General features: G+C 44.5%; 2 long non-coding RNA genes across 2 annotated transcripts; one reads left to right on the forward strand and one right to left on the reverse strand.

The window, feature by feature from the left end:
* Window positions 1-4,686: 4,686 nt before the first annotated feature.
* Window positions 4,687-40,831, reverse strand: LOC310837056. The gene is made up of 3 exons (XR_014560387.1): window positions 40,760-40,831; window positions 10,268-10,375; window positions 4,687-4,804 (listed from the first exon to the last, which is right to left on the reverse strand). It is a non-coding gene; the product is annotated as an uncharacterized lncRNA (long non-coding RNA).
* Window positions 40,832-46,950: 6,119 nt separating this feature from the next.
* LOC310837081 lies at window positions 46,951-50,987 on the forward strand. The gene is made up of 3 exons (XR_014560416.1): window positions 46,951-47,041; window positions 48,982-49,068; window positions 49,545-50,987. It is a non-coding gene; the product is annotated as an uncharacterized lncRNA (long non-coding RNA).
* The last annotated feature ends 21,102 nt before the right edge of the window (window positions 50,988-72,089 follow it).

The raw sequence follows: 72,089 nt of genomic DNA on the forward strand, positions 1-72,089 counted from the left end.
TTCTAGTGAAAATTCCTTAAATTAAAAATAGCGGACATTTTGGATGTGTGCCCCAGAGAGAGAGAGAGACGAGATACCCCTCAATTCCACTCCGTATTTGAATTTGACCTGCTTTGTCTGAACCGAGGACAGCGCCTGGAAGAAACCGGAAGGTTTAAAACTCACAAAACCTCGAAATGTGCTTCAAACTGAGTGTGTCTTGGAGATAGGCTGATGGATTGGGCGGGGAGTAGTCGAAAATCTACGTTTCTGCTTGTGGCAGATCATTCTGTTACAGAGACACAACCACTGTGGTTCCTTATGAATTAAATCCCCACCTACCTTCATGACATTTTTCTTTTTTGCAATGGGAGACCCTGAGAGTACTTAATCTCTCTCACTGTTCCAGCCACTGTTGCAATTCGGAATTGCTTTCCCCTGTCTGCCTCAGGAGCTGGTACAGGAACATAGGAAGCCGCCGTATACAAAGTCAGGTAATTGGTCTAACAAGCTCAGCGTCTACACTGACTGGCAGCAGCTCCCCGGGGGTTTCTCACACAGCACCCTCTCCCAGTCCTACCAGAAAATGCAGGGGACTGAAACTGTGACCTTCTGCATGCAAAGCAAATGCTCTACCAGTGAGCTATGGCCCAACGACTGTGTGTATGTTAATGTGTAACCTTTAGAAATATGTTTCATAAATGCTATTTAGGTTGGCAATCAGTGCAAATGGGAGATGGGCAGGAGCATAGGTGAAGCCAGGGGGCAAGGAGGGGCAGCTGCCCCCTAAATCAATACAAATCAATAAAAAATACATAAGAAACTGAGGTTCTAGCCCCCCCCCACAAAAGGCCTGCCCCCACTAACAAAAATCCTGGCTACGCCCATGGGCAGGAGGGTCATGTGCTCTAGTGTCTCAAGCCCAAAGGGGGTGTCAAATTAAACATTTGTTCATTTTTTTTACATTCTCTAAGTTTCACAATCTGTTTTTTCATTTACAGCTGCAAATTCAAGCAAATAAGACGTGGTTTGGCGCCTTTCTCTCTTCCTTTAGTTAAGATGGGAGCTTTTTAATTGACTGGCTACATGTATTTCTATATCAACATCGTTGCACATATTTTTTTTTAAATGTGTAATGGAATTCCTTTTCTATGGAGAAGCATTCAGTCATGTGATTCCCTGTCGCAACAAGATTTCCACTTCATCTGTTGTTTCTGGGAACTAGGATTATGATGTTCTTTTCAAAAAATAAAAAAATAAAAAAAATGGGGGGACAAGGCTCACTGTATATTTTTACAAAGGCTCTTAAGAACTGCATAAGAACATAAGAAGAGTCCTCTTGACCTGGTGAATGGTTCTCCATAGTCCAGCATCCTGTTCCTACAGAAGCCAACCAGATGTGTGTGGGAAGGCCTCTCTAGCAGGATCAGTGCGCAAGGGCACAGTCTTTCCACCCGCCGTTTCCAGCAACGGGCATTCAGAAGCATTGCTGCTTTCAAATATGCACAAGAAGCAGCATGATGGAGAACTCAAGGTAACTGGGATCCCTGGTCAAATTTGTGTACAGACACAGTCTTAAATATGGGTATGGATGCCTTATAAATCTCCCAGGGAGAAAAAGCTTGATTGAAATTAGGAACCCGTTTCCTGCAGACAGGCTAGAGGATAGCCCACACCATCAGGACCCCAACTCATGATGTACATTCGTAGGGCAGCTTGTCAGGGATGATCAATGGTTGGCATGGCAACTAGCCTCCTTTCCCACAAGAACACAGTTCTTCTTATTAAATTTGGTTGGTTATTGATCAGTTCTGGATCCATGCATTAGAAACATGACAAATACCTAGCAGAAAACAAGCACATTTTTTTAAAATGAAAAACAATATTATACTTGCACTCCTTCAGAGCTTACAACACAGTGCAGTTATGCTTATATAATGCCCTGAATCTTTTGTATATTGCATCCATTCCTTAATCCTGACCACCAAAAGACTGGCCACACACGGAGGTCTTATCCAGTAACCAGAATGTGAACTAGTAAATGCATTTGTTATCATTCGCCTTCTTTTACTGAGTGTGCATGAATCATAACTCTTACACAATCTCATTTTCAGATCTTTTGGCTTTGGCATCTGATCTCGTCCCTCAGTAGCTCAGATCTATTTATTGATACATCTCTCCTCTGTTTGCTTTTAAGTTAGCATCAGAACTGGTTGTGTTCCATGGGATTACACATAGAGAGAGGGGTTTTTTTCCTTGTTGGCATTCCTGTCTCTTTTTCAAAGTGTGACCTTCTGCTTAGGTTTACGGAATCAGACCCATGCATCAGAATTGATTCACTGCAGGGCAAAGGAGACTGAAGTTTAGCATGTACTTTGAGAAGAGGGTGCATGGCTCAGTGGTGGAGCATCTGCTTTGCATGAAAAAGGTCCCAGACTCAATGCCTGGAAAGGGCTCCTTCCTAAAAGCCTGGACAGCTGCTGCCAGACAGTGCAGACACCATTGAGCTAGATGGGCCAAAGATCTGACTTGGTATAGGTATTAGGCCATTGTTAGGTGGTGGAGTGGCTGCTTTGCTTACAGTCTTCTGCTTAAAAGGATCTGACACCAGGTGATTTAAAAGACCTCTGATGGACAGCAACTGCAGGACACAGCAGGCTAGATGAACCAACAACCTAATGTGGAATTTGTTCATTGCAATGATTTATACCCCACCTTTGCACATATTTCCTACCAAACTGGCTCACAAGCAATGTTCAATTACATTTTAAAAAACATCAACAATATCAAAAACACATAAGGATTCATCCCACAGAGGACAGTGGGTGGTAGATCAATCTGCCATTTCCCCCTGTTCACCCCCTTGCACCTTTTTCAAGCTAGGAGGTGATATCAGATTTGGGCACCAGAGGCCATTCCAGATTCACCACCTTCTCACTATTGTATAGCAAGGCATCCCTGAACGGAGCTCTATGGCCAGGATCCAGAAGAGCCTGGTCTTCCCTGGAGCATTGTAGAGCCACCCCCTGGAAAGAGAAAGGACCCTCTTCAGCAGTGCACATAAACTAGCATCTTTGTTCCACAGTGCTTTCCTGGTCCTCCTCAACCAAGGAAAGCTGCTCTTCCCATTACATCATTGCCTAAGCAGCCTGAACAGAAGACCTTTCCGGTACATCCCAAAGAGGAGAGAATCCAAAATGTCTTCCTGCTACCTCTTTGCACCTTCTGAGCATCAACTAAAGACATACTCTGCTCATATCCCTTCCAGGAATGCAGTTCCCAGAATGAAGAAGCTTCTTTTGTTTCTTGGACCATGACCTATGCCAGGGGTAGGCAACATAAGGCCCATGGGCCAGATGTGGCCCAATCGCCTTCTCAATCTGGCCCACCGATGGTCTGGGAATCAGCATGTTTTTACATGTGTAGAATGTGTCGGTAGACCAGTCCACAGCTGAAAAAGGTTGCTGACCCCTGACCAATGCCTACTTCAATTTCACACCTGCCCCTGGCCCCTCCCAGTAACCAGGGAAAAGGAATGTGTGCTTAGGTAGTGTATTCACACTAGAGACAAATTGCTCATACTGGGGAACAGGCTTTGAATTCAGATGCAGCTTTCTGGCTGACCCTTGCTGGAAAGAGGTGGAGCTTTTCTTATGCAGTAAGCCGGGATGGGGGAATCTGTGGCCCTCCAGTTGTTGTTGGACTAGAGATCAGGGAGTTTGATTTAGACAACCCAGGGAAGGGCCCAAGTGGACTGAGGCAGGCAAAACTGGGGCTTCAAGAGATGTTGGAGCTGGCAGAAGGGACCAGGATCAAAGTAAATCAGGAGCTGGATCCTGCAGAAGGTTCAAGCAGGTTGTCACAGAGTGGTGTCCTGTTCCTGTGATATCAGGCACCTCCAAAAGGACCATCACCGGTCCCTCCTGTCAGTAAGGAGAGGGGAAGCACCAGAGAGTAAGTTGGATACTAAGGCAGCGCCTCTGTTGCCAAGGACACAGAGACACCAGTCCTGAAATGAACAACCCCACAGCCCCAGCCTAGTTGCAGTAGTTTCCATTTGTTTTCCCAGAGCTGAAGCACCTCTCATTTGCAACACAAAGTTTTGTGCTCACCCTGATCTTCAGAACATGTAGCTGGTTGGAAGAATATCTCAGCTTGCACTTAGCCATGCCATTCACCTGCTGTGCCTTCCCTATGTATCACTCAGATGTATGCATTAAATAATTTGACAGAAGCAGAAACTCAGGTTCCAGTTCTTCATCAGGCAGTGAGAGCCAGAACACCTCCCACCACCCCTGATTGCTGGAGCTGATGGGAATTGGGATCCAACAATGTCTGCAAGGCTGCATGTTCTCAATCCCTGGTATAAAGTGAAACTCCTGATCTTTCCTTGGAAGGTACTCCACTTTTAGAATCAAACAACCAGAAAACATATGCTCAAGAATGAGTTATGGATCACGGATAATTCTGAATAATTAATAGGGTTTTGAGAAAATCCTACTGTATTTACAGAGAAGCTGTGGACAAGACCAGAGGTGACATTGTCACGATGAATTATTCATTGTCATCACTTTCATTCACTCCCACTCTCCCTTCCTCTCAGTCTACAGACGGAAAAATGGCCAACTTGAAGATGAATTTGGGGGAATTAAAACTTATAGTGGGAAAGACCACAACCCAGCTCATTTTTTCTTTTCTTATTTTTAAAAATCACTTTTTGTCAATGTGTATCTAGGAGGGACTACCTCTGGCAATCATTGGGCTCTCATTCTGGCTGAAGAACTTGAACTTCTAATTTGACGTACGGTAATTACATCCTTATGACCTGAAGAACACATAAACTTGAGCTACAAACTAAGCAAAGGTAGGAACTAAGATCACCAAGAGGCAGACATGTTAATTTGGTGATAGTATTCAGCAAGTAAGATCAACACAAGTATGGATAATGGTGCCATCACCAAGACAGGAACTGAGGAAGCTGCCCTAGACCAAGCAAGACCCTTGGTGAAGCTAGCACAGTATTGTTCAGACCACCTGATTGAGGTTCTCCAGGGTTCCTAGCAGGTGTTACTCACATGACTACCTGGAAATGCAGCAGATTGAACCTGGGACCTTCTCCATGCAGAGCAGATGTTCTATCACTGAGCTGTGGTCCTTCTCCATTACTACACATTACTACATACTGCACTTCGCACAAGAACACAGATCCCTATGGAGCTTACAATGATAAATTTGACAGCAAAGGAAGGATTTTAAAAAATTGAGGCAAGAGGGGTAGAACGACTGGAATGTATGCATTTGTTTCCATGATGCACATAGCCCAGCTATAGTCAGGTCCAGGATGAAGGACTTAGATTTAAGACTATAAGCTTTTTGCATCTATGTTGCCAAACTGGTTGAAATCAGTATTAAATGACTTAATTCATCAAGATCAGGCTGGATTTTTATGGGCTGACAGTTGAAAGGCAGTGTAAGGAATATAATGGATGTTATAGAATACTTAAAAGAAATGATAAACAAGTGGCATTGGTATGAAACAGAACACCAAAGTTTCAGGGGGACTCCTAGTCCCCTGCATGTGGGAGTCAATGGGTCCTGACTCCTAAGAACTACCAGTGCTAAGTATTTCTGCCATTTACTGTCAGACATAAGTAGCTGGATTCAGCATGGTGGGGCAGAGAGGGGAGACTTATTCTTACCACCGTCAACCAGTTATGTTATGCTACCAGCTTCAGAGTTGCCTGCTCCTCCCTGGGGAGACAGCCTCTGCCTTCTCCCAGCCTCTCCTCTATCCTTACCATGACACCTTCTGAGGTTTAGAAGCCACCAGGAGGAAATAGAGAGCTTGTAGCATCTCACTAACCCTACTGGGCTGCTTGCTAGTAAGCAGTTGATCTAGTGTAGGTGCAGCTAACTTCTGGCCCTCCAGATGTTGCTGGACTGCAGCTCCCATAAGACCCACCCAGCATAGCCCAATAGTCAGGGGTGATGGAAGTCATAAGCCATCAAGATCTGGAAAGCCACAGGTCATCCATCCCTCATCCAGCAGCTTCTTCCTCCTGTTCCTCACCCACCCACAAATAAAAGTTTCACTATGTGTTCAGCCTCTTAAAACTGTGCAGAGGAGAGTGGCAGGGTGTGTGTGGCATTATATGTGGCAGAGTAGTGGTGGCTGGTGCCCATTGGGACTGGTAGGGCAAAAGATAGGGAGACCAATAGTAGGTGGAACCAGAGTGAATGGTAGGCACAGCTGCTCCCTCACTGGTTGTAAGTAAGGAAACAGGGAGGTAGGGTCTGAGAGGAGAGTCTGAGGTTAATGGGGCAGTGCACCATTCTCCCTAATGAATCAGCTGCCAGTTGTGGGATATTTAAATGCAGTCAAACCAACAATTCATGTTTTGCCAGATAGGTGCATGTAGCTGTTGAGCCTCACACTGTATTCCTGTAAATTTGCTAGAGAGAACTCTGTGAGAACACTCCCCATGTGTCCTAAGAGGAAAAGGCCTTAGCTATATATCCCTCCTGCCTGCCTGGGCAAACCCTTTTTCTGTTCTTCTTCACCATGCTTGCAACATGACAACATCTGCATGTCCGAGCTCCAAGTTCAGGCTCCATTTTTAAGCTAAACTTAAGTATGTCTTTGCAACTGAATTACTATTTTAAGCCTGCCTGAACAAAGCTGTGGTATCTGTTATTCTTCAAGAAACATACCGAGTGAGTGAACATAATTTTTACCTTTTCTCAAAATTGTTTGTGAGTGGTTATTGTTTTAAGGGGGGGGGGGGAGGGAAGTACCAGGAGAATCCAGTCTGCCTTAAAGCATCCTGGATTACTTAAACTAAAAGGCTAAAACTAGCCTATATAAGCTTCCATTTTAAGCTGCAAAGGGATGGCACTCTGCTAAACTTACAGACATGAGGAAGGAAAATATCTAATAAATATATATTCTAGCATCTAATCACATCCCAGCACCAGGGGTGCAAAAAGATGCAAAACATTTGTACAACAAAGTGTTGCAATGGCAGAAAGAAGTCTAAAGAAGTGCTTAAAAAATGACAAGGTAGGCTAAGGTAGGTAAAAGGATGGTTGCAATTTGGTTAAGTGCAAACAAGAAGACCTGGCAAATATAGGAGGATGTCAGTAAAGGAGAAAATAAGCCTTTGACAAAGGACAATGGATGCACAGGTTTAGGCAGAGAGGCAGAGAACTTTGCTTGCTTCCAACATGAGGATGAGTGGCAAGGGAGATATTAAATGACACCCAGTTCACACTGCAATAGACAAACAAGAAATTTAAACAGATGTAGACTGAAAGATCTGTGGGGTTAGCTGAGGTCCAGCTCAATATAATTATAAAAAGGGAAAGGGAGAACTAAACCTTTTGCAAATACATTTAAAACTTAATGTGCACATGAGGTTCCAGTGTTCTGAAAATGAGCAAATGTGACAGTTGTGTCTATGCATGGAAATGAATCTACAAGACAAGTTCTCAGTAAGACAGTGGGAGCCTAGGAATCTCTGATGCAATTAACACAGAGGAATCTCAAGGTCCTGGCCAGGTTCTCCAATCCATGAGACATCACTCAAACCACTCCAGTCAACAGCTGTTTTAATTGATGGGAGGCTGGTAATCTACATGGTAAAAACTTCAGCATGGGGCCAGTATAATCCCACCCATCCATGCCAAAAAACATCTTCAACAGAAACTGTTCTGTAACAGTGGTAAGCTGAGGAACACCAAGAAGGCTGAGGTAGTCAGGGTGGTAAACCTATGGCCCTCCAGGTTTTATCTCTCAAACTCCCATAAGCCCCAGCCAGCATATCCAATGGCCAGAATCTCAGGAGCTGTTGTTGTAGGCATCCATTTGTCTCAAGAGACAATAGAGTGCACCTCCAGGGGTGAAGTCAAATCGTTGTATTTGCAGCACCAAAGTTACTTCTCTGGGGCACAAACATGGACATTGTGCATGGAGGCCCTGGGCTTCCCAGAAGACAAAACCTTGGCCTCACAGAGGAGGTTGAAAGGAAAGCAGAGCAATACCTTTGGCACTGACTTGGCTGCAGGAATTCAAGGTGCCATCCAAGCATATTAAGGACTCCACTTCGGATTTGTGTAGGGTTTACTTCTTAGACTTTTTTACTCTCAAAGATACCCCACAAGGCTGCAGAGGTTTAGGATCAGAGTTTCCTCTGCCTAGATGGGCTCCCTTCCCCATGGTAGGGACCAAAGGTGGACAAACTACCACAGAAGGAGCACAATGTGCCTCCACCTGAGGTACTAGCCCTTCCCTAATATCCCATACAACCCAATATTACAATGTTAGTGTAAACTGGTATAAATGGCACATGCACAGCAAAGTCCTAGACTACACATGGCTGTTGGCAAGTCCCATCTGCCCATCACTTTCATCTACAGCATGTGCAGAAACTGCCTTCTTGACCATTAAACCCACCATTGCTCTCATCAGTTCAATCCACCAGAGCCTGCTTTCACATGCGGGGGGGGGGGAGTCCCTAACTCACAGAAGGTTTGAGATTCATTCACCTGGTTTAGCCAGCCAGCTGAAGTTGTTTCCCGGGGTGTGGCCTCTGTCACATTCTGACAGCTTCTAGGAACCACAGGTGTTTCAGTCAAACAATATTTGGGGAGTTACAAGTGTCCATCCCTGACTTAAAACTTCTAATGCTGCCTGGAAGCTGCTGGTGCAACAGTCTTCCTAGACCTGCTCCTAGTCTAGCAAACCTCCTGGACAGCTCCCTTATTTCTCAGTACTAGCCCCTGACGGAGCCTGCTGGACAGCTCCCCTGCCTTGCCCAGAAAGCCATACAGTTAAATTTATGGATTTCTCATTGTGCTTTGGCACTGTCTCCTAGCACACAGTTTTGGAACCTACCAGAAGCCCTGCTGGACTTTTGAACTACAGCTCCCATCAGCTCCCAGTCAAGGTTGATGGGAGTTGTATACCAAAACATCAGGAGGGCACCAGGTTGGGGAAATGCTGTTCTATGCCTAGTGTGCCTGAATCTTTACATATACTTTGAATGGTACCCCAGCAAGGAATGCATTGCTGGCTTATTTATTGAAGTAACAAAGTCAGGACAATTTATGCGAGGGAGATTTCTTTACATCTTATCACAAATTTTGTTTTCCCCATTTGAGCAGAAGTCCCCAATAGGATAATTTCTCCTCATGATGATAATTTTGTTACATGCTTTTCATTAATCCAGTTATAACTCCCATAATATTATTTGGCAGCTTATTGAAGCCTTGAGGAACCATGGGGGTTCATATGCGCATTGTCGGGTTATGTTTTAAAATAATAATAAAATAAAATGAGTCCAATTAAAAATTCTTTTAGTACTTTATGATATAAGAAATTCCCCAAAGAAAGAGATGAAGCATCACCATTCTGTCCACATCATTGCTTCTCTTTGAGAGACAGTGAGGGAAAAATATGCAAATGTTGATATCACATAAAAGTCTATCTGTCTGACTACCTTATTTCCCTGAGATATTTGGCTAGTTGAAGAATTGCGGTAGGGTTTTTTTTGGGGGGGGGTAGAACACATTTCTTTATGACTTAGGGGGGAATCTTTCTGTAGAACAGTTTTAACTCCCTCAAGCTTTTGCAAATATATTCAAATTATCATGGGTGGGAGGAGAGATAATTCACATATCACTGAAGATAAATAGCTGGAAAACTATAATATTTACCCTGACATGTTAGGAAATAGTCTAGTGGTGTGTGCTGATTTTGGTTTTTGGGAGGGTGTTATTTGTAGGCTGTGCACAGACCCCACTGATCCACCCTCTGATTTGTGACCGCCAAATGGGGCCAGTTCACCCTCTGCCGCCCCAGAGACCACCCACCTAATTGTGAATACTTTCCCCAAACAATGGGGGTAGCTAAGGGGTTTTTTTTTAAGGGATTCAAAACATATGGTTAAAATAGAGTTTTTAAAGGGTCTGGGTTCATTGGGATCATACAGGGTCAGATCCTGTAGGAATGCCACTTACTGGTACATTCCAATGTACACCTCACAGGATTAATGTCTCCACTCAACAGCTGCTGTGTGGAGTCATTGATCCTGCAAGGAAGCAGGAAGGAAGTAGAGTTGCAATGTTGGGCCTACCTTCTCCTGGGAAGACACAGCCACCAGTCAGGTAGGTCTCTGCTTTTTTGTGGGGTTTCCCAATGCAGCCTGCCTCTCCTTCCTGACTGATGCCCCACCCCTTGATAGCCATGGATTGTTCTGGGACAGTCCAACCCAACTCACAACTTACTCACCTTTTCTCTAAACGAAAAAGCCCTAAATGTTATGGCCTTTCTTCAAATGGGAATTGTTCCATTCCCTTCTGTAGCCTCTTTTCTGAACCATATCGAGCTCTTCCATATCTGGTGAGAGAGCCAGAATTATACTCAGTATTCCAAGTGTGATCTCACCCTAGATTTGTATAATGATGTTACGATGTGGGCAGTTCTGTTTTGGATGCTCAGGATAAAACTGCATTTGAATCAAGGAAATAGCAAATCCCACATTTAAATGAACACATATATTCAAGGCATCCCTTGCTCATTTGTAAGTTTTTGCCACTCTGGCAATTTATCCATACTTGAAGGCTCAGCTACCCATGCTTCACTGAAGGCATGAATTATTGCGGAGTGTGAACAAGGCAGAACATGGTAGTAATAAGCAAAGGAGCCCATGTTTTTCTTAATGGCTGTATGTTCCCATTATTAACCGACACTGTGTGACGTGATGGAAAGCCTTGCCTCCCACCCTCTCCCCCCACACCTTTGCATCTGTCAAATTACAATAATTGTGAAATAATCCATTCTGATAACACCATTGAGACTAATTGCCCTGGGACCTGCACAAGCCATTTTCAGATGTGTAGCAATCATGGAGTTATGATTATTATGAGACATGGATGTAATGAGTGGGTCCCTAGTGGAAAATGTAAATCAAGGTGGCATGAGGTCACCGTGCCCATCACAACTTTTTCAGCCTGCCTGCTTTCCTGACAAGGGAAATTTATGCAAATTGATTACCCTCAGAAGCCCCATTCATTGTGGTTTTGAGTTTGTTCTTTGGCTTTGTTTATGAATGCCGTTGTCTTTCTTTCACTCTCCCCAGCAGTGCTTTGGAATGGGAAATGATAGTGATAATATCATTGGTTGGATCAAATTTATATCCTGCCCTTCCTCCTGAATGAGCCCAGGGTGGCAAACAGATACAGAATGTAAAAGCAAAGACATTCTAAAACTGGCCAAAACATCCTAAAAACAATTACAATAAAACACACCATTGAAAAGCAGTTTCAGTTAAAAACATCCTTGCATCATCTGATCTTGGGATTGCCAGGGACAGTATTCCACCACCACCAAATGCTCAGGTAAACAGGAATGTTTTCAAATTCCTCCTGAAAGTTACTAAATGATGGAGACAGGTGCACCTCACTAGGGAGGGCATCCCACAACTGGGGAACCACCACTGAAAAGGTCCTGTTATGAGTCAGCACTGCCAGCAAGGCCTGACCTGCCAATCATAGGGTTCGAGGCAGCTGGTACTGGGGATGATACTCTTTTAGATGGTTGGGTCCCACTAACAAGAACACTATTAAAACTGACATCAACTAAGGGCCTTGTGCTAATGCTGGAGCCAGAGTCAATGTGTTACATATGAAGCAACTGCAATGTCTTCTTTGTATAAAATAGACCTTGTACAGAAGAGCATGCCACTGAACTCCATGGTGAGACCACTAGTCTATCTAGCCCAGTGATTGTCTATAAGAACTGGCAGAAACACTCCAAGGTTTCAGATGGGGATATTCCATGCCCAAGATGGAAATGCTGAGGATTGAACGTACCACCTTCTGCAGGAGAAGCATATACTCTGCCACTGAGCTATGGCCCAGCACATCAGATGGCAAAGCTAAAGTGGCCCATCTAGCATGTGTTGTTTGTACTTAATGGCAGCAGCTCTCCATTGATCAAACAGGGAAACTTTTCCAACCCTACCTAGAGATGTCAGGGATTGAACCTTGACCTTCTGCATGCAAACAGTGTATGCTAAAATGGCACTATTGTCCCTGTCCCTTTCCTTAAAAATGGGTTTTAAGCTAGGAGTAGAGCAGTGTTTCCCATGCTTGGGTCTCCAGCTGTTTTTGGACTACAACTCCCATCATCCCTAGCTAGCAGGACCAGTGGTCAGGGACTATGGGAAAAGTAGTCCAAAACCAGCTGGAAACACTGGAATAGAGGTACCTATCTTATACCAGATCAGACTATTTGGCCCCAATATTGTCTGTTCTGACTAGCTGTGGTTCTGCAGGGTTTCAAGCAGAGAAGGATCCTTCCCATCAATGTCTACCAGATGCTGTTAATAGGAGATGCCAGACACTGAGGATGGGGCCTTCTGTTGAGTAGCCAACATTGCACATTCCAGATGTGGTGCACTCCAACTCCCAGCAACCCCAACCAACATAGCCAATGGTCACTGAACATGGAATCTGTAGGTCAATAACCTCTGGAGGACACAATGTTATCTGTCCCAATTCTGAATAAAGCATGAACTCTACACCGGTACTATCATTCCTCCCATGTTAATTAATCTGTAATAACTATCAGCCCCCTGAATGCTTACTATTAACAGCTATGCTTAGTAATATTAATTAAGTACACATATCCTTTCTCCTATCATAAGAACAAAGAAAGAGCCTTCTAGAACCAATCAAATGGCCTATTTAGTCCAGCACCCTTCTCTCATAGTGGCCACCCAGATATATTCATTCATTCATTCATTCATTCATTCATTCATTCATTCATTGCATATGTATACTGGCTTTCCACACCTAAGGTGGTTTACAGTTTTAAAGAAAACCAGATGCCTGTGGGGAGCCTGAAAGCAGGACCCAAGCAGAGATTTGCAACTTAGTGGCAGAGCATATGCTTTTCATGCAGAAAGTCCCAGGTTCAACCCCTAGCATCTCCAGGTAGGGCATGGTGAATTTTTCACCTGAAATATTCAAGAGCCACCACCTGTCAATGTGGACAATGCTGAGCTAGAATGACCAATTGTCTGATGTGGTACAACCCTATGTTCCACAAGAGCACCCTACTCTCCTGTGGTTTCCGGCATGGAGGCAGAACACAGCCGTTGATAGCCATACCTTCAATGAGTTTGTCTAATCCTCTTTTAAAGCCACCATGGGGAGCAAGGTTGCTCCTGATTAGACTCAGGAAGGTTGCTTCACTACGTGCCTTCAGAACCAACTGAGGATTTTGCATTTCTGTAACTTCAGAGTTACAGAACTTCAAAACACTCCACAAGCACAAGGGTATCCAATGCTAGGCCTACTCAGAGTAGACTCATTGATGTTAATGGCCACGACTAACTTAGGTTCATTCATTTCAAAGGGTCTACTCTGGGCAGAACTTAGTTGGATACAACTCATTTTCTTGTAGCCTGCACCACAATCCTAGCAGTATTGTCCCCATATTGCAGCTGGGGTGGGGGGTTCAAAGTGACTTGAGAACAGTCACATAGTGGGCCTTATTGCAGAGGGAAAATTACCAGTGCTGTTAGTCACTATGCCAGTACCTGTAAACCAGCAAGTTCCTTCTTTGTTTCAAAACACAGGAAACAGGAACACTAGGAGAACTAGAACATGCTACAATGTCAGTGCAACTACAAAAATGCTTTATTTGGAATAACTTGCATAAGGGGTAGTGAACCTGTAGCACTCTAAAATGTTGCTGGACTACAACTCCCCTTGTCCCTGACCATTGGTCATCCTACCTGAGGTTGATGAGAGATGTAGTCCGATAACTTATGCAGGAAAACAGGTTTCCGATGTCTGGCTTTCATGAAAGGATTTGAGCGCAAAAACGCACCCAAAATGCCTCAGCTGGAATGAATGTGAGCCATGCATAGACACTTGTGAGCAGCTGCACACATTCAACGCAATGGCAATTGTGCAAGGAAAAGGTGAGAATGCCTTTTTGTTCTCTTTCACAAAGGCAGCAGAATAGTCTGCAAATCCAGATCTGGCTGATAAATAAGGTCATGGTTTGTTGCTGCTTCTACAAGTTGTAATAGCAACACTGTAACTGATGACTTTTCAGTGCATTCAGCATGCAAACACAACACATTGCATCCTCAGAAAGTGTAATAGTTCACCTGCTGGGACTAATTTTTTCAAAGAAGCAGACGAAGTAAGTAACATTGCCTTTTAGCCAAGCAAATTTACGGCTTTGGATTTTCAAAAAATAGATTTTTTTATAGACTAACATGCTTCCAGCACCGCTCAAGAGATGGGGCTACGGGGAGTTACAAGCAAGTAGCTGCATGAGCATGTCTGCATGATTTAGGAACAGTGTCTATTTCCACATCAAGCTGCACTTCCCTGCCTGACCCACCTCTACACCCACCTATCAAGCTTTAGAATTCATGACACCTCCCTGTAGGCTAAAAGGGTTGGCTTGTGAATGGATCGCATCTTTCAATCAACCCACACGGATCACCTCTGGAAGGAAGTGCATGCTTTAGGGACACCCAAGGCATTGACTATCAGCCCCTCTGCCCATGCTTCCATGTCATAGCACAAACTGCTCTTGCATGCCTCCCGTTTCAAAATTATTTACTGAATGAGTGAGACTTTCAACAAAATGTAACAGTGTGCTCCTGCTTAAAGTGGTCACCAGTCAGTCATGCCCTTTCCTAAGCTACTCCATTTTCACTCCTCCCGTTTTCTATTCCCCTGCCACACACGACATTCAGCATTTCATATCCACTCAGCATGCTTAGTCGTCACCACTCTGGGTTTGTGTTTTGCTTGGGGTATTTATGCTCCACCACCTTTTTTGGTACTCCTACAAACCTGGAGTTTCCCCAAGCTTCTTGATAGCTCCCTATTGTGCATGGAAGATGAGGTTTTGGCTGAAGCACTAGGGTTACATGCTGAAAAGCAAGTGGAAATTCTTCTGAAGATCTTAAATATCCACTTGGTCTGTACAGGTTCAGAAAGCAGGCTTCGGAGCTCTGCAGGACTCTAATTGACTTTAATTGCTGTGCAGGGAAGTGATTTTCCCTTTTCCACTTTTAAACTTATCAATTCACTGAGAACTTATCAGCACTTTCTTATCTATGTTATGTGAAACACTCTGGGCAAGCACTGCAAGAAGCATCCTGGGCAGGCAGGCCGTTAGCTGCTAGCTGTTAATTGCCAGCTCCCTTTTACACTTTGTTTTTTGACTTCCTGGCAGTCATCACAGAGAGAAGCTCTTCAACAGAATAAACTGCACACTTTTTTCCTTTCCTTTTCTGCTAAGGAATCCTCTCTTTGTTTACTCATCACCGCATTATTATGCCTGCTTGTAAATGCTACAGGGATACAGAAGAGGCAATCCTTTCACCAGCTCTCAAACAATCAAAAATGGATTTAATAAATCTGTTTTTAGTTTCAACAAAAAAAAAAAACGGTTTTCTCCTCTTGAAGTTGATTGTGAATGTGAGGAGAATACTTGGAGTGGGAGTGTAGAACTAGATTCAGCGATGGGGCAAGCTGACTCTCAGCTTCAAATAGAGGAAGAAATAACAAGTAGGGAAAGCACCAATTAACTTTAATTGCAAGAATGGTTGAACACATCTTCCAACAAATTTGAGGTATCACCTCCCAAAAACTCAATTATCCCAAGAGGTCCATAGATTATCTGTTAATAATAAGCAGGTACCAATAGACCACCAAAGCGAAATGGCGTCAACAAGAGTAGACCCCTAAGCTCAACACAGAATGTGTAGAGGTACTTAAAATCAATTCATCTAATCTTTCAACCAAAAAAGATCTGCATGACAATCTGTGGAAGTTCAGATCAAACTCCTAACTGGAAAGGCACCCAGCGTGCCAAACGACATCTATCAGACTTACTTGGAATTGGACTTACAGAGATCAATCTAGTTGGGACTGAATCCCTGAATACCACAAACCAATTCCAAAAAATCATGTTAACTTTTTCCTTTACCAGACTGCCCTTACTGATCCACAAGTTGAAACCCAGATTGTCAAGCAGAGGAGTTTTTCCAGCCCGGGTATTTCTCAATTCTATTGTTGTGCCCTTATGCAAGATGAGGACTGGGCTACAAAGCGACCCATAAAACCAAAGCCTGGATCTCCAATGGAAGAAATGACATCGCAAACAAACTTGATAAGCTGGGAGGAAACAGACATGCCCAAGTTGAATCCACAGAATCATACTCAACATCAGTATAATCCCTTGGAAGATGATTTCCTCAACTCCTTTAGGAACCTCTCTCAGGAAAAGCAACAAACAGTTATCAAGAGGCTTGACCTTATGAGCCAGATGTTGAAAGAGAACAAAGAATCGGAGGTAGAGACTGACAACAGACCCAGTGTCCATAACTGCTTGATATCTACAAAACCACCGGAGTTCTGGACAAAGATGAGATATTTAGATGAGGAGGAGTTAGGAACTACGCTTAAGGAATCTCCGCTGGTGAGTAATTTGCAAAGTAAAGATCCAGTGAACACAAATGTGAGCACTTCATGCCCAATGACTGAAATTATTGAACATCTGGATCACACTACTAATATAAATGATACCCTGTTGCCTCAAAAATTGGCAAACTCTAAAAGCACAATGACCAGCAATTTACTAAGAGGAAATCACTATAAAACAATCAAACTTTTATCATGGAATATAACAGGGTGGCTGAACAAGATTCAACAAATTGATTTCTGTTCCTATTTACAAACACATGATATCATTTTCCTGGAAGAAACCTGGGCAAAAGAAGATACTACGGTTGAATTACAGGTTTTTACAAGTTACACCCAACCAGCACTTAAAACTGCAAAGCATGGAAGGCCTAGCAGGGGGCTGGGGGGGCTGGTGTCAACATCTCTTAATGTAATAATTCAACTGTTCCCCTTGCTGACCACCTCTAATTTTTTAGCATTGTTCCTCTCTGATAGTCTTCTGAGAAATACTGTATTTGCATGTATATTCCCCCAGTAAAGTCCTGTGGGGAACTGAGTTCATATTGGGGAAGTATACTCGAAAGTATAGATTCTTTGTCCCCCAACCCTCGGTTTGTCTTGGGGGGTGACTTCAATGCCCGGATTGGCCTTCTCTCCCCACAAAATACAATATTATCTGAACCAAACTTGGAGGACGAACCCGAAATCTGCCAGAGGGCAGCAATGGACACCACCTCCAACTACGCTGGGAAATACCTCTGTGAACTTATAATTAAGCACAATATTTTGTTATGTAATGGGCATGGACAAGGGGATCAGGGGGAGTATTTTGCTTTTATTTCCCTCAGTGGATTTACTAGCACCATAGATTATATCCTAACATCTAATAATGTGCCAGTTAATCGAGACACACTTAGGATAATCCCCAGAGCTGAAAGTGACCACTTTCCCCCCAAATATTGGATGAAATGGAATATCTGATACTTGGAAATAGAAGGTTAAAATGAAATGCACAGGTCCAGGAAAAAATGATCCAGATCCTGGATTCCCATAAGTTTGCTTTATTAAAGGGGGAAATGTTGTTAGAAACAGGAAATGTAATCAGACTGAGAATATAATTAACCGAATGCGCCCACTGATGACCACAACCAATGTGATCAAAAATAAAAAGTTCAAGAGACAGACATGGTTCGATAAGGAAAGTCAGAATAGTAAAAAATGTCTATCTAGGGAACTTAGAAAATTGAACTTAAAGCACAATAAGCACAATCTTGCTCTACAAGCTGAGGTAGCTCAATTACGAAACAGTTATAAACTATTACTTAAAAGTAAGAAACAAATATATTATGAGCAACAGTGGAAAGCACTGGGAGATGCAGCACTTCAAAAGGACTCAGGGAAATTTTGGCATCTGGTTGCCCAAGGGTACACCAAACTGTATGTTTCTCACTAAACTTTGTACATGATTGTCTATTGTATTATTTAATATTACTTTTAATATATTAGTGGCCCCGTGGTGATTTTAGCTTATAAATTTTATTGTCTGATGTTTCAATTTGTATATTAAGGAGTTTCTATAGCTTTGTGCTATAGAACTGCCTGGAAAAGACCCTGATGTTGGGAAAGATGGAGGGCACAAGGAGAAGGGGGCGACAGAGGACGAGATGGTTGGATAGTGTTTTCGAGGTTACCAGCATGAGTTTGACCAAACTGCGGGAGGCAGTGGAGGACAGAGGTGCCTGGCGTTCTCTGGTCCATGAGGTCACGAAGAGTCGGACACGACTAAATGACTAAACAACAACAATAGCTTTGTGCAGATTAGGTCATGTTTTGACAATGCAAATATTTTACGTTTTTGTATCAAACTAGTATATATTTTATTGAATGACATTGTATACATTGCAGCAGCCTTTGGCTATAAGCAATAAACTTGACTGACTGACTGATTTGGTCTGAACAGGGCAGTGTGTGCAGATCTGCCAGGTATTCCATAGACATCTGATAGGACACTGTGAGAACAGGGTGCTGAATTAAATGGGCCACTGGTCTGATCCAGCAGCCTCTTATTCAAAGCACATGACCTCCCTCCGAGAATCCTGGGATTTTAAAAGGTGCTGGAATTGAGGCTCTGTGGGAGGTAAACTACAGTTCCCAGGGTTCTTTGGGGGAAATCAAGTGTTTTAAATGTGTTTTGGAGTCCCTAAGATAGTTGGATGGTGCCTTGTACTCCTCCTTCTGGCAACTCCTGAAGCCAAGCTGATGCCAAACATATTGAAAGGATGGGACCAGCAGTGGGTCCAATGATCAAGAAGGTGGTTTTTGCACAAGCTGTGGAGGGAGGTGAGGGACAGGTGGGGCTCCTCAACCTGGGAAGATAGCCCATTGAGGAGAACTCTGATTCTAAACCTCCACTACCTTGCTGGATAACTTTGGAAGAAGAAAAGGCTAAGGAGCAAACTCTACACAAATCCAGAGTGAAGTTCCTGGATGGCCTTGTATGCCTCCTTCTAGTAAATCCTGCAGCCTAGTTGGTGCTATTGCTCTTCTTTTCTTTGGACCACATCAGCAAGACTAAGAGTAGGGTCTTGTCATCTGGGCAGCCCAGGACCTCCATAAACACTGTCCAGGTTTGTGCCCTGAGGTCACTTTGGTAATGCTAAGGTAGCTGTTTGACCTCACCCCCAGAGCTGCACTTCATTGTCTTTCCAGACAGATGTCAACAACAAATGTGCTTCAGATGTATGTTGTGTTAGCAGCCCATGAGTTTGCTACAAGAATATGGATGGAACTACTTTAACTCCTGGCTTTTTGTCCATTGATTTCAGTCTAGTATTTTCCCCATCACCTGAGATGCACCCAGCCACTTCTTTCTTCTCCAAGTTGCCGACACACTGCTTGTCTTTGCCCTTCACTTCAAGAGCTCCTCAGACACTGTTTTGAGCCCTGTTTGTTTAACCGACACTGACTTAGATTCAATATGATGCTTGTAACCTGGAGGTGAAAGGCTCTAGATCCCATTACACTACCCATGACCTCATTCTGTAGGGTGACCTACCAGAAACAGTTGATATCTATCTTGACATGTATTGTTATCTGATGTACCACCTCTTGAGGTGATCTTTCCATATTGCCAGGTCAGATAGGCTCATGCATGTCACCACCGAGAATGTCTTAAAGGACTGTTATCTACGTAGTTACAGCTATTTGGTCCAGAGAGGTCAAGTCCCACCGGAAAGGTCTGCTGGAGCAGTGGTGGCAGCTTAAGAGAATTTCAACAAGGTCATATAATTTTACATCTTTGTTCACCGAGTGCACTGACTGAGGTGGGCCCAGAAAATGCGACTCTTTAATTATGTAACAGAATCTGTATACTGCTTAACTGTATAAACCACACATGAATTAAAATGATCAACAAAAGTAAGATGTTAAAAGCAAGCTGGCCAAACACACACACACACACACACACACACACACACACACACACACAAACAAAACCCCACAACCCAAAATACAAATTAGTTCAGCTGTTAAAATACATGCATTATATATGATAAATACATATTTAAATGCATGCAAATATATATTAAGATGCATGCCAAATACATACTACAATGTACATGTCTGGTTAGCCTGGCCTATACCAAAAGGTTTTTAGCAGACATGGAAAACAGTGCCATGTAAGAGCTCCAGAGGAGCTGCCACACTGGAAGATCAGTTCATTCCGAGTGTAGAAAACATGTGTAAGATAAAGGTAAAGGGACACCTGACCATTAGGTCCAGTCACGGATGACTCTGGGGTTGCAGCGCTCATTTTGCTTTATTGGCCGAGAGAGCCAGCGTACAGCTTCCGGGTCATGTGGCCAGCATGAGTAAGCCGCTTCTGGCGAACCACAGCAGCGCACGGAAATGCTGTTTACCTTCCCGCTAGAGTGGTACCTATTTATCTACTTGCACTGGTGTGCTTTTGAACTGCTAGGTTGGCAGGAGCAGGGACCAAGCAACAGGAGCTCACTCCGTCGTGGGGATTTGAACAACCAACCTTCTCATCAGCAAGCCCTAGGCTCTGTGGTTTAACCCACAGTGCCACCCACATCCTGGAAAGCATGTGTACTAGCACAAAATGCTGTGGCCTGACTGGTCACAGGGGCAAACAGTTGCCATCATATTGTACAGGGCCAGGGCAGAAACTGGGTAGGGTGAGGCTGCTGCCTCAGACAGCAGAAGCCCTTGAGGGGGTGTCCCCATGGGTGCCTCCACTGGCAGAGGAAAAGGCATGCGGGGGGAGTGCACCACCCCCGACAGCACAATCCCGGCGGGGTGCCATCGCTGCTGCCATGCCCCTGGGACGTGTGCCAGCCCCATCCCCGCCTGCTCTCCACCCCCCGGTGCCGGAGCCTGAAGCTCCACCACTGGGCATCTCATCTGCCCAGCAGCATCTGCAGAGGAGTGATGCTGGCATCGATGGCAATTTCTAGTGAGATGTTGCTAATTTCCAGCAAGAAATGTGAGAATGATAAGGAACATATCAGAGAGTAAACCCTTTTAAACTCAGTGGGATTTAATTCTGAGTAAAAATGCTTAGGAATGCAGTGCAAGGCTGCACAGTCTTTACCCAGTTACCTGGGAGTAAGCTCCATTGAATTCAGTGAGACTAACTTCTAAGGAGACATGTAAAGGCTTGCAGTGTAAGGATCAATTTACAATAAAGGAATAAACACTCCACACGTTTCCTTAAAAAATTGGTGGCTGCTGTAGCATTGCAATTAAATAATTTAAAGTGGATTGGTTACACTTTCCTTCAAAATTACAGGAAGAACTTCACCATTTCCTTCATTTTTGCACGCACATGCGCACAAACACACACACACACACACACACACACACACACACCTTTTAATTGTTCTCCAAGACATGAAGGGGAAGGAAATAGGAAAACTGGAACATTCCAGGGTCAAATCAGAAACTGGGATGGCTTCTGTAATTCTGGGACGGTCCTTAGAAGCTTTGCAATTTGATTCAGATTCCAGCCAAATCTGATTCAGACTCCAGCACAGCCCTAGTTTCCAGACACCTCACCTTCTCTGGGCATGCTCTAGTTTGTCAACTAAAAGCAATTAGTTGCTCTGGAGCACTTGTGCTGCTTTTTTAGGTTTTGTTAAAGAAAAACATGTGCAAGCACCCCAAGGCCACAGAGGTGCAAAATCAATTTCTGCTATTTTCTATTTGGACTCCCATCTGTCAGAAAATAGGGTGAAAGCAATAATAATTTTTTATAGATTGGAACACCTGACAGGAGGGGGAGGGGGGAGGTACAAGGGAAGGCTCAAGAAAGTAGCCTAAATACAGTCTCAAATGCAAATTAAAATTAGGGTGCTCTTTCACACTTGGCCCAACAGCTGAGCCTTGCTGATTGTCGGCTGTATGTCTCTGGTTCTGGATGTTGATTTGTGTGCCTAGAGTGAATGGTTGCAGAGTAAACGCCCACTCTGCTGACTCCATATTTAATCATGAGAAACAATGTCAGATGATTGCACTGTGCTCCTAGTATGCCCTTTGATGTCCTACTTGTTTTGCTCCATTGAAGCAGTAGGTGGCTAGATTATTCTGAGAACACGAGAATGCAGGAATTGCCTTGTGAGATGGGACTGAGAGCCCACCTAGTCCACTGCGTTGTTGCCAACTGCAGCAGCCAGGAACTCACAAGCAAACCATGAAGGTGATGCCCTTTCCTTAATGTTTGTCTGGTAACCAGAGGCATACTGCCTCTGAACATGCCAGTTCCATTATTCAAGGGCATAGTGCTTGAAGCAGGAACTATTCTTCAACGGCAGACAGGATATTTCTGCCATCCTGGTTAAACCAGTAATGGGAAATATTTTTCAGCCTGAGGGCCACATTCCCTTCTTGGCAACCTTCTGGGGGCCACATGCCAGTAGGAGACATGTCCAGAGGTAAAAGTGAGCAGAACAACAAATGCATTCCTCCCCCTCCTCTGTACAGTAAATTATTTTCCACACATACTCACTCTCTATCATCCACCCAGCCAAGTAAGAGGCATTATCAGAGTCTGAGGGCAAATTGCAGCCAGGCAAAAACACTAAGAAGGTGCAAAGCAAGGCTGGTTGTGTCTGAGGAGGGTTGTGACCTAGAGAAAGTCCTGAGTGCCAGCTAGAGGGCCACATTTGGCCTCTGGGCCTCGGGTTCCCCACCTCTGAGATGAAGTGACCATTTAGCACAGTGCTCCCCAAACTTGGGTCTCCAGCTGCTTTTGGACTACAACTCCCACCATCCCTAGCTAGCAGGACAAGTGGTCAGGAAGAATGGGAATTGTAGTCCCACAACAGCTGGAGACCCAAGTTTGAGAAATGCTGGTTTAGCATATGACGAGCAGAACCTTTGGCCAAGAACTTGGAGAACTACTGCCAGTTAGAGTATGCAACACTGAACTGGATGAACAAATAATCTGGCATATTGTTAAACCATTCAGCTATAATGGCTAGCAGCCTTTGGCTAGGGTGACCCTTACATGTTCTTAAAGCCATCAAACTTTATTAACTTGTACAATCGCCTTACCCCATATATGCCTACTCAGCCACTTCTGTATGTGGAACTGGCAGGGTTATAGGTGTGATATCATACTCATTCAGCACTTGTAAGAAATCCATCTCTTATTGTGACAGCTCTTTCCCTTTGGAACTCCTTGCCTATTGACGATAGGCAGACGCTTTCACTGTACTCTTTTCTGCACCTGCTTAAAACATGTTTGTTTAGTCAAGCCTACCAAGACACATAGAATATTGACATCTGTTTAATCTCTTTTTCCTTGCTGTTGATTTTCAACCCTCTTTTGAATATTTACAAATGCCTGCTTTTAACTGTATTTGAATGGTAATTTCAATGCTTCTGCGGTTTTTTTGTAACTGACTTAAGAGTTTTTATTATTTAATCAAGCAGTGTATAAATCTTGATATATAAAAATAAACATGGGGTGGTAAATTCCATAATTAGGCATGGTGTGGGGGTGCCCCCTTCAGGCGCAGCATCAAGGTGTGGCATGGCTGGGCACCTATCTGGGGCCCATACCCTAGCACAGGCTCCACAGACAGGAAGTCCCCTGGGTCTTGCAGCAGGGAGGAGGGAGATTCATTCAGAGAGGGAGGATCTATGGAGTGTCTTTCCTGCGGGGGGGGGGGGGGAGGCATCTCTTGAAAACCTGGAGCCAACATTGCCTCCATCTTGGATCAGCCCAAAATCTTTGCCACCTGAGACTTCTAACGCAGCAAGGCAGAAGTGCTTCTCTTTGTTGCCTCTCTCCTAATTTTATAAACTCCTGTCTTTTCCCCCTTCACCTTTTGAGTTTCAAGCTTTAGCCTTTCCTTGATGCACCCTTGATGTTTTGAGTTGTTCTTTTCTGTATCTTTCCCAGCACTATGATAACCCTTTTTCCCCCTTCAGATTTTCCAGGTTAAAAGGTAGCAACCTCAAGCAAAATACAGCTGCTTTCAACTGTTCAAACTGTCTGTCTGTCTGTCTGTATTGCAGTGTGCAAAGAATTAATTGATCCCTTACTTCAGTTTTCCCTTCCTGCATTAGTCAGGAGGCCCCTTTCCTTCCATTTGCACTGCAAAGCGTTTCCATTTCTGAACATTTCCGACTAATCACAGTAGGAGAAACCACCATTTTGTTTCCTTACCCCACAATTCTGGGTAAAATGGTGGCATGAAGATGAAATGCTGCCAGATCAAATACGCGCCTCATCTGTCTTTCATCACCTCCTACAGCTCTTCCCTGTCTGAGACGTCAATCTGAATTCTTAATCATGTTAATATTTGATTTGTTGGAAGTTAAAAACAACACCAAACAGTAGTGTTTACATTGCAGTCAAGCTCTGGTGAGAAGCAGGGGGGTTATTTCTCATTTCCCCCTTTGCAAATCAAATCGTTTACCCAAAACAGTTTATTAGAAGGGTTGATTCAAATTTTGAAATATGATAACTGTACCTGGGGATAGAGGGGCATCCAATGAAAACAACAACAACCCACATTAAATTATACATTTTCTGGTCTCAGTCACAGATGCTTGAGGAATTTCTTCTTTACACATTCCAATTCAAGCAGACATAAACCACCACTCCTGGATTAATGTGTGGGTTGGAATGCATTTAACCTTCGGATTTCACCATGCTCTGAATTTTGCATTGTAGCTCTTGGCTTAAACAAAAACAAAAACAACCTTATATAATGATGTGTATCTTAGGATAAAATAGGTTTAGAGAGATGAACTTTAAGAGAAGTGTGTCTTTTTGGAGAAAATTAGAATACATAAACTTATACTGTACACTGATTTATTTATTTTTTAAAGTCAGAAATTAATATGAGAACAAGATAGGATTTACTTATAAATGACCCGCATATAAAAATGAAACAGACTGGAAATATTAGGCTGAGATTTTTCTGTGTCCCTGGTAAACCACTCTCCCTGTGGCTCTCTATTTCTCTCTTGGATATGTAATGTTAATATTTAGTTTGTGAATTCCTGGAGTGGTTCTTCTTCAGGATTCATCTCTCCATAGAACAGAGGCTGTGAGTGGCAAGGTGGTGCCAAGGTCAGCATGGTGCAAACACACCAGTGAAGCCAATCTGGCAATCCTGCTGGCATGTTTGCACCTCACAACTGCCCCATCCTTCCATCCTGGTATGCAGCAGCAACTCAACCAGAAGGAGACCAAGTGAGTGGTGCAGACCCACCACGGCACCTGATACCTCTGTAGAAAAATAAAACTTCTCATTTGGTGATGGGTGGATCTTAAGCCCAGTGTACATAAATGTATCAACATCAATATGTCATTTTATCTGCTGCAAAAAGTCATTTCAAATAATGTGTAAATGAACACAGCACATAACAGAGTAGATCTTTCACTATAATCAGGCTGCAGCAATGGGAAAGACGGCACTGCTGGGTCTGCCGTCTGTGTTGAGAGACCAGTTCCATCATGCTCCTCCTTCAGCTGTCGTCTGCAGCAGCCATTCCATCTGGCTACATGAAATGGGAGGGAGTCAGGGTTGAAGGGCCTCTCCAGCAGCTCAGTTGAGAGACCTGCAACTTTCAGCTCCTCCTTTAACTCCTTCCATTCAAACTGGTGATTATTGCGTATTCAGACCCAGAGACCTCGCCCCTAAATAAATTCACACCTGACTCAAATTTTAGTTTTGGTTTTTGGCAGAATTTAGGCCACAACTTTATTGATTACAGAAGGTGAGTGGTTGCATAGGCTCTGGTTCGACTAGCTCCCTGCACCCTTGCAGGCAGCGCTGACCCAGGGCACCAGCATAGGCCAGCCAAGGGTGAACACCTGGATAAGCGGAAAGACGGGAACAGGCTATCTCCACCACCCAAATGTCCCCCTGGACTCAGGCACGGGCACAACTCCCTCTCGGGAGTTGACCAAACCAGTTGAGTCCATGGATTCCTTTAATGGAATACCCTTCACATAGGGATAGAGAGACCGTTCTCCCATCCCTATCACCTTGAACCAGTGCCTAGCCACCACACAAGCACCGCGCTCGCCACCAACCACTGCTGACACTGCTGTCAGCCACAAATCATTCCCAATTAAAGACAGATCAACCCCATCAAGCCTGTAACGGGACGCATCACGGAAGGTAACGCTCAAGGCCAGAACCTTCTTGGCCACAGTGCTCTGGATGCACTTCCTGGCCCTCCTGGTAGCATCTGGGCATCGGCTACCATGCCACACATGTCGCTGCAACAGCTGCGACCAAAATATTTTGAGTCCAGGAAGAACTGCCTTCAACTCTTCCAAGTCCTCCTGCATGCAGGTCCACAGGCTCAAGCAGGGAGCTTCCGGCAAATCGTTCTCACCAGCTGCCTTGTTCTCGGAATGACAATGACACCCACCTGAGAGGTACCAGTATTGAGTTCTGGCGAGTTCCTGCTGAAAAAAAACCCTGCCCTTTTGTGTCATGTCATTTAGCTTGTAAACTTGAGGGCTGGGGCTGTCTTAGTACCAATATTTGTAAGCTGCTCTGGGATTCCTCCCCCTCCCCCTCTAATATGTAATGGGATGGAAACACCAATCGGACAGTACAGTATAGCATAATATAAGCAGGTACGTAGGTTCAACACTGGAAGGTGTGGTTAAACCTCTAAACATATTATTACAAGCAATCTGAAGCTGGTGGAAGGGATCCAACACCTTGCCAAGCCTATTATCAATGTTCCCTTTAATATTATTTTATAGCCTGTCTTGGGTTAAATCCAAGCAATTGTACCTAAATGGCTTGCGGATTGAGCTTACATTCCAAGTATGCTTCTTCCACAGTGAAATCAAACTGTGGCAGGAGGGGGACGAAAACAGAGCAATTTTAAAATATGCACAAACCCATGTTTAGACAGTTCTGACTTTGTCTTTTTCTTTTGTGCTGGTGAATATTTCATGCACTGATTTTTATTTTATAGCAGGATCATAGTTCCAGCAATGTAATTGCAAGCAAGGGAACAGTTATGCTTTCTACAGTACAGAAATGAAAGTCTTTACCTTTAAACTAAGATCTGCTCCACAGAATCAAATGCCTACAGGGACTCAGGAACAAGGGCAGAGGGGGGGTATAGGACTGAAGATAGCCTTTTAATGGGTTCACATGGGCTCCTCCCCCCCAAATAATATATGAATGTGGCCATTGTTTCTCTCTGCTTCATTTTGCTTTCAAACCTAGTTTAACAGTACAACCAGAATTTTTTCGCCAGTTGTAAATGACGGCTTGACAAAATAATCTGAAATGAGGCTGTGCTGAGTGTAATTACAACCCATGTTTCCAAAATTGAAACTCCTGAAGGGGTTAGCCTTGGTTAAATTTTTAATTCAGTTATTTAAAGTGTCTGACTTACTGATCAGAATATTGTTTTAAAAGAGTGCCAGTTTAACACAGCACAGAGTAGATTTCCTCCTTCTGTAAGTAGTGCCTCCTCTAATTTTTGAAGTTGGCAGAGGTTCAAAGTAAAAATATTGTATTCCCAATAACATCTCTCTCTTGCAAGCATTTCCCTTGCAAAACACTGATCCTTTTAAAAATATTTTTAAAAATGCAATTTGTGTGCATTATTTCATTTGAAAACGTCCAGCTATTCTTATATTTTTGCTGATTTATTTTGGTCAAATAGCTGAGTTGGTTAGAGCATGGTGCTGATAATGCCAAGGTTGCAGGTTTGATCCCCATATGGGACAACGGACTATTCCTGCATTGCAGGGGGTTGATCTAGATGATCCTCAGGGTCCCTTCCAACTGTGTGATTCTATGAATTCTATCCCATCATTATTCCATCATGGAACCCAATAGGGAGGTCATGTGAATGGGAACCACTCATCCAGGAACTGTCCAGACCCAGATGTGGTTAGCAGCAGCAAAATAGTAACCTCCTGTGCCTTCAGACCATATGCTGGACCATTGCTATAAAGCAACCTCAAAGAGGAAAGGTCCATTGTTGTGTATCAGCCATGACTGCTGAATAGAAACTCAGAACTCAGCAACCATGGAGACGTTCATGCTTTGTGAGTTTCTCAGAGGGATCCAACTGTCCAACATTGGGTGATGGATGATAATGGGCTATATCAGGGGTTGGGAACCCTCAGCCCATGTACCTAATTAAGTACAGCATAGGCCTCAGTTTGGCCCAATAGGCAGTTTCCTTCAAACCACACCCATTTGCCCAACACCTGCCACCATATGTGATGTCAGGTGACAGGAAAGGGAATATGCAGCTGCCAGTGTCCAAACAGGAGCCTTAAACTGCACTCCTAATTGCACATTGGCCAGGGAGCCTTTCTGTCACCAGTCTTTGAAACAAGCCTATCAGGGAACAAAAGAGGAAGTGAGAGAGGAAATGCAATAATTGGTTTGCCAAGCAGTGTGATGTTTGTTTAATGGGCTAAAAAGATGTTAAACTCTTTTGCAGTCTCCAGATACCATGGTGAGATGATATAAATTTTCATTATTAAGAAGGATAAATATATATTTATATGGTGCTTCCTTTGCTTCAAACCCTTCTAATTAAATGCTTAGTTTTCTTTTTACAACTGAAATTTGCCAGGGACAAAGCTGATTGCCTTAATTGATTAAACAGATTCACTCCAGTGTGACCGCGCTTGATTGCCGAGTTCTTTTTATCAAGAGAGTTCACGAGGGAAACAAAATGGGGGTATCCTTAGTCAAGTCAAATGAATGGCAAATATATGTTTTTAAAATGGCTGGAGATTAACTTCTTCAACATTGTCACACACATAAACAGGGGATGTGTTTCAAAATAATAAGGCTTTGAATAGTTTTCTCTTTTTAGTTTATATTTCATATAAGAGGAGATGAAACAAGGGGGACCAGCAACAAAAGGCTGCAGCGCAGAGTGCTCCTGTTAGGGGTGCCTGGCAGCCCCATTTTTTCCCATTCCCCATTTTCTTCCACTCAGCAAGTATTCAGCATTCTATGGCCACTGAGCATGCTCAGTCCCCCTTACATTTCCCCCCTAACTTTATCCTTTCGCAAACCTTGTGGAACATCATCAGCTCTCACACCCAGGCGGTGCCATTGCATAAGGATCAACACTGAGGGGTAAATTCACTAATCTTTTATATATTTTTGGAAGTAGCTTATTCACTATGCATATGGACACTTCTGAAGATAGCATGGCCGCATTTTGCATGATGGTCCCTGAGATCAAGAAGCAAGTTTTGCCTATGTTTGGATATAACTGGAAGCCATTTTGAAGCAAAATGGTGGACTGAACTTTCAAAATTGCATTGATTTTAACCACTGATTTCCAAACATCACTAAGTTTCTTTTTGTTTGTTTCTTTTCATTCCCAAGCACTGGCAAACGTGAAGTTTCAAGTACAGGAAACTCCCCACTTACACAGGAGTTAAGTTCCGGGCCCCTACACACATAAGGGAAATGAGCACATGTGGGGTGCACCCTATTGAAGTAGGGTGTTAAGTTGTGGGTTGACATAGCCGACGACCAGCAATTTCTCCAAATAGCTCTTTATTTCGTAAGCTGGAATAGAACTGACTGCAAACAGCTCAGCCGGCCTGCTTTTATAGGCAGCCGGCTGTCAACATTGTAACAATAGCCCAGAGTTCCCGCCTAAAATAACTGATGCGGACCTGAGGGAAAACTATCTACAGACCTGAGTGAAAACTATATACAGTATCCCCCTGCTGGCCCAGGGTGAAACTTCACTACATAACACCCCTCCCCACCGAGATAAGGCGTTAGTTACAATCGTAATGGTTTCCTTATATACAGCACTACGCGTAATGGTTCAATTAGGCACAAAAACATATTGGTTACATTTCCCATACTTAGACCAACAGTGATACATGTCCAACAACTTAGTCCTTTAAATAAGTTGGGCGCTTGGAAACTCTGCCAGACCGCCGGGGACTGGTAGCCAAGTCCGGAGAGCCACACAGTTCTTGCTGAGGCTGTGGTGCGACCCTAGGTGGCGTTGGAACCAAATCCCCTGGATCCGCTGCTGTGGGTGGAGCCTCCGCAAGTGGAGTGGTCTGAGTCTGTGGTAAGTTTGGCAGACCCTCTGAAGTGCTTGGTTCGGCTCCACGCTGGCAGTTTGCGAGGGAGGTGTAGGTGGGGCCTCGCCATCTGTACGTGTCTCTTCTGGAGCCGCAAGCGCAGTTGGGGGCACCTCAGTAGTGTCCAAGTCCCCAACCCTGCGCCTAAGCTGGTCTATGTGCCGTCGCCACAAGCGTCCGTCTTCGAGTGCCACCTGGTACGAGCGAGGTCCAGTGACTCCCACTACTGTGGCTGGCACCCAAGGAATGTCCCCCACATAGCTCCGGGCAAAGACCTGGTTTCCTGGGACAAATGACCGTGGCGCATTGGCACAGCCTGGGGGTTCAGCCACGGCAAAGTCCGGGTGTAGCCGGTCGAGCGGTGACCTGAGGCGGCGGCCCATAAGCAGTTCAGCAGGACTCCTCCCTGTGGCCGCATGAGGGGTGATGTGTTGCACGAACAAGTATTCGGCGACCCGCTCATGCCAGTCTCCCCGGTCCAGGCGCGCCAGTGCCTCTTTTGCCGAGCGCACCATTCTTTCTGCTTGCCCGTTGCTGGATGGATGAAAGGGTGCCATTAGGGCATGGCGGATGCCCAGTCCCAAAAGATACCGCTCAAACGTGCCTGACGTGAACTGTGGTCCATTGTCAGAGACAAGGACATCAGGACACCCATGCGTTGCAAACAGGCCTCGCAGCACCCGGATGACAGCTTCGGTAGTGGTGGAGGGCATCAGGGCAACCTCCAGCCATTTGGAATAGGCGTCCACCACTACCATAAAGGTCCGGCCGTGAAAGGGGCCAGCCAGATCAATGTGCACCCTTGACCAGGGTGTCTTTGGCGTCTCCCAGGTGTGTCCCTTAGCTGCCGGTGGTGCAGGCCTCGACTCTTGGCACGCTTGACAGGCGGACACCCAGGCAGTGATGGCATCGTCCATATTAGGCCACCAGACGTAACACCGAGCCAACGCCTTCATTTTGACAATTCCCGGGTGGCCAATGTGCAGAGCCTCCAGGACGCGCTGACAGAGTCCCTGGGGAATCACGACGCGGTCTCCCCACAGCAGACAGCCGCGATGAACTGAGAGTTCATGTTGTCTGGTTGCGAAGGGCTGGAACTCCGATGCAAAAGGCCCTTGTGGCCACCCCCTCCACACCCAGTTGAGCACCCGGCTGATGGTGCGATCCTGGGCAGACGCGGAGGCCACAGTGGCAGCTGATACAGGCGCTGCCGGAAGATCCTCAATCAGAAGGAGCGATGAAGCTGGAGCCGGGTCTTCCACAAATGCTGGAAGAGGGCAACGGCTGAGGGCGTCGGCATGGCCCATCGATTTCCCCGGGCGATGGATGAGCCGGTAGTGGTAGGCAGCCAGGAAAACAGTCCATCGCAGCATGCGTGGCGAGAGGACCGGTGGAGTTGGACGATCACCGGCGAGGAGGCCCAGGAGTGGCTTGTGGTCAGTGATGAGATCAAAAGTCCTGCCATAGAGGTATTCATGGAACCTCTTCACTCCAGCCACAAGTGCCAATGCCTCCTTGTCGAGCTGGCTGTAATTCCGTTCCGTCGGAGATAGTGTCCTGGAAAAGTAGGCGAGTGGTGCTTCTCTTCCATCTGGAAAACGGTGACTAAGGACAGCACCGATGCCAAAAGGTGAGGCGTCGCAGGCAAGGACCAGCGGCCTGGATTCACTGTACTGTACCAGCACACTGTCTGATGAAAGAAGAGCCTTGACCGCGTTGAAGGCCGCCGTCTCCCGATGACCCCAGGCCCAAGGCGTCTTTGTACTAAGGAGTCGGTGAAGAGGCTCAGCCACTGTGGCTTTGTGGGGCAGGAACATGTTATAAAAGTTCAGCAGCCCCAGGAATGCCTGCAACTCCGTCTTGTTCTTTGGGGTGGGGGCCTGCTGGATAGCGCGGATCTTGGATGTGGTCGGGTGAAGGCCGGAGGCATCGATAAGATAGCCCAGGAACTCTACCTGTGGAACGGCGATCTGGCACTTCTCTCTCTTTACCTTGAGCCCGGCCTCTTGGAACCTGGTCAGCACGGCACGGAGGCGCTCAAACAGCTGCTGGTGTGAGTCTGCAGACACCAAGACGTCATCAAAATATGGTACCACGCCCGGAAGCCCTTGCAGGAGACGCTCCATAAGGCTTTGGAAGATGCCAGGAGCCACACTCACCCCGAACTGCAACCGGCGGCAACGGAATGCCCCCCGGTGGGTGACGATCGTCTGGGCTTCAGCAGTGGCATCATCGACTGGCAGTTGTTGATAGGCTTGGGCAAGGTCCAGCTTAGCGAAGACCTTACCCTCACCCAGGGAATGCAGCAGGTGTTGGACAACAGGAACCGGATAAGCGTGCTGCTGAAGTGCCTTGTTGATCGTGCACTTGTAGTCAGCACAGATTCTCACCGACCCATCTGGCTTGACAGGCGTGACGATGGGGGTTTCCCACTTGGCGTGGTCAACCGGCTCCAAAACTCCTTGGGCGATCAGTTTGTCCAGTTGTTCGTCCACCTTAGCCTTGAGAGCAAAGGGAACCCGGCGTGGCTTTAGCTTGATGGGGGCGACTTGTGGATCAAGGCTAAAGAAGATGGGCGTACCTGTATATTGCCCCAAGGTGCCGTCAAAAACCTCGGCAAAGTCTTTGACCAGACCCTCAGTCTCTGCGTTAGAGATGCAGTTGATGCCAGTGACTTCCAGGCCAAGGGCATCAAACCAGTCTAGCCCTAGGAGGCTTGGCCGCTGACCTTCGACCACCACCAACCGGAGCAGGCCTGAAAAATCCTTGAAGGCAATCCGGAACCGGCCAACGCCTACCACGGGAATGTCGTTTCCCTGGTAGTCTCTCAGGTGTACGCGGTGAGAGTCGAGTTGCCTTTTGGACACTCTGGGTACCAGTCTTTTGATGGTGCTCCACGACACGATGGACAGGGCAGACCCGGTGTCGATCTCCATGTCACATGGAGCTCCTTCAATGAGCACCGTGACGTTCAGCTTGCGTCGCGTAGGCGAGTCGGTTTGGCCAATCGTGGTTCCAGACGGGCAGCGGCAGTTGGTGAGAGCGAAACAACTTTCCTTGGCAGACTGGAGTGAAGGCTTGGACTTGCGAGTTGATGAAGGGGGGGTGTCAGACGGAGCCGATCGGCAGACCTTAGCGATGTGGCCCCTTCTGGAACACTTCCTACAGATGGCGTCTCTGAATCGACACTTGGCACGGGAATGGTTGCCTCCGCAGCTGGCACATTCCGGTTGGCCCTTGGACTTCTGTTGGAACTTCCTGTGCTCCCGCTTTGTCTGGTGCACGTCATCGCCTTCACTGGAGGATGCCTCATCACTGCTGGCCTCTTCATGATGCACCGGAACTGGCTCCCTAGCAAGACGCTGGCTGCTGGACTTGCGGATCTCCTGGGCGGAGCGTTCAGCAGCTTCTGAGGCCACAGCCTCCTCAATGGCTTTCTGCAGCGTGAGGTCTGGGTTGGCGAGGAGACACCGTTGCAGATGGATGTCCCGGACCCCGCAGACGATTCGATCCATCAGGGCATCGTCTAAGTCTCGGAACTCACAGTGCATTGCAGCCTGTCGCAGGGCGGTGGTGTAGTTGTTGATTGACTCCCCCTCTGCCTGGTTCCGGTGGTAGAACGCATGGCGGGCAGCAATCTTGGACGGCTTTGGTGCGTAGTGGTTGCGGAGCTTCTCTTGGATCGTGTCCCATGGTGTTGCCTGGACTGCTTCGGGCGCAACCAATGCTCGGGCCGTCTCAAACACCTCAGGCCCACAGAGGCTGAGGAATAGGCCCCGCTTACGATCCTTTGATACTGCTGTCAGCTCGTTGGCTTGGAGGTAGCAGTCGAACCGAGCGAGGTAGGAATCCCATGATTCAGAGGCTGGCGCAAACGGCGGTAGAGGCACAAGTGAAGCCATGATTCCGATGCCGGCGTGAAGGGCGATGGATGGAACACAGTGCTCTAGCCAGAACAGTCAGCTCTGAATTGGTTCTGTCCAGTGATTTCGCTCAGTGATTTCGCTCTGTGATTCAGCTCAGTGATTCAGCTCAGTTCAGAGGCTGGCCGCATCTGGCTGTGCTCTGATGTCCATCGATCCCACCTTTGTCGCCAGTGTTAAGTTGTGGGTTGACATAGCCGACGACCAGCGATTTCTCCAAATAGCTCTTTATTTCGTAAGCTGGAATAGAACTGACTGCAAACAGCTCAGCCGGCCTGCTTTTATAGGCAGCCGGCTGTCAACATTGTAACAACAGCCCAGAGTTCCCGCCTAAAATAACTGACGCGGACCTGAGGGAAAACTATCTACAGACCTGAGTGAAAACTATATACAGTATCCCCCTGCTGGCCCAGGGTGAAACTTCACTACATAACATAGGGAATCCTTGTGGCTCATGAAGAGACCCTCCCCAGAACCTATTTGGGCTCTGGAGAGGGTCTCCTTGTGAGCCAGAGTGACAGCGGTGCTTTGTTGGGGCTGTTCAGCATCCTCACTTAAGAGTTGACATGTGGGGTATTGCAGCAGCCACTGCTGCTTCCCTGCACATCAGTTGAGCAGCCTCAACTAAGCCCCGCTGCCCCTCTGGCTCATGAGGAGACCCACCCCAGAGCCAGAAGTGGAAGTCCTCTTCAGGCTCTGTGGAGGGTCTCCTTGTGAGCCACGAGGACTCTCCAGGGTGCTCCCCACTTCTGGGTTCCCAGTGCCACACATGTGCATGGTTGCACACAAGTGGGGAGCTGCCTGTAACATAAAGAGCCTGATTCAAAGTGCTAGTTTTGACATATAAAGCCCAGTATATATTGGTTCATGACCCCCAACATCTTTCAGAGCACCTTGAGACAATTGCATAGAGGGCAATTGATTAATGATAACAAATAACAGCAGCAGCAATTTATGCTCTTAAAATGTTTTAAGTAGACAAATGAATAAAAGACTAAGAAGAAGAGAAAGACAATGAAGAAATTTCACAAACATGCCATTCTAGCCAGCCACTTCTGCTCATACTCTTGCTGCAAATCTCCTGGGCAGGGAGGGCCAGCTAATGTCATTCTGTATGACTTCAAGAACAGGCCACATTCACACCGTACATTTAAAGCACTATGATACCACTTTAAAGACTCGTGACTTCCCCCAAAGAATTCTGGGAGCTGTAGTTTATGGGTCCTGAGAGGAGGCGTCACAGAGTTACAAATTCAGAATACCTTGTGAAAAGGGATTGATTTTTAACCCACTCTAGAAATTGTAGCTCTGGGAGCAGAACAGAGGTTTCCTTACAACTCCCAGCAGCCTTAGCAAACTTCAGCTCCCAGAATTCTTTGGGGGAAACCACAACTCTTTTAAGTGGTACCACAGACCTTCAAAGTGTCCCTATTTTCCAGGGACATCCCTGATTTAGAGAAGCTGTTCCAGTTTCTGAGTTAATCCTGGAATGTCCCACTTTTCCTTGGGACGTCCCTATTTTCAATGGAGAAATGTTGGAAGGTATGGAATTATCTGACCCCTGAACCATCTGAATGCAATCTTGTATAGGGAAGTTTTTTTGTTTTGTTTTTTAAAGTTCAACGTTTAATTATGTTTTTATTTTTTGGAATGTTATGTACTAAGCTTGGATCCTAGAACAATAGGCAGGTAGGATCCTAGAATGCAACAACCTGACTGGCCTGCAGGAGCAGCCCAATCAGACCCCAGGAGGAAGTTAATCAGCCTATAGGCCAGTAGGATACTAGGCTGCAACAACTGATTGGCCTGCAGCAGCAACAATGCCTCTATGCCAAAGAAGGACCTAACGTTCCAGGTTGCTTTGGAGGAGGCCCTGGCAAGCGAAGCTTCTGAGAGGTCTGCGCAAGATTTCCAGCCGAGCCGGTCGCCCAATCCAAGGGTCCACCACGAGGACCTCACCGACAACTCTGAATCCAACAAGGAGGACGTGCACCAAGTGCAGTGACACACACAAGCCACATGCCCACCACAACTGCCTCAGACGGAAGAGGGGAACTGCGCAAGCTGCAGGGAGAGCCACGACCGGAGTACTTGTCATTGTCACAATGCAGAATGCTGACAATGCAGAAAAACAGGACACATTGCCCAGGTGTGCCGTGCCCGGCCCACCCGCTGCCCTGCAGCAGACGGCCGACCCAAGAGTCCCAGGCCCCACGGCCCGACACACCAAGGCAACTTGATGGAAATCACAGACTGTCAGGTATACCAGTTGCCCTATTCCAATGCGGAAAAAAATTGCATTGAGGTACAGATAGAGAGGGCCCCATGCTGCATGGAGCTCAACACAGGCTCAACCCTGTTCATAATCTTGGCACGGACATTAAGAAAGTTGTGCCCAAACAGGTGCCCCAAGCTCAGGCCAGCCCCATTCACTCTCTGGGACTTCCAGAAATGTAAGGTCCCCATGATTGGGGTGGGAACCTTCAATATAAAATATCAAGGGCTGAAGCGGCATTTAGACTTGATCATGGTCAAGGGGCCCTACGTTAGCTTACTGGGATTGGTGTGGTTTGGGCCACTGGGATAGCCATCACTGGGGTGAACTGCACCATTTCCACGTGGATGTGGACGCCATATATAAAGAATTTCCAGAGGTTTGCAATGGGGCGTTGGGACAATATACTGTCCCCCCCACATCAGCCTACAACTAGACCCCACAGTACGACTCATCAGGCTCAAGGCCCACCGGCAGTTGTGAAGGAAGTTAAATTCCACAATTTCTTGTATGGAGTACCTTTACCGTGGTGACTGACCACAAGCCACTGCTCAGCCTGTTCGCACCCAGAAAGCAGACCCCTCAAGTACTGTCACCCCACATCCTCAGGTGGTTGGTTTTCCTTGCCGGATACCAGTATACACTTGTCCACTGACCCGCAATGGCACTGGGCCATGCGGATGCCCTCAGCAGGCTGTTACTACCAGAGACCGGCCCCAATCCAGCACCCACACAAAAGATCATGAGCCTGGAACAGCTTCCCGACCGACCCATTCAGGCACCAGAAGTAGCATGCCACTCCATGAAGAAGAGGGTCATCTCCCGGGTCCTGGACTGGGTGTGGCGGGGATGGCCCAACAGCAAACCCAGACTGGAATTCACAGGCTACATGACCCACAAACACGAGCTGTCGGCCCACAAGGGGTTCCTGTTATGGGGAAGCAGGATGGTCATTCCCCAGCTCCTCCACCAAAAGGTCCTCACAGCCCTACACAAGACACATCCCAGGATAGTGAGAATGAAGGCCCTTGCAAGGAGTTATGTGAGGTGCCCTGGGATCGATGGGGAGATTGAAGCCTGAATTAAATACTGCCAGACCTGCCAGGAGTCCCGCTCAGATCCCCCAAGGCCCCCGTCCAACCCTGGAATCCGCCCAAGAGCCATGGTCCCACCTGCATGTGGACTTTGCGGGCCCCTTCCAAGGAAGAACCTTCTTTGAAATGGTGGACTCATACTCCAAATGACTGGAGGTCACCCTGGTACCATCCACTTCTATGGCCGCAGCCATCTGAGTATTACAGAGGCTGTTTGCGACCCACGAGCTCCACGACACTCACGTCTGACATTCATGTCAGAGGAGTTCCAGACTTTCACAGCACAAACGCCATCCATCATGCACATTCGGTGCCATTCCACCCTGCCACCAATGGCCAGGCAGAGTGCATGTTGGGGACCACCAAGGACACCCTCCAATGCATGACACAAGTCAACTGGGAATACCGCCTTGCTGCATGTTACGGCTTGGTCTCTCCCACAAACCCAAGATGACTCCTGCTGTTAATTATTTCAGATTTATTGCTAAAACAACAAACTAGGATGGAGCTCCTCTACTCTTCATCCTCCCGAGAAGATGGAGTTGCCTGGACCGATCTCCTTCCTCTTCCCCAGCATGGAAGCCCCCATCTTCTCTTGCGTATCTTTCGTGTGTCTCTGCCACTTTTGAGATCCTACGAGATTTGGGAGAGAATGTTTCCTGCATTCCAACCAGGGTGACAGGCCCCATGTCTTACGAGGTGTTAACGGAGACGGGCAATGCTGGTGCCGCCACTGCGACCAACTATGGCAAATATTCCCAGGGGGAAACCAGGAGGAGGGCTGGACAGAGGAATCTCAAGGGGACAGCTGGGAGGTGAGACCCATAAAACTGGAGGAGCGGGGAAGGGAGGCAGAACCAGTAAGCCCAGCGGTGACCTCCGAGGCCGAGCAGCCACAGAAACCAGAGCCACATCCAAGTGGACCAGTGGCGCCCGACCCAATGGCCCCATAGCAGCCAGCAGCCCTGGAACAAGAGCCAGAACCAGGAACCCCTACCAAGGGACACCCCAGACCACAACACATACGTAGGCGACCGGCATACCTTGATGACTATGAATGCTAACCTTCCGGGTGCAACAGGAACTTAGAGGGGAGGGGTTTTATGCACTAAGCTTGGATCCCAGAACAATAGGCAGGTAGGATCCTAGAATGCAACAACCTGATTGGCCTGCAGGAGCAGCCCAATCAGGCTCCAGGACCCAATCAGTCAGACAGTACTCATTGTGTAAATAATGTATATAAAGCCTGAGGTTTGGGGGGAAATTCAATCACTGTTCCTATGAGCTGAAATAAAGAACATGAAATTATTACTCGCATATAATTCATGGAAGCTGCCCATGGTGGCTGGGGCAACCCAGTTAGATGTAAGGGGTATAAATAGTAAAATTCACATTATGGAATGGGATGTCCCTATTTTTATTGGAGAAATGTTGGACAGTATGGTACCATAGTGCTTTAAATGTGTGTGTGTGTGTGTGTGTGTGTGTGTGGCCTTCTCCACACAGAGTTGTTCCAGGCCCTTTGTACAGCAATCACAATTGTTTGTGGATTACTTGAGGTCTTTCGCAAAGAAGAATTGTGTGGATGCTGATGTGCCCAAAAGGAGAACAGGGTGGGGGGAGAGAGAGACCTGAGGAAATTGGGATTTCCAATATGGAATCACGGCTGACACGGCTCTCCAAGCAGTGGTAGAGCTCAGTTACCATGGGGTGTTAATTGCATGTTCTCTGTGTTGCCATGGAGATCTGCACCACGGGGGCTTCCAGGTCACAGCGTTCTTCAGGGCAGTCTCTCTCCTTTGCCCCAAAGAACCACACAGATCCCGATTGCCACTTTGCACCTGTGAGAAGGTACCGCAGTGGACACGTCAACCGTTTGGCCTGAGGCTTCAGAACAGAGTGTGAGGTGGCACTCCAAATGCATGGCTGCCCAGTAGACGCCACACTGAGGTTGTCAGTTATCTTCAACTACAGAGACAAAAGGCAAGCTGTTTAAAGCAGGGAGCTTTTGAGAGGATATATTTTTACTGTGCAGTGGTAGAACAGGAAACAGAAGGAAGGCCAAAATGGCACTGGCCATAATGGGAATGAGAACGACTATAGAAAGTGGTAGCCCACAAATCTAGGCCATATCTGCACCTTACATAATAAAGCACTGTTGATACCACTTTAAACACTTATGGCTTTACCCAAAGAATCCTGAGATTCTTGATTCTGTGATCCTGCTCCAGGTGGATCACGTTTAGTCAAAACTCTCCACTATGACCTGTCCGTCTTGGGTGGCCCTGCACAGCATAGCTCATACCTTCTCTGAGTTATTCAAGCCTCTTCACCATGACATGGCAGTGATCCATAAAGGAGAATCAAATGGTACTGCAGCCAATAAGGCAATTAGTTGCCACTTTGGTTGTAATACTGTTTGATTCAAATGAAGAAGGCCAAGACATTTATAACATTAATATCCCTATTGCGTTAGTCACTGTGATATACACACATTTTGATACACAGACACCACATATGAGTGGTTAGACGTGTGATGTCTGTGTGTTATATACACAAACACATGTCCTCACACTGCTGACTTGAGGGGCACCCTTTTCCATTGAGTAAAAGTTTTAAAATTGATTTAGCCATCAATTAAACACTCGACTCCTATAGTCCATATAGTCTATATGGAACTTGCTGAACTGACCGGGAGACTTCGAGACCAGAGAGAAGAGATGGTGGAAGAGGTTTAAGAAATATTTGAAAAAATATGTTAATATTTAAACTTTAGAATAGCTTTGGAAGTGGATATAGGCTGTAGGGTTAGAAGTAGAAGATAGGGTATTTTAAAATGGTATTATTTGTAAGTGATAAAATGTGAAGTTATTTTAAGTGTGATTTAAAAAAAAGTTGGTTAGAAATTATATATATGTAAACTGCTAAAGATGAAGTAAAATGAAAATCAGATAGGTGGGACTTGGGGAAACCCGCTTAACAATTAGAAAAATAAGGATATGACAAGAATTTGTTCGTATTGTTTGTCTTTTCTGTTTGTGTTTATTATTTGTGTTATAAAATGAATTTTAAAAATTGGGGGGAAACAATTAAACACTCGACCCCTATTCAACAATCTGTTGTGTGTGAACCAGTCAGTTTTTTGTGACTGGTAGCTGAACTTGTGAACTGATCATCTGTGGTGCTATATCTGGGGGTGGCCACTCACATTATGCAAGTCCCCACTGGTTCTTGCAGGTAGACATACAAGTATAATCCAGTCCCATGGACAAGCTTGAAGGCATGGAGACTCTTTGATGGGGCTGGTCTCTGCTGGACATGGGGAGGTTGGACTAGAGTGCCTGACTAAGGACAGAAATTGGCAAGGATAATTGAAGTACAGTCATACCTTGGATTCCGAATGCCTTGGAACTCGAATGTTTTGGCTCCCGAACGCTGCAAACCAGGAAGTGAGTGTTCTGGTTTGCGAACGTTCTTTGGAACCTGAACGTTCAATGGGGCTTCCACAGCTTCCAACTGGCTGCAGGAGCTTTCTGCAGCCAATCAGAAGCCTTCCTTTGTTTCCGAATGTTTTGGCAGTTGAACGGACTTCCGGAACGGATTCCATTTGACTTCCAAGGTACGACTGTATGTAAAGCTAGGTTTACTCCAGGCATGATGGCAAAGTCTGGTCCCCAGTGCCTCTCTGCCACTATTTACTCCAACTTTTACTTAATAACATCTATAGATTAAGTCCACGTTTGAAAAGACAGAAAGAGAGATGGCATCCAAGATCACAGGCGGCAAGCTCAAGGCCCTTGCAACAATAGCTGTCAAGTCTCTAAATGTGTAGAGTATTAATGTCCTTGCACAAACAGGGATGGGACATTAAAGAAAAGTTTGTTTAAGTTGCACCTTTGTAGAAAATTAATTCAGGGCATGTGCTCAGAGTTTTGTTGGCAAGATAAAATACTTGCCTGGCTCCTCCTATCAGCTCCCCTGTCTTCTCTCTGCTGGCTGAACAGGAAGGTGGGAGTCAATGTTATCAACTGGCAAAGGTACACCAATGGAACAAGGCTGAGGCAGAGGGAGGGATCTTCTCCCTTCACAAAGAGAAGATCCACTCCTTCTTTCAACTGATTCCTAAGTTAACAACTATCCTGAAGCTTCAGTTGTGTAATGCTGCTGGCCTATTATTATTATTATTAATAATAATAATAATTTCAACATATTTGTTGCCTTCCACGAAACCTCAAGGTGACATACAATAATGTGGTTATACTACCCTGCAGCTGAAGGATTCATATATTATATAGCCATCAAGTTCTTGCTTGGTCATGAAATGCAATAGGCTGATTCTTTGTCAACAGGGCTCTCTCAGCCCTACTGACCTGGCAAGGATAAGATCGCACAATATTCACATACAACACCTTCCTTGGAGCAAGACCAGGAATGAACCTGATAAAACAGGGGTGTTGACCCTCCTTGTGCCATTGGGAATGTCCCATCAGTTGCAGCAACCAGCATGGCCAAAAGTCAGAGGCTATAGCAGTTGTAATGTAGCAACTTCTGGCTGGGTTGCAAACTTGCGTAAAATATTGGGGGGAGGGCCAGGTAAAGCCCTGCCCCATATAATTGATCACATGACATGGCGTGCACTCACTCACTCACACACACGCACACACACACACTGTTTGAATGGCAATGCCCATCAACTTTGCAGGAGCTCAGCCCTCTCAAATATTTACGGGGGGGGGGGGGGGCTGAAGGAACCTCAGCCTCTGGGAGTTGGCTGCTATGACTTCGGGGAACATGAGGTCCACTATCCCTGTAATTAAAAAAAAAAAAGCTTTTTGAGAATGATTTCTTTCTGGGGCTGTTACCTGATTAAAGTAATTACAGTTGATTAACCACATGGGGTTAATCCATTAAATCCACTTAATGTATATTCTGGTTGAGTTGTGTTGTCTTGGTTTTAACTAATGTTGGGGGTTTTGAGTTTATGATTAATCTGTTCTTATTTGCTGTTAGATATAGTTTTTTATTATAGTTTTTTTAAAGGGTTTTTCTGTACTTATTGCAATCTTGCCTTTGTTACTTTATTGGACACTGCCCTCAGATTACAATGGGATGAAGGTTTTTTTATATATAAAACTGGTCAGTAAATGACAAATAAATAAACCTCGCAATAAAAAGTAGAGCAATAAATAAAGCAACAATTCCGGAGGGAAACACATATTTTATGTTATTTTTTTCAGAACTACCGTGCACATTTATTGCAGCCACAATGAAGTCAGTTGGAAAAGGCATTCCCTTCTGCATATGAGATGTGAGGGCCGCTTCCAAGATTTGTAATTTTACATCATCATCATCATCATCAATGCATTATAGTGTCACTGATTTAAATGGCACCCTACAGAATATAAAGAGGACAGGTCTCTGCCTCTATGAGCTTGCAGTCTGAACCAGCAGAGGCAAAATAGGAGAGGCAAGGGACTAGGATCTAGGAGAACAGGGTTCAAATCCCAACTCAGCCATGATGCTCACAGGGTTGTTGTGAGGATACAAACATGCATGCACCAGAGCTAGGATAGCATAGTGGTTAGACTGTTGGAACTAAGACCTGGGAGGCCAGTATCAAATCCCTACTTAGTCATGAAGCTTGCTTAGTGGTTTTTGGCCAGGCACCGCCTCTCAGCCTAACCTATGTCATCAGGTTGTTGTACAGATAAAACACAGGAGAGAACTGTCTACTTTGAGTTCCTTGGAAGGAAAATAGACAATAAATTGAATAGAAAGCTGTTTTGGTCTATGTAGTACAGAATTATCTACAATGACTAGCAGTAGCTCTCCAGAACTCCAAAAAGGGTTCTCTCCCAGCCATACCTGTGTGGGATGTAAACACAGGAGCAGTCAATGACAACATTCCTAGAGTGTACATGTTAGAACATGGGGAGGGATGTCTGTCTAGCAAGCAGGTAAACTTCCTGGGGACGGACTTCCTCCACATGTTACTAGAGGTGGGTGTGGCCTCACCTGTGCAGGTAAATAAAATGATAAAAGCACAGGACAGGCAGCCATCTCTCTCTCTGCCATCTCTCTCTGCCATCTTCCTTTGATGAGGAAACATCTAAGGATGCTCTCTTGGCTCCCAGCCAAGAGAGGAGATAAGGACTATCTTGCTACAAGATAGATTCTAAATGTATTTTACCTTTTTAAGCCTGTCTGCCTTCTGGGATCATATTGTGAACAGAACGTGAGTAAACTCTTTTATACTTTTATAAAGACTGTGTTGTGTCTTGTATTTTAAGAGGGAACAAAGGGGAAATTACCAGAGTAATTATTATAGAGGTTCTAGCGAACCTGTGCACACGTTACCGTTGCAAACTTAAAGGGGAATGTCTATAAACTCTGCTGATATTTTGGTAACTTGTTAGCACAAGTTGGATAAGGATATAATTAGTCAATATATCCTCTCCTGCACCCCTGAACATTCCCACAACCTGGAGATGAGAGGGATTGAATCTGGGGCCTTCTGCACAGGTGCTCAGCACTGGGCTACAGCCCTTCCCAAGAAAATGCTTTGCAAGTATTTTATGAGTACTTCTATTTAAAATAATTCTTTAAAAAAAAGAACCTACCTGTGTGTGGGAGAGAGTTTATAGATTTAGTTCTTGTTCTTATTCATCGCTGAGGATGGCAGAATTCATTCTGTGCTTTCTCCCACACACATTATAAGCCCACAACTGTTTTAACCAGCTCTCCTGCTGCCAACCAAGTTCAACTGCTAGACTCCCTCCCAGCCAGACTTTTCAAGAGTTTGGTGTTCAATCTTATATGACATTGTGAAAATGAACTTTGTGAAGGTCCAGTCAACCTGAAAGTGCCTCATACGTGAGACCCAGGATGACTTAACTACAAATATTTGTTCCATTATTTTCACCTTCATCACTCCTTTTCTGCGACCCTAATACACCCTCCCCCAATATTCTTATTTTTATTTCACTTCCATTAGCCCTTAACTAGGGACAAGACGCACCTAGAGACAAGGGTGAAAATCGAAGCAGGGAAGACTTTATTCCCAGTTAATCTAGAACACTTTTGTCTCTGGCTCCTTCCACTGCCCCTGTGGCCCCTGACAGATTTCCTACATGGGAATGTGGTCCCTCACAGGGAAAAATGGTTGCCCATCTCTGTGCTAGTTACACACACGCACATTTTGGGAAAGCATTCTAGTGATTTCCCAGGACAGATAATTAAATACATGGACTATTCCTTGGAGCATTTGGACAAGGAAGTGTCATCACTGGTAGCCATAAGCCTCTGGTCCTGGTATGTAGTGTGTTTAAAGAGAGAGGCTTAAAAAAAGGTTGGATTCTGAAAAATGGACCAGATTTGAATGTACCTATATGGTGATGACTATTTTGGTGTGAACCATCTCTTTCCTACTTTACTATTTGCAGTACTTGGCTTTGATCTTGAAGGCATGAGATCATTCTCTGTCCACCCGAAGCCTTCTAGGTGTTAGGATCATTCATCAGTAGAAAAAACACACACAAATCCCTCTAAATCTTTGACAAACTTGCAGTAAAAGCAAACAGCAGAGTTATCTAGGATTACAATAGTTAAAGTTTAATGTGTTCCCTGGTTTTACAGCAATTCTCAGGCTAGAAGGATCTTCAGTTTGGGCCATAAATCAGTCTTCAAGATGTATAATAAAGCAGACCCTTTTACAGATAGGTAGCCGTGTTGGTCTGCCATAGTCAAAACAAAAAAAAATTCCTCCCAGTAGCACCTTAAAGACCAACTAAGTCAGTTCTTGGTATGAGCTTTCGTGTGCATGCACACTTCTTCAGACCCTTGGTTGTGTGTACTCTAATAAAGATAATAAGCATTCTTCTCCCCTCAAAAAGCAGAAAAGTAATTGCATGAATTGTGTATTTTGCATCTATTGTACAATTTACATCTGCCACGGAAGATCAGAGCTAATCAAAGCTCATTTCCACTGAATCTGTTTAAAAATAAACAAATCTTGTATGTGGAAAGCTAGCATGCCAATACAGTCTGGCTCTTTCTCTTTCTGTATACTTGAAGGGATTTTGGAGGGAGAAAGAGAGAAATTCTAAGGGCTCTAATCTTTCTCCATTACTACTACATGCATGGCTTAATGCAAAAATAGTATCTAGGTGACTTACAAACAGAGTAAAAATGCAGAGTTTAAAACAGAGCAATTGAGAGCGGGGTTTTGTCACCTGGGCAGCCTAGGACCTCCATGGACACTGCCCAGGTCTGGACTGTATCAGCAACTGCTAGAGACCCAAAGGGACTGCTTCCCACCTCCCATATCAAAATACCGGTAACTAAAATTAAGACATTTGTCTGCAGTGGTCAGGATGCTGGACCAGGAATGCAGAGACCCAGATTCAAATCCTCACTCAGCCCTGCAGCTCCCTGGGAAACCGCGGCCCAAGAAATGCCTACAACTGCTTTCTCCTGCTAAGGATACATACCCAAGCACTTCCCCATCATCTCAGACGACTATCCATTGATGGAGGCTTGATTTTGTCCCCTGTAAGTTCTATTAATTGACGGCGCAATTGCTAGGCTGGACACTTACATAACCCTGAAAAAGGTTTTGCCTAAATTGCTTTGATCTATAAAACCTTATGCAGCTCAGGGCCCCAATACAGTACCTCAAAGGCTGCCTCTCCCCACATGAACTAGCCTTCACCCTATGTTCACCATGTGAGATCCTGCTCAGTGTGCCATCTCCAAGGGAGGTGAAGAGGGAATGGCAAAATGAGAATGGGCCTTATGGAATGCTGTCTTGAGGGAACTGCGTCTGGCACCATCACTGGCTAGTGTTAGGCACCAGGCAAAAGCATTTTTCAGCCAGCCTTTGGCCTTGAACTTGGAGAATTTTAGATATTGTTGCCTCCTTTAGTAGGTAGGATGTGTTAGGCCGCCTTTCATATGTGTATGGATGTTTCTAGCTTTTATTTTGCTTTAGTTTTACACTGGTTTTAATTTTAAAATATATTGTAAGTTGCTTTGAGGTTACTTTTCGTTAAAATAAAGTGACTAGCCAGTGTGAACAACAACATCATAATATGCTAGTTTGGAACAAATGACCCTAGTTTAAATTAAAATACATCTCACCATAGTGGGTGATTTGAGTCCAAGATACCTCAGCAGCTGCCTGATACCTAATATCCCTGCTCAGTCTCTAAGATGGGAGTCATTGCTAGGGGTCTCCCATGGTTCTGATGCATGCCTCATGTCCAGATGGAGACATGCATTCAGTATTGTGGGTCCAGTTTTTTGGAACTCCCTTCCAGTTCAGGTCAGAAAAGCCCCCTCCCTGTTGAACGTCTGGTGCTTAATGAATACTTCTTTTATTCAATCAGACTTCTTAGCTGAATTCTGATTTTATAGTTTTAACTTGTACTTTACTGTTATTGTTGTGGGTTTTTTGTACACCACTTAGAGAGATGACTGTGGTTAAGCAGCATGCAAATCGTTGAAATAAATAAAATGAGCAATGTAACAAGGAATTTGCTTCTGGATTATTTCTCAGAAACAATGACCAGAAAAAAGGAAGAGATGGAAGGTATTGTCTCACAAGGATGCTAGTGTTTTCTGGATTATTTTTCTATGCCAGGTAAACAGTAAAAATGACGAATGCCTGAAAGTAAACCAATGATATATTCTAGGGATATTTAGGATTAGCTCTAAAAACAAGTGTAATTGGGGGAGGGCTCTTCTTTCTTTCTTTTTTTAAAAAAGAATCCCTTGAAAGAGGATACACTATTAGAATCATAGAGTCATAGAATTGCAGAGTTGGAAGGGACCATCTAGTCCAGTTCCCTGCAATGGATGAATATGTAGCTGGCCCACACTGGGATTAAACCCACAACCTTGGTCCTATCAGCACCATGTTCTAACTAACTGAGCTGGTATCTGAAGAAGTGCACACAAAAGCTTATACCAAGAACAAACTTAGCTGGTCTCTAAGGTGCTACTGGACAATTGTTTTATTTATATATATATTTCAACTGCATCAGACCAACACGGCTATCTACCTGAATCTACAACTGAGCTAAGCAATTGAACAGCACTGCTAGATAATAATAAAAAATGTTATCATCGAGGTTAAGTTCATGGGATGTTAGGGTTGTGAATATATCTATCCAGGAGTTTTCTCATCCTTCTAATATACTGGGATTTGATGATTGTTGCATGGGGGGGGGGATCTCCAACGCATAAAACATGTGGTCATCAGGACCATAATTTCTTGGTCCATCTAGCTCAGTGTTATCTGCACTGACTGGCAGCAGCTACACAGACTTCTCAACTGTACCTGAAGATGCTGTGAGTTCAGCCTGGAACCTTCTGCATGCAAACCATGCAGTCTACTGCAGAGCTATGTCCCACTCCCAATTTCTTCATCAAGATTTCTGATTTATGGTTTCTAAGGTGTGTATGAAGGTCTGTCATTGTTCCCATCTCCCCCAATGTACTGGAGGTGGCATTTGTGGTATCAGCATTTTGCAACACATATCTAGTGAGAACACTAGTTTTTCCATGGTCACACTTGTTTTTGACCCTTTGGGAGGGCACGTTACCTTCACAGCACAGCAGTTTCTCCCTTCCCACCCACAATGGGCTCAATGGGGAGCCTATTACCCAACCATTTCCAGAAGTTTCATATGAACTTCATTAAGTCAATTACAGGGTGAACACATCACCGTTTCGCTGCAATTAGTATCAAAACGCTTCACTTTCCCTAATATAAAGGAGCAGATGCAGACACAGACGGAGCACCGTGTTTTCGTGAAATATATCTCGGCTCACATATTAAATCTCACAGTCAAGCTTGGGGGGGGGGGAGCCTCTCCAGACCCTGCAAATCTGTAAATGTTGGAACAGATGTAGACTGATGATACCCATTTAGGCAGGTTGGATGATGTTCTGCAAGTATTTAAGGAAAGGTGCCCTAATTATAAGTAAAGTCCACCCAATGAGTGGGTAGGAAAGGGACAGCTTTGCCATTAGTTGGATGGGGTAGTGAAACCATATTGTGCTGCCATTTTGCAGTAGGAAAGGTGAGCATTGGGGAGAGACCATGGTTCAGTGGTGGCCAAAAACAGGCTTTGCTCATGGAAAGTCTTCAGTTAATAACATAACAGCATAAGAGTCTTGACAAATCAGGTCAAATGCTGATCAAGCCAAGCATTCCCATAGATGGATGCCTATGTGAAGGAGGCAATCAGGGTGTGAATTCAACAGCACTCTCTCCAGTTGAGATTCCCAGCAGACCAAGAATATAAGAAGATTATGTCTGCTGGCTCTGGCCAATGCCCACCTAGTCCAGCATCCTGTTCTTACAGTGGCCATCCACATGCCCCAAAGGGAAGCCCACAAACAGAATCTGAGGGCAACAGAAACCCTTCCCAGTTGTGATTCCCATCAACGGATATTCAGCGGCATATTGCCCCCAATAACGGAGAGAGAATATAGCCTTAGGAGACAATGAAATATCGAAACTGTAGGTGCTTTGTATTAAATGCATTACATCAAATGTATCAAACTATTTAATAAGCAGCTTTCAATTAATTGGTTGTATTTAAGGTCTTTGGTGTTGACTAATGATGGCTGCCATGTCTTGTTTTCATCTTGCAAGATTTCCAGATATTGGCCTGGATAGAGTTACCCCCAGTAAGCAAAACAGCTATTGAGAATATTTTTTTTTTACCAGCACTGAAACTACTAATGCAAATTGCTGGTAAACAGTGATTGCATCATGAATACTGCAATTGTCTGTAACCTAGCAGAATGGATGGTTTAATAAGAATATACCCATGAAGATATGAGCACTTTGACGGGAATAAGGAACTGCTTTTCTTGCCAGACTGAGAGGAACCTGTTCAAAGACCAAAGCCAAATGTGTGTGTGTGCATGCGTGTGTAATCTGATAAAGGAGAAAAATGATCTATTGCCTGCTGATGAATGGATTTAATTATTAGTTGTATATATTTAATGGCATGTTATTTCAATGCTTTCATCATTTGGATTCTGTTGTATTTGCATGAAGTGAGATAAGAAGGATAATAGATTTTAAAATGTTTTAAAATCAAAACCCATTATTTTTGCAAATATAATTGCCTTTAAATATCTCTCTTCTCTCTCTGTAGATAAATGATAGATTTCATCTGGGGAAATTCTACCTCTGGCACCATACCCTAAAGAATATCATTTTCTGCAATTGCCTCTGTACTATGGAATGCCCTCCTTCCCTCTGCCATATGTGTAGCAGGCATCCATCATTTGCTCTGGACATCTTGTAAAGAGATATCTTTTTTGCCCAGGCTTTCTCTGATCCTGTTTTTATCTGTCTGGATTCCCCGAATTCCTGTTTTTATTTGCTTTTGTATGCTTTATGCTACTGTTTTACTGGTTTTATGTTGCATTTCTGTTTTAATGATATGGTTTATTGTCTTATGTTGTAAACCACATGGAGATTTCTTAAAATATTAAGTGGTTTACAAATGCTTTTAAATAAATTACATGGAGCGATGATACATAGACATTTAGCGAGTTAGTTGTTTCCTTGTGGTTTAATGGTAACTTTTTATGTTGTTTTATAATATCGGTTCATTGAACTGCTTTCTTGCGCATTGCCTGGAGCAGCTGAATTTGCCTTATGTTTATCTACAAATAAATGATTTTGCTAAATAAAATTGCAAAGCACCCTTGCAAGGGCAGATTCTGCTGACCTCCACCCAGCTGTATTCTCTGCAGTGGAGAGGACAGTTTGTTTGTTTTTCTATGATATGAAAACTGAGAATCACGAGCAGCCAATCACACATCTACGACTGCAATGGGAACAACACAAAACAGAGCCTGCAAAACTTTGAAAGGGTGGTTTAAGGTGCTTTTGGTCATCCAGGCAAAGATGACCCATTGCGCTTCCTTGCTCAAAGCCAGAGCTTCTGTTAATACTATTAGAGCCAAAGTTTCGGGTTTCAGATGAGGCATGTTGGCAATTACAGGCTGAAACAGATGCCCTTGAGAATGTGGGTCAAATATTCAGGGCTCCAGTTTCATGGTCAAGGGGATCACAAGAGATAGCGACCTAAGAAGAACAGGAAGATCTCTTCAATGACCAAATATCTACACAGAGGGCAAGGGAAACGATGATGGAGGGGAAACAACATATTTAAACTTGGCTTCTGGTCTGGCAAATGGTACACATCTCTATTAAACAAGATTACACACAACTTGCTGGACCAGGCCAAGGTGGGTGGGTGCAGACCAGTTATGAAATCTTCCTGGTCTAAGCTGTCTTGGTGGGATTTATCTCCTGGGAGGTGGGAGGTGGAGGATTGTACTGAATACATAAATGAACAGAGCTTGCTTCCCACAGCAGCCAACCAAATTCCTCTGTGATGCTTTCAAGCGGGGCAGCGGAATGTATGAATCAGTTGATTTCAGTTTCTCCCTGTTTTCATATTTTCCCACCTTAACTTTGTAATAAGAATTGTAAGGTCTTATATATATATATAATAAATGTTCATAAATGTACCAAGCAAACATGTACATAAATATATAAACCTCATTTCTGAAGAAGCACAGGAAGACAGTCCTGAAACCATTTTGACTCCCAAACTGACCAAGTGTTTCTCTGCAAGGAGGGAGCTGGTGAGGGAACCTTCCCATTGTCTCAGGAATTGGGTAATCACAATATCAAAGGAATGGGCAGACTGCCAGGAAAGGCAATCAGATAAGGCATTGTCAGATAACCTGGCAGGCAGGAAAAACAACAACATTCAAATTTCTGTTGTAGACCGCCTTTTCTGTGATATAGGTAGGATATAGGGGGGTGGTCTTGGGCTACACCCCTTCTGTGGTGTATGTATGATGTATGGAGGGATGGTCTTGAGCTCTAGGGCAGGGAATTTCAAAATGGCTATATAAGGGCAAGTACATATGGTTAGTGGTCCTCCTCCTCTCTCCTGCGTGTGAGGGAAGCACCCTGATGCAACAGTTTAATAAATTAATTACTAGCTGCTTTGCTTCTCAGTATTCTCTGGTAGGCCTCTGTTATTTTCTCCTACCGATGGAGAACCTACAAAGAACTCTATAAGGGCTCTTGTGTACTCCATAAGGAAATAAGGGGAGATTTTGTTTACAACAACTTCACCCTATTTTTACATCAATTGTTTTGAATTTCCAGTTAAAAAAGAAAAATCTACACAAGAATGTGCATACATTTCCACAGTGCTTTCCCCCCTAAAAATATGTTTAGGGATACTCTCATTTTGACTCAAGAAAACCACCATTTTATAGTTCAAAACAGGGAAAATAAAAACAGTAAATGGACAAAAATACAAAGATTCATAAAATGTTTAGGAATATGTGTACCCCTGCACCCCACCCCGAAAAAGCACTGCATTTCTGTGTATGTTTCTCCTAATATTTGCATTTTCATTCCCTGCCCTGATGCCCCAATTTGCCCTAATATAATGCAGTTTTATACATTCTTTTTACAAAGATGTGGACTTTTGTGCACATTTTTTTTGTTAGAGAGCAGGATTTGGAGAAGTGCAAAGTACAAAGTATTTGCACTTCTCAGTTCAGGAAGTGCAAATTAAGTAGGTTCATATTAGAACAAGAAATGGACATATTTCTTCTCCCAAACCTATTGCTCTCCAGTAAACTGGCATTGAGTGGCACACTGCCTCTGAACAAACTAGATTCTACATTTGACTAATAAATAACTAATATCTATGGACAGATACCACCACCCCACCCCACCCTAACCACCATACCTTTGCCTAATTCCCTTTGAAAAGTCATCTAAGCCAGGGCTGAAGGAGACGTTGCCTGACCTATCTCTTGTCCAGACAAGGAAGTCCCATAGTCTGTTTGTGTTGTCAATGAGCCTATGAACTACAACACGGATTTCTATTGGGTTTTTGAAGTCATATATTCATTTACTATGTCAACGTTTGCAATAGATATGGGGGAGAATTTCAATTCGTTTCACATTGAAAGAGGAACATGCCTAGTCTGCACTTCCTGAAACAATGCGCGAGCCAAAAACATAGCCACTCTTAGAAATTGCTCCCATGTTAAGGTAGTGATGGCCACCAACTTGGAAGGCTTAAAAGAAGACAAATTCATGGAAGATAAGGCTACCAGTGGCTACCAGCCAGTATGTCTCTGAATACCAGTTGCTGAGAATCCCATGCGGGAAGAGTGCTGTTGCTCTCACATCCCACTTGTGAGTTTCCTATTGGGGCATCTGGTCTGCCACTGTGAGAACAGGATGCTGGACTAGATGGGCCATTGGCCTGATCCATCAGGGTTTTTCTTACATTCTTAATCCAATTAAATAAATAAAGTGTTTGCCACTGGCAGATCTTCAACATACAGAACCTTGCACTGCAAAAGCCCCTTGAATGGACACAAACCTTTGCTTCAACATCCCTCACTTCATTCCTCCTCAGGGCTAGGGGCCATCTCACCCTCCAGTCACACAATGGCACCAAAGCCTCGTTTCATGTCTCCGCTTTCAGAGAAGAAGGAAGAAGGAGAAAAAACAAGCTTTGTTTGGTTTCTGCCTTTCATTTTGACTGTGTTCCCCCTTTTCATTTGGAGCGCTTTTACAATCTTCTCGCTTAACGTCCCGCTTGACAACTGACTCCCCCTGTCTCTGTCTCTCTCTGTGTGTTTGAGAGAGAGAGAGATGAAGAAACATATTTTATTTACTGCCTCCTATAAATTATTTACTAGTAAGGCTGAGGTAATTCCATTAAAGCTGCATGGTTTGTTTAGACTAAATAGTTACCTGGGGACTCTTTTGCTGCTATAAAGACACATGATTACAGGAGGGAATGGAGAGGGTGGCAGACGGAGGGGGGGGGCAACAGTTCAGAAGGAGATGTAAAAAAATGAGCTTTAGAGAACTGGGCAGAAGGAAGGGGGACCAAAGGATGTTTTGCTCTCTCTCATTTTATAAGGCCAATGGCTCCAACAGGGTTTCTTATTCCCTCATGGCCTATCTAAAAACCAAGCAGATTTCTGGCCTCCTCAAGTAGAAAAGAGCATGGCCTACTCTTCAAAATAGTGACCTTGGTGGCTCCCATGACAACCTGGCCTCACCTGCCTGTCCCTCCATCCAGTCCATACTATGTTAGGTATGCAGGATCTCATCTCTGCCACCTATGTTTTGTCTCTGTATTTATTTTTATTTGTATGAATATTGAAAGAAACCCACCCACTCCCCATATAAAAGGCCAGGACCCTGTACTACCAAACTGACAAGTACAATCAGTGCTTTTTTTCTGGGGGTATGAAGTATCAGCACTTTCGCGCCCCCCCCCCCACCAAATGTTAAAAGTGTGGCACTTACCGTAACAACTTCATGGAGAGTACCAGCACCTTTTTTCTATTTTTTTAAAAAGCACTGAGTACAATAAAACATAAAACACCATTAAAACCCGTACAAAATAATAATACATTAGACTGACTCATTATGAAGAACTGTAAACAATTGAATAGGCTTGTCAGAGTAAAATGGGTAAATTCTAGTACTGTGTCAAAACCTGTCCCTTAATTACTCAAATGCTTTATTCTCCTATGAAAGAAGCTTCTATTTTTCTGCCTGTTTCTCAGGGCAATTAGAATTTCTCTAGACAGTTAGTGAGTGCAGAGTTGAGCTTATCTTCTTGTTATGAGGTAGCTACAGATGGGTGAGAGGGTGTTTCTTCAGGAACATTTCTCCAGAACTCTGCCTCCCCTTTCTGATATAAAAATCCTCATAGGACAATATTACCTCATGGCATCTTCCCAGAAAGTTTAATCTAAGCACAGCCAGCCAGGGAGGCAGATTACTGAGCACCTCAGAGTGGTGCAGTTGCTGATTTTGTTTTTAAGCGAAACTCTTCCTTTCACCCTTAAAAAAAAAACTTTCTGTGCTGATTTATATAGAAGTAAAAAGACATCCCTTGGGGAGGGGGCGAACAGCTGTCAGTCACACAGCAGGCAGCCTCCCCACCTGCCTGCCCTTACAGGAAAGCCCAGCTGTTTTCAGGCAGCACGGGCACCCAGGGAGGCTGCGAAATGCAGAGCACTGAAAGAGAATTACAGAATGAAAGAAAAAACGCTCACAAACACACTTTATACATAATGTATGCTCAGCAAAATCCTTGCACCCTACCCAGGAGAATTTCCTAAACAGGAAGCTTCCACACTGCCAAATTTTGTTGCATTCCCAAGTTTTGTGTGTGTGTAAGGGAGAGAAAGAGAAGGAATTCACCAACTTTTAAAGAAAGTGTCAAAAACCCGTAAGTCTTCCCTGGCTTCTTGTAGAAGGTGCTTTTGCGTGTTCAGACCCAGAGACCTCCCCCCTAAATACACACTTGACTCAAATTTTAGTTTTGGCTTTTGGCAGAATTTAGGCCACAACTTTATTGATTACAGAAGGTGAGTGGTTGCATAGGCTCTGGTTTGACTAGCTCCCTGCACCCTTGCAGGCAGCACTGACCCAGGGCACCAGCATAGGTCAGCCAAGGGTGAACACCTGGGTAGGCAAAAAGCCGGGAACAGACTATGTTCACCACCCAGATGCCCCCCTGGACTCAGGCATGGGCACAACCGCCTCTCGGGAGTTGACCAAACAGTTGAGTCCATGGATTCCTTTAATGGAATACCCTTCACATAGGGATAGAGAGACCGCTCTCCCATCCCTATCACCTGAACCAGTGCCTAGCTATCACACGAGCACCGCGCTCACCACCTTTAACCAATCCCTTAAGCCTGCTGACACTGCTGTCAGCCACAAATCATTCCCAATTACAGACAGATGAACCCCATCAAGCCTGTAAAGGGACGCATCACGGAAGGTAACGCCCGGGTGACGGATCATTATTAGTGCCAGGAATAAAATGGGCAGAAAACACAATATTAAACCTGAGGCACCGTAGCACAAATGTGTGCAAAAGGGCAGAGACTCTGCCGGGGCATGACAACTGCCTTGCCAAAACACTCACCATGGCCTGATTATCGGACCAGAAACAGACCCACTGGTCCTTGAACTCCATGGTCCAGATGTGCACTGCTACTACAAGGGGGTGGAACTCAATAAATGTTAAATCACGGGTAATGGCTGTACCCTGACAGTGCTCAGGCCACCGCTGAGCACACCAACGACCACGGAAATAAAGCCCCAAACCCAAGGATCCAGCAGCATCTGAATGGACCTGGAAATCGAATTGCAGATTCAAAGTATCCTGCCACAGGAATATGCCATTGAACTCCCTCAGGAATTCCAGCCACATCTCGAGGTCTGCCTTGACCTCGCTGGGCAATCGCACCTGATGATGGGGTGACTGCAGGCCTGCAGAGAGTCTTCTGGCCATATCTGACCCTGTGCATGTTGGCTGTATGCTGCCACACCCACCTGGGAAGGCCCGAAGCCCCCTCACCATCATCCCAATACTGACCCAGAACTGCTTCTGAATCATCATCAGAGGTCTGAGAAGATGTACCAGTAGATGAGGAGGAATCACCATCTCTGCGCCCCTTAGCCCTGCGTTTGGAGCGATGACTCCTCTGCCACTTGCCACCCGAAGAAGGAACTCTAGGCACTGGGAGATCCTCCTCTGAAGACTGGATACTGGATACCTTGAAGGGGCCGACCGAACCTGCACAGAACTAAAAACATGTGAGGAGCTTGGTTGGGAGAAATTCCCCCCTCCCACATGCTGTGTGAGTTGAGGCCCTCAGCTCCTAGATCCTGGGGGTGCTAACTGTGAATGAGGAAGCCCAGACCAAAAGGCCCACTGTACCATAGCACCCATACTCCTAGGATGACCCCAGGACTAGCTGGGAATGGGATCCTAGAAGGCTGAAATTGGGAAAGCAAGGCTCCAGAAGGGTCATAAACCTCGCTCCCTTCACTCACATCCGAAGGACCATGAGCCTCAAAAACAGTGGATGACATGCAGGGGCCAGCTGAGAGTCAGGCTGCCCCCAAACTGCTGGGCCAGCATCTCAAGTTCTGTATTGAACCTTGTCATGGCAGCAGGGTCTGAACCAATATTAGCCATAATTGCACCCAAGCGATCCAGCGTAACCTGAGGAACCGCGGGGGCAGGCGCTGAATGCAGTGACTGAAACAGACCTCTATATCACCCTCTTAGAAGGGAGAGCAGGACTGGGATTCCTTTTGATAGGCATCTCAATCCCTTCTTTACTGGGTGGGGAGTACTGAATTTATGTTCACAATACTAAAGGCACTGCAAAAGGGAGGGCAAGGATTAATGGGCAGCGGCAGGTTCTGCAACCAGGAGTGCCCAGGGGTTGCAAGCCCCGTGGGGTGAAAGCCCTGCTGGAAAGAAGGGAAGGGGAAGGAAGGGGAAGGGATCAACTTAAAAAAGGGGGAATACATAAGGAATGAATTAAAGAAAAAGAAAGATAACAGAAAGAAATCACCAAAGATGATCTGTTGAAGGTAAGACTGTCGGCTGAACAGAGGACACGCTGTTAGCTTGTTCCGAATGCACGAGCCAAAAGAAGAAGCTCTGGGTCACGTGTATGGGTATATATAGGTCCCTCAATCCGTTTGGACTGTGCCCCATTGGCCAGATTGAACCCAACACCATGGGACCTACCAATCGGGTGTCGTGACTGTCCAATTTTGCCCACTCACAACACAGGAGGTTGGTCTCCAGGTCTCACCGCAACACATTCCCTCTTTTAGGGAGGACATGATTTATTTATTAAATATGCTGTTGCTAGAGATTTTGTGGCATTTAAAAATGGATTGTATTCAGACCTTTTTAATTGTAGGATACTAGGATTATTGTTTTGTATTACATTGTATGCCACCTTGATACCTTTTCAATTAAGGGCAGTAAAAGAAAATTAAATCAATCACATTATTTGGAAAGGGGGGGGCGGAGAGTGGATGAGGAAAAATCTCATCAAAGCAGCCACAATTCTTAAAGTATAGGGCAGTAATGGTCAGAATGTGGGACTAGTACCTGGGAAACCAGGGTTCAAATCCCCATTCACTGTCTCTCATCCTAACCTACCTCAGAGGGTTGTTGTGAGGATAAAATGGGGAAGGGAGGGGAGAGCCATGCAGGATAGAAATGTTACAATAAATAGCAGAAATCTCTATCTATGGCCCATATTAATAGAAGAAGTATAAAAACTATTACAGTTTAAGGTAGATTGCTGTAATTCCATCTTGCTCTTGCATCTCACCTTTACCCTCCACACTTTGTTCTTTCTCCCAAAGTCAACACTTAGATTGTAAGATATTACAAACACACACACACACACACACACACACACACACACATGACACCACTGTTGGAGCAGTATAAATAATTAAATTGTCATCATCTCTATTCCTAGACGCATGTTAAATAAGCATAAACAAAGTCAGCTCCTATTGCCTTTGTTAAGAGTAAGGATGGGGGAATCTGGGTTTCTCTCAGTTTCTCATTTTTCCCATCTTCACATTTCCAAAATTACTTTGTGATTTATTTATTTTTAAAGAAGGTCCTCATGAAAAATCAGTTTAGTGTGAATTTCTCCTAATATACAAATTTTTGCAAAGCATTTTTCCACAATATGAAGTATCCCTCTGTGTTACATACATTTTAATGCACACTTTATTATAGTTTGTGCATTTTTGTACATGTTACTTGGCCAGAAAACTGCACTGAAAAATCCACAAAAAATTGCAAATTTTGAAAGATGGCTTTATTTCATTTTGTGTAGTCCTTCGGAAAGTGCAAAATAGATAGGTTTGCCTTTAAATGTGCACCAAATTGTGTTAACATCCCATCCATTTTAAGACTAAATAATGCTGGATAGTTCATTCATTCATTCATTCATCCATCTCTCTATTTTTTTTATCATTATAATTATTTATGTCCCATCTTAGAAAATTCCAGGTCACCTTACAAGTAACATTAAACTTCAATTTTGTTTTTGTTTTGTTTTTAAAGAAAAGCACAATAAATAATATCAACATGTTTTTTAAAAGTCATCAGGATACTCCTCAATAATGAAAGGAGGGAATGGTTCAGCTGGATCATTAACCAAATAATTAATTAGGTTATTAGATGCAAATTTGGGAGAGGGACGTCATAGAATCAGAATTGTAGTGTTGGTGGGGCCCTGGTTATCATCTAGTCCACCCCCTGCAATGCAAGAATATTCAACTGCTCCAAACCTTGGCATTATGAGCACCAAACTCTAACCAACTGAGCTGCTTGCAAGTCATATGGTTCTGCCATTCAATAATTTGCTATTGTGCTTCAAATGACCAAATGGGATATAAGGGATAACACCATTTAGACAGATCATTGGGAGAATCAACTCTGATATCGCCATCTAAAGTGGTCAAGATGGCAGATGTGCAATTGACAAAGAAAGTGAGAGTGGGTGTGTATAACCCTCCTTTGCAATTTGGATCTCATTTCAAACCCTGTGTTCTTAGATTAAAGGACTGTTGTCCTGCCCTGGTTCTTCATTTACTCAGCACTTGCTGCAAAAGACCGACCGTAGCAAATTCCATGGTGGTAATGCAGCTGCAAAGAACTACATCTTTCTGTTGGAGACAGGGGCACTGTTGTCATGGCCTGCAACAAAGTGTTACTGTTTGCAGTTGATGGATGCTACTGGCTTGGAGAGTGCCTTCGAGCTGACTGCTTCCAGACTTTGTCTTTGAAATAGAAAGTTATACAGAAATTGGGGGGGGGGAGAGAGGAGAGAGAGAGAAAGAGAGATCCTGGGTGCACATTGGGGTCACTGCTGCTTTGCAGATAGATTGATAGGGTGTTTTCCTTCCTTTTGGATAACTGCTTGTGACCAATGGATTCCTGTGCACTTGAACTTTGGGTGGAGTGTGTAATCAGCAGTGCGAATGGAGCACTCAGTCATGATGCCCACAAAAGCTGACGCCTCCAAGTCGTGATTTAGGCGAAGACGGATCTGTCAATTGCAGTCTCTCATTTTCCCTGTCTTAAATTCACTTTTCCACATTTCCACATCCGTTTGCAGTTGTTGTTTTTTAAGGGGGGGAATCCTCAGGAAAATTCACCATTCAATTAAACCCACACTTAAAGGCATGTCTCTCTAGTTTGAAGATCCCAAAAACAATATGCAAGCTGAAACACAGCCTTCCGGGGGGGGGTCGCACTTCTCTGAATGTTGCAGTCTTGTTCTTCAGCCAAGCAAAAACTCCATACAGTAGGTAAAACAAATCCATATATCAGTGAAAACAGCATACACAATTGTATTATGTTAGGGAGCATTGCTTGCAGAATTGTGTCTATTTGGCAAAATTGCATACAAAAATGTGTCTGTTAGGAGAGATTCAGACTCAAACCCTGAGAAATTTTCAGAAGGATTTCTAATTAAAAGAATTCCCAAACTGAGGTGTCAGTGTGGAGAACTGAACCAAAGACTGGAGGAGAAGACGAGAAAATAAGAGAAACCAAAACTGACAGATTTGCCAAGTCCTGCCTGGAAACAAACTGCAATGATCACACAAGCTGGGCTGACTAACTTTTCATTTAACTTACGCACTTGTATGTCAAGCTGTAGTAAATTATAGCAGATGACAAGGATGAGAAAAGATGGCTGGTGTCAGGAGTGTGTGCAGGAGCCAGGCCTTGTGACCAGTAGGACTTTACAGGACTAGGGCCTTCCTAAGTTTGTTCTGAAGAGGCAAGGCACGGCTGCACAGGTGAGGTCGATTGGTAACTCACTGCACCTGGTGGCAAGAGCCAGGAAGGTATATAAGGTCAGCATTTCCCTTCGACTCTTTGCCACAGCAACATGTTCCCTGCCTTGCTGCGTTTGGCTCCTTAACTCTTTGCTTCTTGATCCTCGGACCCCTGATTTTGTAACTCCTTGCTTCTTGATCCTCGGACCCTTGACTTCGTGACTCCTAGCTTCTGGACTCTCGTTCCTGCTCCCACCTCGCCATCTTGCCCCCGGTTCCGACGTCTGCAGCCGGGACTTTGATCGCCCGTAAACTGGACCAGCTGGTAGATGGTGGGGTTTAAACTAAATAGTAAAAAGACTAAACTTATGGCTAAGAACTTTATGGCTCAAGAGAAAGAAGAAATTGAGAGGACAATACAGTTGAGGTTCTGTCAAAAAATAAAATATCTTGGAATATGGCTAACATCGAAAAACACTAATCTTTATCAAGACAACTATATTAACACATGGTCCGAAGTTAAAAGGAATATGGAGATTTGGAGTAGACTAAATTTGTGTATCAGCTATAAAAATGAATATTTTGCCAAAGCTACTATTTCTGTTTCAAACCATTCCAATTATCGGGGGCACAGGCTGTATAATAAAATGGCAGAAGGAAATTTCTAAGTTTATTTGGCAGGGGTGCAGAACAAGGATAAGACACACTTTACTTATTGATATCAAGGAGAGAGGGGGATTCGGCCTACCTGATTTAAAACTCTATTATGAAGCAGCATGCCTCTCTTGGATAAAAGATTGGATAAAAGAATACAGATGTACTGGATCTTGAGGGGCATAATCTTCGCTTCGGTTGGCATGCCTACTTAAATTATGACAAGTCAAAAGTACATAACAGCTTTACCAACCACATAATAAGAAATTTGTTGTTTAAAGTCTGGGCAAAATATAAAGCCCTGTTGGAACCCAAAACTCCACGTTGGATTTCTCCTTTAGAGGCCATGGTGGTTAAAAACAAAAATATGAAAGGAAATTGGCTCACTTATAATTTGTTATTAATTCAAGATGGTAACCAAATAAAATTAAAGAGAGATGAAGAAATAAAAGATCAATTATCAGGATGGCTAGAATATCACCAGCTCTTTGAGACATTCAAACAAGACAAAAAAAAAATGGATTCAACAACGAGCCCTCAAAATTAGAAAAAGAATTGTTAAATAACAATACCAAGATTATTTCCAGAATGTACAGACTCCTCCTTGACTGGGAAGTCAAGGAGGAGGAGGTGAAGGCGGTAATGATTAAATGGGTGCAAGACACTGAACGCACCATCATGATGAGTGAATGGGAAACTCTGGAAAACTGACATGAATTTTATGGCATGTTATACAATTAAAGAAAATATTATGAAAATGCAGTTCAGATGGTACCTTACACCATCAAAACTCTCCAAGATGTATAAAAATATTTCAGACAAACGTTGGTGGTGTGGAGAAACAAAAGGAGATATGTACCATATGTGGTGGACATGCTGAAAAATTTAAGAGTTCTGGAACCTCATTTATGATGAGATGAAAAAGATCTTTAAATTAACATTCTCAAAGAAGCCAGAAGCATTTCTACTTGGAATTCTAGGCAGTGATATCCCAAAAAACATAAGAGAAATCTTTTTATATGTGACAACCGCTGCCCGGTTATTAATTGCATTGAACTGGAAAGGGGGGGAAATACCAACAATAAGGGAATGGCAGAATAAGTTCTTAGACTATGCAGAAATGGCTCAATTGACAAATAGATTAAGGGGAAATACAAAACAATCATTTACGCAAAAATGGGATATGTTTAAGAAATACCTACAAAAATATAATAATGACATAACATCTATGGCAGCGTTTGAATGACCCTTGTGTAAATTAAATATTAAATAAGGATAAATGGTACAATATGTTATAAAAGTATTAGAAAATATAGTAAGAGTAAGGTAAGAAGTATAAGTACATTCTATGTTGTAAATGTAACTTACATCGGGAAATGATGGGAACTCTGTTTTGACATAATTTAGTTTATTGGATTTTTACTTTGGTTTATTTTTGTTTAGTTAGAAAGTATAAGAAAAGAGCATGTATAAGTACAAGCTTAAATCAATATTTAATTGTATAATTATTTAAGGTTGTTATTATTATTATTAGTTTTACCTTTTCTTTGTACATGTATTTAAGATTGACCTTAAGGTCCACAAATGACAACACTTTGGAGGTCCCAGGTCTCAAGGTGGTCTCAACTAGGGCCAGGGCCTTTTCAGTACTGGCCCCGACTTGGTGGAATGCTCTGTCACAAGAGACCAGGGCCCTGCAGGACTTGACATCTTTCCGCAGGGCCTGCAAGACAGAGCTGTTCCACCTGGCCTTTGGTTTGGACTCAGTCTGACCCCTATGTTTCCCTCCCCTTATGGTTTTGACTTTTTAAATGAGGCTGCATTTTAAATTGCATTTTAACCTGTATTTTAAATTGTTGTTTTGTTTTATTTTTGTTTTTTCTTAATATGTTTTTACCAAAATTTTATTGGTGTTAGCCGCCCTGAGCCTGGCTCTGGCCAGGGAGGGTGGGGTATAAATAAAATATTATTATTATTATTATTATTAATTTATGATATCCTTGGATGTTAATTAATAATAAAATTTTAATAAAAGAGAGAAAAGAGAAAAGATGGCTGGTGGACGTAACCTTTTTATGATGGATATTGCCTTTCAAAACTGGAGCCCCTGTTACGATGTATTCTAAAATCAGTTTGCAGCGATGGGGTATCACCTGCTTCCTGAGCCAATTACTTGTATTATGAAAGAGCAAAGGCCATATTCCCCAACATCCATCTTAATGCTTCCTCAAGATGACACAGAGCCCACCTTTGCTTTCATTGTTATGAAACCTGTGCTGCTCTTTATAATGACTTTTGCAATGGACACTGTTTCCCATTTTGTGGGGTGCATATTTGAGAATGGTTATTATGGTGGCTCACCCCCATACACGGGAATTGTAGAATTGGCTGTGCATAGTTAAACTATGGTATACACTCATTCAGCTTTATGCAAAAAGGGCGGGGGACTGAAGCAAAGAAGGAAGGGTGGAGAAGCATTAGGACTTGCAGGGACACATCAAAACATTAAATGTACAGTGACACCCGATTATTGTGCAAAAGATGAAAAACATGAACATGCTACTATGGGTTAAAAAGCTTGGATGGTAGAAACCAGAACTTTTTGATGACAGTTTTGATGTAAAGCCAGAATCAGCAAGCAAGCAGGAAACCCATTCTCTTTGTTGTGCAGCTCATTTTCAAGGCACATGAAAGTCTGAGAGAAAGCAATCATTTGACCCTTGGCAAGATAGTTTGATGCCAAATCCTTAAAAAGAGGGGGGGGGAGGTCAGACCCAAGAGGATATAAAAACAGAAACTTTTTTGTGAAGGAAGTAGACCCAGTCTGACTGCAAATATCTATTTTCTGTGTGGGGGCATAGCAAACTTGTACAACTCTCACCTTTACTGGCATAGAGAATTTTGTTCTGAACATTAAGTGGGTTTGGGTTTGATAATACTTTTTTGGTTGTATTTAGCCATCCATCTAAAGAGTAACACACCAAGATCACAATCATTTTGAATTGGACCGTAAGCTCAGTTTAAGTACAAAAAAGTTGCATGTAATGCAAAATAAAAGCATTAGCTGCTAAAACCTGACAGCACACAAACTTTTTATATATTTTTTATTTGCTAAGCAGCTAAAATGGGGGGAGAGTAGCTTGCTAAGTTTCTGAACAGTCAAAATCCTTAGCATTTTATTAACATGCGCTTTATGTACTTTGATTTGAGACCATTAAGTAAATAGAAGAATCTTTGAAGGATGATTGTAGAAAAAGAATGAGGCTCAGGATTTAACAGGAGAGTCTTCATTGAAGATTACAAAAAAAAAATGCTTTGGAAATTTTGCATTTCAATATCAATATGGCACCCAGCACAAAATACAAGGGGAGAGAGAGAGAGAGAGAGAGAGAGAGAGAGAGAGAGAGAGGTATAATGCTGAATGTAGAGATAAAGTTACTATTCTGTTCTGACATTGGGTGGTAATCTTATTACTGAATTAATGAAGCAAAATGTGATGAAGTAACCGGATGTCTCCCAGTTATTTGAATTGCTGCAGGAATCATTATTACTCTTTATGGAGAAGGGGGGGAAAGCCACAGTAGGATAATAATTTCATTAGGACCAAATGAAATGTCACTGAGTATGGAATGAGTGCATTTGAGTTTTCCAGAACTCTTATTTAAGATGGATGTTGTGCAAAACAACAAGGTGTGGAGACAGAAATTTGAAACGGAAGACACCAATTTCCTTTACAACTCAGGTTAATTGCAGAGCTGTTTCAATTCTTCTGCAGTTTGGCTTCCAGCAAAAACTATGTTATCATGTTGCTGTCTACTGTAACAGAATTTTGTGCAGTTACCGGTAATTACATTACAATTACCAGCAGCCCCCCACTTATATGCATTCAATAGGTGTGTGACAGTGCATCCATGCATCATGCTGAATCTGGAAGTAACTCAAAAATGTCACAGGGTGAGGGTGGAACAGGGTGTTTGCAGGCATTTTCAGTGGTGTTTCAAATATACGCAATGTCACTTAATCTGGATGCAATCCCCTTATTCCATACCATTCATTATAATGTGAAGGGTATTCATTTCAGTAGGTGGGTTAAAGCCTCAGCGCCTAGGACTTGCCGATCGAAAGGTCGGCGGTTCGAATCCCTGCGGCGGGGTGCGCTCCCGCTGCTCGGTCCCAGCGCCTGCCAACCTAGCAGTTTGAAAGCACCTCCGGGTGCAAGTAGATAAATAGGGACCGCTTACCAGCGGGAAGGTAAACGGCGTTTCCGTGTGCGGCTCCGGCTCGCCAGAGCAGCGATGTCACACTGGCCACGTGACCCGGAAGTGTCTCCGGACAGCGCTGGCCCCTGGCCTCTTGAGTGAGATGGGTGCACAACCCCAGAGTCTGTCAAGACTGGCCCGTACGGGCAGGGGTACCTTTACCTTTACCTTACCTATTCATTTCAGTGCAAAGGAAACTCAATGCAACTGCGGTAGGTGGAGGAACCATCAATTACACTTTGTTTGCAGACTTTAAACTACAGTGAATACTGGTCATATTGACTTCCAGTCCAGACATGGCACAAATGCGCTCATTTCTGTAAGAATTCTCTGTCACCTTTATAGTAATAGTCTTTAAAAGGAGATGTTGAGAAGATATACATCACAATCCTAGGCATTTTTACTCAAAATAAATCCTGTATTTTAGATGGATGAATCTAACAATTCAGTTTCTCTCAGTTCTTAACAATCTTAATTAATATATTTCCAAGCCAGTTTGCAAACCTTTTGTAAAAAAAAAGGCCTCTCAGGGTTTTAGTGTGCATTTCTCCTGATAGATACATTTCTATACATTTTGCATACTGTTTTCTTACATTTTTACACTGTGTTTTATTGTACTACAATTTTATGGAATTCAAATTGTAATACAATATATAAGAAATAAAAGAAGCGTTAACATTAAAAATAAGCACAGCTTATTGCAACATGCAACAGAATCTGCAAAGACCCTCAGCAAGTTTCAAGTGGTCTATGCTGGGGAGAGTTTGGGAACCACTGAGCTACACTGATGGGCAGCAACTGCCCAGAGTTTCGGCAGCAGACTGTCCCAGCCCTGCCAGGAGATGCCAAGGATGGAACCTGGGGCCTTCTGCATGCCAAACAGGTGCTCCACTATTAAGCTACACCCCCTGCCTCACACACTAGTTCAAGATCACCAAGCAAGCTTCATGGCTGAGTGGAGATTTGAAAATAAGGAAGCAATCCTATGTGCAAGAAGCCAGCATAAAGTTGCACCAGGTCCAATCCTGATTCAAGAGTGGGGCTGCTGCTGCTGCTACTACTCCGCCTAAGCCTGGAAGATGAAAAACAAGCCTTTAAAAAACTGTGTGTTTACATCCAGGTCATGTGACTAAGCTGAAACTGGCTTGATATCCAGCCTAAGTCTCCCTTCTCTGGCTCCACCCCACGTCTCTTTTTGGGGATTAAAACCACCCTTGGCTCAGTCAGCTTCAGCTCAGAAGGCTGAGCCCTGGCTGAGCTGGGATGAGCAAATGAAGCCACTGAACACAGGCATGGCTCCAGCTGAGCTGTTGTTGGGGGCTTAACCCCAGCCGAGTCAGGAATCAGCCCGTTGAGACAGAGATCCACTGCATCATAAGCTGCTCATCCTGGAAGATCTTGGCAAAGCATTGCCCACTAATACATACAGGTTTTCTAACCATGGTTAGGGAGCATCCAGTCCAGGGGCTGAATGTGTTCCACCAGGCCTCTTTATCCAGATCAGAGCACATCCCCTCAAGAGCAAACACTCCTTCTCACCAGTCCTGCTTTGGGCTAGAATGAGTATTTAGGCTCTGATCATATGTCTTGTTGCCTAGATGGATGGCAGAGAGAGATGTGTGTGAAGAAATAAGCCTAAAGTAAAGGGGCAGATGGGGCTCATCCACCTGGAAAGGGAGCCCATCTAGGAGAAGGAAAACTTTGATAATAAACCTCCACTGCCTTGTGGGATATATTCAGGAGAAGAAAAGGCCAAGGAGTAAACCCTACACAAATCCACTGTGGAGTCCCTAAGATGGTTGGATCAGGCCTTATATGCCTTCTTCTGGCAACTTCTGTTGCCAAGCTGGTGCCCAATGTATTGCTCTGCTTTCCTTTGGACCATATCAGAAAGACCAAGAGAGGGGGATCTTGTTGTCTGGGCAGCCCAGGACCTCCATACACACTGCTCAGGCTTGCGCACCAGGGAGGTCACTTCAGTGCTGCTAATACAGCAGTTTGACTTCAGATGGATGCCAACAGCAACAAAGTTTTTTTTAAAAAAATCATTTGTTGCTCCACCTACTTTTGCTTTTGGCTCCACCCACCACTGCCATGTGGCTCCTGGGAGGTGACCTAGAAAGAAATGCTGCTTGTGGCCTGAAAAGGATTTCCCCACGCTTGCTGGACCACAATTCCCATCATCCCTGCCTTTTGACCATACTACTGTAGTTGATGGGAGTTAGGAATTGAAGTGCATTTGGAGAGCCACAAGCTCTGACCGCTACCCTGCAGTAACTCCCACACCTCGCAATTTGTTTTGGTATCTGTGCTGACATTGCATTTGTCTTGTCTTCCTTCTGCGCGCGCGCACACACACACACACACACACACACACACACCCTGCACCCGGCGTTAATCTGAGAGTAAACAGAAATAGCATTTGCTGTGCCATGACAGGTACATAGCAAGGCTTTATTTTGCACAGCTGCCTATGGAAATGTAAGTCTGTAGAATTCACCTTGTTCTAACAGCTAGCTTTCTCATAAACAATGCCATCCCTCTGATTAGGTGGGAATCCTTACAGTGTTTCTTTAGAGGAAGGTGTCAGTGAGCTGAAGTGCGTTGGAGCGAGTGAAGTACATGCAGGATGGTGTTTGGCACAGGCAATCATACTGGCAGGAGGTAGGCTGGTGTGCCTTTGTTCCCTATCGGATTGGCACAGTTTATAGCCTCTCAATTCATTTAGCACCATAGTACAGTCGTACCTTGGTACTCGAACGCCTTGGTTCCCGAAAAAAGTGGCTCCCGAACGCTGCAAACCCAGAAGTAAGTGTTCCAGTTTGCGATCGTTTTTCAGAAGCCAAACTTCCAGTGCAGCTTCCGATTGAGTGCAGGAAGCTTCTGCAGCTCCTGCAGCCAATCAGAAGCAGTGCCTTGGTTTTCAAATGGTTTCAGGAGTCGAACTGACTCCTGGAGTGGATTAAGTTCGAGAACCAAGGTACCACTGTACTATTCTGACTCAAGAGAAATAAGTTCCCAGTTGCAAGGAATTTATAATCTGCACTTCAACTGTGCTTGCTTCCATGCTTGACTTTTTTATCTGGACTTGCCATCCTCTGTTTACTCAGTATGAGGGGTATCAGAGAATTCCGATGAAAACAAAAGCGAGAGCCAAATTTGCCAACACTTGCTTATTCGTCCCATGTTCAGAACAGAAATCAATCCAGACTATATGATTGGCATTTGTTGCCATTGTAGCTATCAGTCCACAAATGATATGCAGTTGCTGACAGTTGCATTGTGTTTCCTTTGCACTGAAATGAATGGGGTGGAATAACACAATGACAGCACAATATCTCCCTATATATATAAAACTGTAAGGCTGTCATCACACAGCCTCCACTGGAGGATTTGTAGGGCCACATCACAACCCTGGATTTGCATGAAGTTAAACTGGAGGAAGGGGGACGAGAGCAAAAGAGAAAACAGGTTTTATAATGCCAATTTGAAACTAGTTTGAATAAAGGTAATTGAGAGAGAGGAAGTGGTGGTTTTAAACAATGGCAGAGGTGTGAATAGAGAGTGACACGGAGTGGGGTAAGTGGCAATTTGCAAAAAAAAAAAAAAAAAAAAAAGGTTTGAGTAGAGCGAGAAGGGAGCTCGGAAAGGCTCTGTTGTGTTAGCTTCAAATATTCCATAGCACTTTCCCACAATCATGTATTTCACTCCCGAGGTCCCAGATTCAATGTAGTAGTTTAGAAGAGATATTTTATTAACAAGCAAACACCCATCCACTGAACTCCACCCTCCCTAACTGAACAAGCTGACAGGCTTGCTCTCCTATTCATCTTTTAAAATACAGTAATGCATATCAGCATGGGGTGTAAGCAGGCTGCACAATAGGAGTGGGGATAAGGCATGTGTGCAAGGGAGAGTCAGGAACAGTAAGAACAAAGGTGGAGGGGAAAGGGAAGGCGAGGAAAAAATGGGAGTGCAAAGGGGCTTGTGAAAAAGGATGGAGCAGGAGGTAAGAGGATACTGCCCTCGTAACTGGTAAGAAAGTGAGAACGGTGCTTACTACTTGCAACGTGTGGGAGAAGGAAGATTCAGGAAGTTACTAGGGGGTGAAGGTGGGACCAAGATAGGGATGTGGCCTGGGGAGAAGGGTGTGGCTGAGAAAGGGATGTGGCCCGAGGGATGTAACTGAGAAAGGGCATGGCCTGGGGATGGGAGTGGCTGAGAAGGGGGTATAGACTGGGGAGAGGGGTGTAGCTGAGAAAGGGGCATGGCCCTGGAAGAGGGGTGTGGCCTGGGGAGAAGGGTGACCATAGTCTAACCACCCCATAAGCTTCTTGCCAGCAAATCAGGATCCATGCTCAATAAACAGGTTCTCTGGAGGAGCCCCCAAAGAGACTGCCATAACAGTCAAGGCAGGGCTGCAGAAGTATGTACATGACTCACAGCTATAGGAGATGTTGGCCTTCATTAGTCTTAAAGAGCTCCAGCCATGGCGAAACAAACTCATCCAATCTGTCCTGGAAAACCATTTCTGTGTGTGCATATGTTGGAGGTGACATATGAGGTGTCCAGTTTGGGAAGATGGGACAAATCTTCAAATCAGCTCATGTACAGTTATCTATCCACACACACACAAACACCAGCAAAACCACCCCTCACTCGAGCTAATGAGGTTTTATCAACCAAAAAGTTGCGGAAAGCAGGAGCCACAAGGCCTGATGAAGTTTATGTTATCATGGGATAATTGGCAGTGTCAGGAAGCCAGGTGCCTCCACAGCAAAGAAAAATGCAAGTTTAGCATCCTCAGAAAGCAGATAATGTCCACTGCTTGTATGGTGGGTCAGTGCTTATAGTACCTCCTCCTTCCGCGTGAGTGGTGTCATTTTGGCTTCCTGAGTTGTTGCACCTGCACACCTGATAATTGGACATAGAGGGACTGGTTGATGGTAGGAATTTATATCCCCAAAGAAGATGTACTAATCTACTGTGCAGAAGTAAAACATACATTTGATCTTCCATCCACTTTTGCATGCCCAGCGCTAGCGTACACTCCACAGACGTTTGCCTAGGAAGGAATGTGGTCCTCAGACTGAAAAGTTTTCCCCAACCCTGCTCTAAACTGAATGTGGCCAAAACATCCTGCCTAATTTTTGAATTTGATTATGATGATGTGTAACGCTTTGCCCAAGGAAGAGTCCTGGAGAACTCAAAAACCACATCATTAGTTTGTGACATTCAGTTTGGTCCTAATAAAAAGCATGGCTCAACTGTGAATTTTGGATCTTTTTGTATGGACCACCCATGGCCACCTCCTGAAGCTGAAATGGGGCTCATAAAACAACTTTTGAAAGGCAAAGCCGGAAGGCAGCACAAGCCCACTGCCTGCACCTAATTCATATCTTGATGCCTTCCCCCCACCCATCCGTCAACCATCTTTCAGAGAAGTAATCAAGAACTTGCTTGTTCACCAGTCTCCAATGAAGATCCCCTCCACTCCTCCATCTTCTCTGCCTCAGGGTGATGGCTGATTTGCATAATTCAAGATGGCAGTCCTAAAAGGGTCTCACGCTAATCGAATAAGTCATCCCAACAACTTCGGTAATTAGCCGGAACTGCACAGACCTACCTGTCCCTGTCTGCTCCACCTCCATTGCTCCCGATTTCATCCCAGCTGCATCCCACAGGAAGAAAAGTCTCTCCTTCTCAAGCAGACCAGGGCAGGAGGGGAACAAGGAATGTGGGGTACACCACTAAACACAAGACTAGGATGGTTCTACCAACATCACCCTCTACAGATCATCATACACCCCCTCATGAGCCACACACCTTCCCCAACCCTGCTTTGCACCCAGGTCTGGCCCACCCATGAAGCAAGGCAAAGTGACTGCCTCTGGCAGCAGGATACATAGGGACAGTAGGTTTGACCTCCAAGGAAAGCATCATCTGCTGCTGCCGCCATGGTAGCAGCTGCACACTCCTTGCAGGTGGGATCTGCTGCCTACTTGCCCCTCTTTCCTTCTGGGCTGGGACAAACTTCCTCTACATGTGACCAGAGGTAGGTGTGACCTTACCTGTGCAGGTAACAAAATAGCACAGACCTGGCCACCACATCTCTCTCTGACTCCATTCCTCGAAGAAGCAACATCTCCTTAGCCTGAGATGCTCTCTTGGCTTCCAGTCAAGAGAGGACAAAGGAACTATCTCCTTATTGGATAGATTCCATGTGTGTATATTTTGTTACTTAAGTCTGCCTTCTGGGATCCATCTGTGAAGAGAATGTGTGAGTAAACTATTTTATACTGTTTATACAAGACTGTGTCGTGTCTATTCTTTTTAGGAGGGAATAAAGGGAAATTACCAGGAAACTTATTTTAGAGGCTTAAGCAATCCTGGCAACAACTTATCCGCTGTGTAAGTTTAAAAGGGAATGTTACTCTGCTAAATTATAGAACTTGCTAACACAAATTGGGAAGGATATTATTAAACAATATATCCTCTCCTGCCTCCCTGAACATTCTCACACTGGCATGATTCAGAGAGAGCCCCTTCCCCCCTCCAACAGCCTTGGTTCCCAGTTCAGCTGTTGGATGAGGTTGATTTCACAGAACTGTAGGACGGGAAGAGACCACGAGGGTCATGCAGTCCAAACCCTGCAATGCAAGAATCTTTTGACCAAGGTGGGGCTCAAACCCATGATCCTGAGATTAAAAATCTCATGGCTTACCAACTGGACCTTCCCTCTTGTTCCTGGTGTAGATTTTCACTCCCTGCAACCTTCTTCATGGGTGGGGCGGGAAGCACCATTTTGCGATTTGCCTCAGGTGCCAAAATGTCTTTAGCCAGCCCTGCTTGCAGCCTCCTTGAGTGGTTTTGCCTGGCAGAAATGAATCCTTGAATTCTTATGATGCCTTTTGCTTACCTGGCTGAAGGATAGAGACTAACCAACCGTACAATGGTAATATTAACATTTGCTGCACTGTCCACTTTTGCCTCTGGCCCCTCTCACCCTTGCCATGTGTCACCCAAAAGTTTGTGCTCTGTCTGAAATGCGGACCTCTGTCTGAAAAAGCTTC

This window comes from Podarcis gaigeae (genome assembly GCF_964106915.1).
Source record: "Podarcis gaigeae genome assembly, chromosome: Z".
NCBI classification, from domain to species: Eukaryota; Metazoa; Chordata; class Lepidosauria; order Squamata; family Lacertidae; genus Podarcis; species Podarcis gaigeae.